At 38.6% G+C, this 72,089-nt stretch overlaps 1 protein-coding gene across 1 annotated transcript; it reads left to right on the top strand.

The window, feature by feature from the left end:
• Positions 1-28,088: 28,088 nt before the first annotated feature.
• ANKRD50 (ankyrin repeat domain containing 50) lies at positions 28,089-65,353 on the top strand. Its single transcript, XM_065904306.1, has 5 exons — positions 28,089-28,396; positions 29,904-30,853; positions 53,970-54,199; positions 57,228-60,778; positions 62,293-65,353. The coding sequence occupies exons 2-4, from the start codon at positions 30,309-30,311 to the stop codon at positions 60,773-60,775; spliced, it is 4,323 nt and encodes a 1,440-aa protein (XP_065760378.1). The 5' UTR covers positions 28,089-28,396; positions 29,904-30,308; the 3' UTR covers positions 60,776-60,778; positions 62,293-65,353.
• The last annotated feature ends 6,736 nt before the right edge of the window (positions 65,354-72,089 follow it).

Below are 72,089 nucleotides of genomic sequence, written 5' to 3'. Positions count from 1 at the left end.
TACATACATATTGTGGGCATGCACAAGCATGCACACAAACACACACTCACACAGATGTTCTTAAATGCCTATATATTATAACTAATTAATGTTTCTTGCCCCCAAGCTCACTTAAGTGATAAAGGAAATTCACAAGCAAGTGCATATATGTGACCATTCTTTCCTATCTTGTGCATGCATGCTCAATCATGTCTGACTCTTTTGCATCCCCATAGACTATAGCCCACCAGGCTCCTCTGTCCATGGATTCTCCAGGAGAGAATACTGGAGTGGGTTGCCATTCCCCTCTCCAGGTGATCTTCCTGATCCAGGGATCTAACTTATGTCTCCTGCATTGGCAGGCGGATTCTGTACCACTGTGCTAATACCTGAGAAGTCCCTTCCCTGTCTTGTACTATTGGGCATTTGATGCTTTTTTCAAATACTTATTTAAAAATGTTCAGTTCAGATCAGTCGCTCAGTCATGTCCTTCTCTTTGCAACCCCATGGACTGCAGCACATCAGACTTCCCTGTCCATCACCAACTCCAGGAGCTTACTCAAACTCATGTTGATCCAGTTGGTGATGCCATCCAACCATCTCATCTTCTGTTATCCCCTTCTCCTCCCGCATTCAATCTTTCCCAGCATCAGGGTCTTTCCATTGAATCAGTTCATCTCATCAGGTGACCAAAATATTGGAGTTTCAGCTTTAGCATCAGTCTTTCCAAAGAATACTCAGGACTGATTTCCTTTAGTATTGACTGGTTGGATCTCCTTGCAGTCCAAGAGACTCTAATGTTTAATACTTATAAATTATAAAATTATAATGCTTATAAAAATGTTTAATGCTTATTAAAAATGTGAAGATATATAAATAACAAAAGTGAGAGTAAAATCCTTTAGGTATTTCTGCTGATTCACTCTTATACTATGAAAGAATCTAACTATATTGATCATTATCCTTTTTTCTTTTCCATTTATGTGGAATTAATTTATGTCTCTAGTAATTAACTCTCAAGGGCTAATAGCTTTCTCATAAAAAGAGCCAGAGTTTCACTGTCTACTTTCAATATGTATATATGGATACTGAGGATTAGAACCCAGTTTTTATTTTCCAATTTTTGTATCATTAAAAAATAATCTTTTTCTTATTCTTTCAGTTTTATTCATGTTAGCAGTATAGTCAAAAAAGAAAAGTGAAATGAATGAACAAAGAAGATAAACATTGTATTTTTAAATCATTATAATGACCACTCTGAAATCACTCTGTTTATTCATGAAAGAATCAAAATTCTTATATTAATTCCACACACATATAAGAACCAGAGTGGACAAGCATTCTGTGCAGGCACTGGTGCAGGCAATGGCACTGGTTATAAAAAAAGAAAAACAGACAAGGCTGATGACTTTTAAATGTTTATATTCTAGGTGAGGAAGACAGATTTGCAAACAGATAAATGAAAGTGTTATAAAACCCACATTAGAAGTTCAACATGGAAAAAAATCTTTGTTTTCAAACTCAATGTGCACAACATGTGATTGTGTTTTTTCTGTAATTCAACTTATTTATATTTTGACTCTCATTCTGTTGGCTTCCCAGGCGGCTCAGACAGTAAAGAATTCATCTGCAATGCAGGAGACCTGGGTTCAGAAGGTCCTTGGGTTGGGAAGATTCCCCTGGAGAAGGGAATGGCAACCCACTCCAATATTCTTGCCTGGAGAATCCCATGGACAGAGGAGCCTGGTGGGCTACTGTTCAATGGGTCACAAAGAGTTGGACACGACTGAGCAACTAAACACAGCACTCTGCTGGTTAACAGAAGTGTGTGTTTGCTTTTGTTTTCTAAAGAAATTAAGCTCTTTTTTCTTTTAGCTTTATGTTCTTATGTATAAATGTTTGGCGCCATTGGGGCCTTCTCAAGTTGCAGAGAGCAGAGAGTGGGTGCTTCTCGTGCTGCACGGCAGGGACTCTAGGGCACTGGGGCTCAGACGTGTCACATGTCCTTAGTCATCCTGGGGCATGTGGAACCTTCCCCGACCAGGGATCAAACCCGTGTCCCCTACATCGCAGGCAGATTCTTAACCACTCACAACCACGAAGTTCAAGCTCAGAATGTCAGTGAATTTGGGATAGCCTTAGGAAACCTTTTGAATTCCCGTAGTCATTTCAGAATTTTCTCAGTCAGTTCAGAGTCCACCCTCCCACTGATCTTTAGGATTACATCGATCTTCTAAGGGATCTCTCAGGGCCCAGATACAGTGGAGGAAGAGGCAGTGGGGAAGAGAAAGAGGACAATCTGATGAATAGCTGTCATCCTCTATTCATACAGGTCTTTGCTAAAATGTTCATATTCTCATTGGTTGTGTAGTTATTGGTGCATGCAAGTTTCTGCTTCTTTTTTAATCTTACTTGAACCCTAATCCAGAAGACCAGTTATCTATTTATTTATGAAGCCTTGTGAGGCATATAACAAACCACTGGTTTTTCCTCACACTACACTGTGCAGTTGCTCAGTCGTGTCTGACTCTTTGTGACCCCATGGACTGGGGCACACCAGGCTTCCCTGTCCTTACCATCCCCTGGAGCTTGCCCAAACTCATGTCCACTGAGTCAGTGATGCCATCCAACCACCTTGTCCTCTGTTGCTCCCTTCTCCTCCCACCCTCAATCTTTCCCAGCATCAGGGTCTTTTCCACACCACAGTGGGTTCAAGCAAACTCTGGAGTCTGTCTCAGGCACTTCTGCCCAACACTCTTATTAATTCATCTTGTCTCGGCTCCTCTCAGCCCTCAGAGCACCACTCTGACAGCTACGTGTCCTCTCTGCCCTCATGCTCCATCCTCCTCAAGCTGTCACGGCTTTCCATTGTATTTTCCTATGAAACGAGGCCAAAAAGATAGGGCTTAGGATTCACACTCAGGATGCAGCCAGCAACTCATTCTCTCCACTTCCGTTCTTGCTCTCTCGTTTCTCCCCAGTCCATAGAATATTTCTTTCCTCTAGAATGGGAAATTTTCCTTTTATGTCATCAGACATTTTTCCAAGCCTATGGGCATAAAATTGATGATCTGCATTTTTCAAGGGTTAGTTTCCAAAGCTCTGATACCTAAGATATTCTACATGGATGTTACACGTCAAAAGCTTTTGTTTCACAAATAAAAACTTTTTTTTTCCTTTCTGGTGGAATCATTCCTCCCTGGAGGCAATGGATATTCACTGTCTACTTTGAATAGAAAATAGGCTTCATAGATAAAACAAATTACATAGATTAAAAAAAAAAAGAACAAAAGATACATCCATTGATAATCCATCTGAACTCCACCCTTGCCCTCTGGCTTCATACTGAGTTAGCCAAGGGAGAGGGAGGGAGAGAAGATGGGAGAAGGGAATAATAGGAGGTTAGGATATTCTTATAGCTCTTTTCCTTTGGGTTCACCACAGGCTGGCTCTGTCCTCCAAGCCAGTTTGAGGCAGCCCTCTTCCTATATTGCTAACTCCGGGATTCGGTTACTACTCTCTCCACCTGTCCCTTCCAGCCTGGGGAGATGACACTTTGCCATTGTCAGTCTCAGGGTTGTTGTTGTGTAGTCACTAATTCACTACTGACTTTTTTGCAACCCTATAGAGAGGAGCCCTGTCAGTCTCCTCTGTCCATGGGATTCTCCAGGCAAGAATACAGGAGTGGGTTGCCATTTCCTTCTCCAGGAGATCTTCCCAATCCAGGGATCAAACCCACGTCTCTTGCATTGGCAGGAGGGTTCTTTACCACTGAACCACCAGGGAAGCCTCAGGGTACTGCATTATATTTTCTTTGCTTCCCTATATCTTGCCTATACATTTCTGGTTAGCCTCTTTATTATGATCTTTATGGATGACAGTTTGATGTGTCATCTTTTTTCCTTCCAGGACCTTAGCTGATAAGTGGTAGCTGTCCTGGTGGCTCAGGAGGTAAAAAGTTTGCCTGCAATGCAGGAGACCTGAATTCAATCCCTGGGTCAGGAAGATCCCCTAGAGAAGGAAATCGCAAACCACAGCAGTATTCTTGCCATGGACAGAAGAGCCTGGTGAGCCCCAGTCCATGGAGTCACAAAGAGTCAGACATAACTGAGCAACTAACATTTCAGTTCTTTCACCATGAACTAAGACAGGGATTATGGGCAGAGGAATCAGTTTAGATAAAAATATAATGAATATAATGTCTATTCCTATCTTCTAGTATCATCTAATCTCTGGAGACACAAAAGTGATATAGTTTAGCCATTCTCAAATATAGTCTTTGAACTGTTAAGTGTCCCTAAGATGCTTTCAGGGGATTGTCTTAGTCAAAATTACTTTTATAAACATACTAAGAATCTCTTGAACTGTGTTGATATTTGCACAGGTAGGTCCAAATGTGATAGTAAAACTTCTGGCATCTTAATGTGATTTAAAGGCCATGGCACCAAATGGTTTTAGAAATCTCTGCATTTTTACTGTCGCAACATACAGTTTAAACACACACACACAGCTAGTTTCACCTGAGAATATTTGTGATTGAGCAGTAAAAATAATATTTTTCATTAAATCTCATGACTGAGTAGATGCTCTACTGCATACCACGTTATGATGGTTAACTCAATAAAAAACACTTTCATGTGGTGTGAGTTGTAAATTGAACTAGCCATTCTTTATCATGGAACACCATTTTTAATTGAAAGAATGACTGGCAGACAAGAACAACTGACAGGGTTATTTAGACTTGGATATCTGGCAAATATTTTTTCAAAAATGAATGAAGTGAGCCTGTCACTTTAAGGAAACTAGGTGACAGTATTTATTGCCAATGAGAAAATTTAAGCTTTCAGAATGAAATCAGAATTTTTAGAATACTAGTTTCTACCTCTGTAAACTTGGCCAACTTTTGTGATGTCACTTGTGGTGACATTAACAAATTTATTTTTTCTTATGTTGTATAACAAAATGTGTTTGCATTAACTCAATGAGTTAATATTTTCCAAATGATCAATCTATTATGTTATAAAGTAATGTATGAATAAAACATTAATTCAAAGTTCAAAACAGACCAATTTCTATAGACTGAATGTTTGTGTCCCCTAAAACTGATATGTTGAAACCTAACTTCCATTGTGTTGGGGTGTGGAAGTGAGGCCTTTGGGAGATGATTAGATTATTTTAATGGATTTGTGCCCTTGTAGAAGGGTCCCCAGAGAGATCCTTTACCCCTTATGACAGATAAGGACATAGAGAAAAGACTGTTGCACCAGGAAGTAGGCTCTCACGAGACACCAAATCTATAGGTGCTTTGATCTTGGACTTCACAGACTCCAAAACTATGACAAGTGAATTTCTGTTGTTTCTAAGCCACCCAGTCTGGTATTCTATGCTGTGATTATTGCAGCCCAAACAGACTAAGATGCCAGTTAAATTTATTATAGCAAGATATGAAAATTTTGTTGATATGGATTCAGATGCCATATTGAAACTAAAGTTTTAAATTGTCACCACTTGCCAAGTTTTGGTATAGTATAAAAAGAATATTAAACATCTGAAAAAGCTATTAAAATACTTCCTTTTCCCCCATCACTTATTTATGGGAAGCTAGATTATTTTTACATAGTTCAGCCAAAACAATGTATCACAATAGAGTGTGGGCATAAGCAGATAGGAGAGTCCAGCTGCTTTTATTAAAGACACTTGCAAAATGTAAACACTAACCTCCACCACCATTTTTTTGGAAAATATACTTATTTTTATAAAGTTATGTTATTTCTATTTCAACATAATGGGTTTACACTGTATTATTTAAACATAGCATATTTACATATTTCATTTCAAGTTCTAATAAAAAGATGCTTGCTTCTTGGAAGGGAAGCTATCACCATCCTAGACAGCATATTAAAAAGCAGAGACATCATTTTGCCAACAAAGTTCCGTATAGTCAAAGCTATGGTTTTTCCAGTACTCATGTATGGATGTGAGAGTTGAACCAAAAAGAAGGCTGAGCATCAAAGAATGGATGCCTTTGAATTGTGGTGCTGGAGAAGACTCTTTAGAGTCCCTTGGACAGCAAGGAGATTGAATCAGTCAATCCTAAAGGAAACCAATTCTGAATATTCATTGGAAGGACTGATGTTGAAGCTGAAGCTCCAATACTTTGGCAATCTGATGCCAAGAGTGAACTCCTTGGAAAAGACTTGATGCTGGGAAAGATTGAGGTCAGGAGGAGAAGGGAATGACAGAGGACAAATGGTAAGATAGCATCACTGCCTCAATGCACAAGTTTGAGCAAACTCCAGGGAAGGACAGGGAAGCCTGGCATGCTGCAGTTCGTGGGGTCTCAAAGAGTCAGACACGACTTAACAACTGAAAAACAACAATATCTGTAGATATAATCTACACAAACACAGTACTTTAACTGACTCAGAAGCTATTAAAAGTGCAAAGGTATCCTTAAACAAACAAACAAACAAAATTCCTAACAATGGACACAAATGTTTTAGAGAAAAAAAACACATGTAAGTGACTGATCCAAACAATCTACATTAGAGTTTACTTGGAAATACTCAAGAGTGCTGTCTGACCTGTCTCCATAATATAAGGTGTCATAATTTTAGTTCTGCCCCTGATAACAAGAGCATCACAAAATCTAGGGATCACTTTAACTGACAGTCAACCAACTCTCCCACTTCTCTTTCAGAACTGCAGACTTGGATTTGCTGCCTTTTGCTGTAGTTCACTTGGTCTCTAGCAAAGTTGCATGGGAAAAATATTTACTCTAAGATCTACACATTATCTCCCTTCTATGTTCTCAGTGAGAAATTTCCTCTATTTTAAAATTACTATTGGCATTCCATTTTGAATATATTGAATTTGAAATCCTATGTGAAATCCAAGTAGAAATGGTCAGATATGCATGGGTGTATCTGTTAGGGTGATCCTTCACATGCAGACAGTAGCATAAGTTGAAGGTTTGAATGGGAACATGTAAGGAGAGAGGGCTTTTCTGGTGATTCAATGGTAAAGAATTGACCTAACCATGCAGGAGATGCAAGAGACATGCATCCTGGGTAGGAAGACCCCTTGGAGAAGGAAATGGCAACCCACTCCAGTACTCTTGCCTATAGAATTCTATGGACAGAGGAGCCTGGTGGGCTACAGTCCATGGGGTCCAAAAAGCTGAACATGACTTAATGACTAAACAATAAACCAACAACATCAAAGAAAGAAGAGGACAGTGAATAGAACCCTGAGGAATGTCCATGTTTAAAGGAAACACCGATGAAAATATATGAGCAAAAGTTTATGAGAAAAAACAACAGAACTATAACTTAGAAATAAGGGAATGTTCAACTGTGTTGCTCTGACATGGTAGAATTGCCTAAATGAGGAGTAAGGAACGGCTCATTAGGAGGTCATTAAGGGCATAACCAGAAGCAGTTTTGGCAGGGTTTTGAAAGTAAAAGCTAAATGACTAGAAATTTCAGAGAAAATGGAAGGTAGGAAATTAGAAACATTGAACCTGGCCTAACATTTCCAGAAGCTTGAAATTAAGGACAAAAGCTAACAATTCCACCTAGCTGGGCTTCCAAGTGAATACTGTTGCTGTTGTATAGGTTTGGTTTTACTATTTGGAAAAAAGAAAACTCTCAGCTCTGAGCAAAGAGCTAAACAGGCTGTATCAGTATGCTGTGCACCTATTTATTAGCTACTCAATCGTGTCTGACTCTGTGCGACCCCATGGACTATAGCCTGCCAGGCTCCTCTGTCCATGGGATTCTCCAGGCAAGAATACTGGAGTGGGTTGCCATTCCCTTCAGGAGATCTTCCAGACCCAAGGATTGAACCCAGGTCTCCTGCATTGCAGGCAGATATTTTACCATCTGAGCCACTAGGGAAGCCCGTATCAGTATGCTACAACTACTATAAATGACTACCACAAATACAGATTTACTTGCTCACAATTGTGGAGGCTAGAAGTCCAAGATCAAGGTGCTGACAGAATTGGTTCCTAGTGAGATCTCGCATCTTGCCTTGCTGACAGACAGCTGCCTTCTAGCCATGTCCTCACATGGCCTTCCTTCTGTTCATGCACATGTACCTGGTGTATCTTCCTCTTCTGATAGGTACAGGAATTGTATTGGATTAAGGCTTCACCCTTATGACCTCATTTAACTTTAATTATCTTTTCAAAGGCCCTATTATCAAACAAAGTCAGACTGGGGATGAAAACTTCAACATATGAACTCGGGGAGGAAGAGGAGACATAATTAGTCTATATAAAGCACATGTGAGGACGTGCTGAGTCACTTCAGTCGTGTCTGACTCTTTGCGACCCCATGAATTGTAGCCTGCCAGTCTCCTCTGCTCATGGGATTCTTCAGGCAAGAAGACTGGAGTGGGGTGCCATGCCCTCTGGAGAGCATGAAATCCAGGGATCAAACTTGCGTCTCCTGCATTGCAGACAGATTCTTTACCACTGAGCCACCAGGGAAGCCCTATAAACCACATGAAAGGTACCTAATATTAAGTGTCAGAGATTTAGTGATCTGACAGCTAAAGGATGAAAAACACAGATGAAAAAAGATGAAATTGCAGGGTGCAGTGCAGTGCAGTGCTCAGTCATGGCCTGCCTTTTGCAATCCCATGGACTGCAGCCTGCAGGCTCCTCCATCCATGGAATTCTCCAGGCAAGAATCCTAGAGAGCGTTGCATTTCCTACTCCAGAAATTGCAGGATAGGGCAGAGTAAAAATTCAGGAAGCATGAGAGCAAACGGCCTGTCCAGGGAAATACAATTGGGGTCATCATGAACGAGATCTTTAAAAAATGTGGAAACTACTTTCATACCAGTAATGGCAATAGCAGCAGCAGTGTTACAGAAAATAGTATTTAGTAATAATAGATTGCTTTACCTTTATTTAGTAATAAATTTCTCATGGTTATTATTACAAAAACGTTCCTATGATGAAAAATGGATCCAATAATTTATTTAATTTGCCCAAGATTAGAATTAGAAACCTGCTTTCTGAGTTTCCAACTTACTCTTCTGATAGGACTTACTCTTTCACAGACTAGACTACAATTTACTGTGTCATCTTATTTCACAACAAATTACAACTCACTATGTCATTTTATTTCATCAAGGCTCTTCAGATAACATTCAGTGAAGAGGGTGTGTCTGTAGGAGAGGACACACACAATCAAAGAGTGACTCCTGCAGAGACACTGGCTGTCTCCTGATGTCAACCGAGGGGATAGATTTGTCTGTGTCATTGCAGTACTGAATGCTTCTGATGGCTTACAAAGGAACTGGCAACTCAATCCAGTATTCTTGCCTGGAGAATCCCATGGACAGATGGCGCCATGGTAAAGAATCGGCCTGCCAGTGCAGGAGATGCAAGACACCCGGGTTCAATCCTTGGGTTGAGAAGATCCCGTGGAGGAGGAAATGGCAACGCATTCCAGTATTCTTGCCTGGAGAATCCCATGGACAGAGGAGCCTGGCAGGTTATAGTCCATGGGGTCACAAAGAGTAGGACACGACTGAGCAACTGAGCACGCACACACACACACACACACACACACACACACACACACACACACACACTCAAATAACAGGATAAAATCTGAAATCAAGGCTAGAAAGGCAGAGAGATTCAAAGCATATGGAGGATTTGATGTCTTTGCTGGCTCTGAAGGAGGGGATGGTCATACAAAAAAGAATGTGGGTGGTCTTTAGGAGATAAGACAGAGCCTCAGCTGGCTGCTCCAAGGAAGTGAGGACCTTCAAGGGACTGAATTCAGCCAACAGTCTGAAGGAGCTTGAAAGCAGATTCTTCCTCAGCCTACTTCTGACCTAGAGAACTGGGAGACAATAAATGTGTGTTGTTTTGAGTTACTACATTCAAAGTAATCTGTTGCATGGCTATAGAAAACTAATACGGTTATAAACACGCTGACCCCCAAACAGAATGGAATTGGCTTTAAATCTTGTTTGGAAGACTCCATTAGCTTTCCAGGACTGGAAATATCCTAACTCTGTCTTCTCTCTCTTACTTCAGGGGTCTGAAAGACGCTTTTTCATGAAAGATAAATCCTATTTGTATTTGAATAGTAACTCTGCTTCCAGCCAGGAGAACTTGGGGATGCTGAGAGTCTTCTTTAATTTTATATTCTTTCTGTCCCTTACAACCTCATCTGGCAGTGATACTGCTGATTAAGTATTCCCAAGTACCTTGTGGCTTTATGTGGATTTCTGGGGGATCAATCCATTGGACAAAAGGCTCATCCACAGATTTTTTTTTTTTTCCTGAAATAATTCCTTTTCTATTTTGGGCTTCAGCTGAGATGGCTGAAGGACACTGCCAATAAGCTTTTCAGAGGTTTTCTGGTTTGATTGTGATCTGTGAAGCACACCTTTAACCCCTGGTGATTGAATACCCTGAACTTCTGATCTTCCTGGGGTTGCAGCAAAAGATTCTACAGCCACACCTACAGTTTTTACTCTATCCACCCTTCCAGGAGTAATCTCTTAATTTTAGCATCTTTTGCCATCTCTGTTGGCTGTGTGAATGAGTACTCAGTCCCTCAGTCGTGTCTGACTCTTTGTGACTCCTTGGACTGTAGCCCGCCTGGTTCCTCTGTCCATGGGATTTCCCAGGCAAGAATAGTGGAGTGGGTTGTCATTTCCTTCTCCAGGGGATCTTCACAACCCAGGGATCTGACCCACATCTCCTGTATTGGCAGGCAGGTTCTTTACTACTGTACCACCTGGGAAGCCTTCTATAGGCTGAGAACATCTTAAATCAGCATGCCTTGGTTCCTGTTTGCCAAACAATCTCAATTCAATATCCAAGTTTACTATTTACAAATTATACTTTCTATATAACTGCAGGAAACAATTTTCCTAAACTTCCCACTGCTACATAACAAGGATCTCCTTTCCTCTAATTTCCAGTAATGTGTTCCTCACTCCCTTCTGAGTTCTTACCAGTAGCAATTTTAGTGTCCATATTTCTACTAACAGTCTCTTATCTGGCGTAGCTCAGTCAGTAAAGCTTCTGCCTGCAGAGACGAGACCTCGGTTCAATTCCTGGGTCGGGAAGTTCCCCTGGAGAAGGAAATGGCAACCCACTCCAGTATTCTTGCCTGAAGAATCCCATGGATGGAGAAGCCTGGCAGGTTACAGGTCATGGGATCATAAGAGTAGGATGTCACTTGGTGCTCTTTCTTTACAAGCAAACTAGACTTTACCTATCACGCTCTTCCCAATTCTAAGAGCCTCTGTTCACTGCCTCCTTTCAAAATCCCTTCCACATTTTTGGGCATTTATTATTGTTACATTTTATTTATTTTTTGGCTCTATTAGGTCTCTATTGCAGTATGCAGGCCTCTCTAGTTGTGGCACACAGACTTAGTTGCCCTGAGGAATGTAGAATCTTTGTTTCCCCCCCCACCCCTCCACCCCCTCCACCACCACCAGGGATCGAACCCAGGTCCCCTACTTTGGAAGGCAAATTCTTAACCACTGAGCTACCAGGGAAGTCCCTTAGGCATTGGTTATGGAGACACCTTTGTTAGCAAAATCTGTATTAGTATCCTTTTGCTGCAAAATACATGATCACAAACTTAGGAGTTTAAAAAAGCATCCACTTAGTATCTCACAATTTCTACATATCAGAAGTCCAGATAGGCTCGAGCAGGTCCCAGGTTCGGTTTAGTTCAGTTGCTCAATGGTGTCCAACTCTTTGTGACTCCATGGACTGCAGCACGCTAGGCTTCCCTGTCCATCACCAACTCCAGGAGCTTACTCAAACTCATGCCCATCGAGTGAGCAATGCCATCCAACCATCTCATCCTGTCATCCCCTTCTCCTCCCACCTTCAATCTTTCCCAACATCAGGGTCTTTTCAAATGAGTCAGTTCTTCACATCAGGGTGGCCAAAGTATTGGAGTTTCAGCTTCAACATCAGTCCTTCCAAGGAATATTCAGGACTGATTTCCTTTAGGATTGACTGTTTGGATCTCCTTATAATCCAAGGAACTCTCAAGAGTCCTCTCCAACCCCACAGTTCAAAAGCATCAATTCTTCAGCACTCAGCTTTCTTTATAGTCCAACTCTCACATCCATACATGACTACTGGAAAAACCATAGCTTTGACTAGACCGACCTTTTTTGGCAAAGTAATGTCTCTGCTTTTTAATATACTGTGTAGGTTGTCACAGTTTTTCTTCCAAGGAGCAAGTGTTTTTTAATTTCATGGCTGCAGTGACCATCTACAGTGATTTTGGAGCCCAAGAAAATAAAGTCTGTCACTGTTTCCATTGTTTCCCCATTTATTTGCCATGAAGCGATGGGACTGGATACTGTGATCTTAGTTTTCTGAATGTTGAGTTTTAAGCCAACTTTTTCACTCTCCTCTTTCACTTTCACCAAGAGGCTCTTTAGTTCTTTGCTTTCTGCCCTAAGTGTGGTGTCATCTGCATATCTGAGGTTATTGATATTTCTCCTGGCAATGTTGATTCCAGCTTGTGCTTCATCTAGTCCAGCATTTCTCATGATGTACTCTGCATATAGGTTAAATAAGTAGGGTGACAATGTACAGCCTTGACATAATCCTTTACTGATTTGAAACCAGTCTGTTGGTCCATGTCCAGTTCTAACTGTTGCTTCCTGACCTGCACACAGACTTCTCCAGAGGCAGGTCAAGTGGTCTGGCATTTCCATCTCTTTAAGAATTTTCCACAGTTTGTTGTGATCCACCCAGTCAAAGGCTTTGGTATAGTCAATAAAGCAGAAATAGATGTTTTTCTGGAACTGTTTCGCTTTTTCGATGATCCAACAGATGTTGGTAATTTGATCTCTGGTTCCTCTGCCTTTTCTAAATCCAGTTTGAACATCCGGAAGTTCACAGTTTAAGTACTATTGAAGCCTGACTTGGAGAATTTTGAGCATTACTTTGTTAGCACATGAGATTAGTATTGTGCGGTAGTTTTAGTGCCTCGCAGTCACTCTCTAGTCCTAGCACACAGCCCTGTCCTTCTCCACAGGCAACAGTGGTGCATTAAATCCTTTGGACTCCAAGCTCTCTGTATCAAAAAAAAAAAAAAAAAAAAAAAGACCGACTATATCTGAAAATTGCCATCTATTGTTGGCAATATTGTTTAGTTATATTGTGAGGCTTCAACTGTGGTGTTTCATTTCTAGGTAGCGGATAATTTGTGGACATTGGTTCTGATTTAACCTCCCCGCATGGGCTTTTCAATAATCATTTCTGCTTCATCTGAGAGCAAACCTTGATTAAATATTTTCTTCTAGCCTAGCTCTTGCTCTTGTTATCAAATAACAGCACCTTGTTCCACTTGAATTTCAGGAACTGGGTGAGAATTTCCTTTATGTAACCTGTGTACCTACCTGAAAGTCTTGCTTTCATCTAATCAATTACAGATTATAGACCGAAATGCCAGGTTCTTACTTACGTAACATTTCTAAATTATTCTGAAAGCAAATAATGAATGTATATAAACAAATACAAGGAAAAAAATGTTCATATTCATTTTAATTGTAAGTTAGCCAAATTAAACTACCATGTATTATAATACCTGTTAACATTACAAAGGTTACATTAAATAAGAAATATATCTGAAGAAGATATTGCTGATATCAGTTCACACCCATGCATGCTCAGTCATGTCTGACTCTTTGTGACCCCATGGACTGTAGCCTGCCATGCTCCTCATCCATGGGATTTTCTAGGCAAGAACACTGGAGCGGGTTACTATTTCCTCCTCTAGGGGATCTTCCCAACCCAGGGATTAAACCTGCATCTCTATATCTTTTGTATTGGCAGACAAATTCTTTACCACTGAATAATTACATACTCAGTAACTATTCAGCAATTATTTTTGAAAAATGTTCACATTGATGTATCTTTCAACATACACCAGTTAATTCTTTAATAATTAACTAAAGCTAAACAAAGACTAAAATTAAGCAAAAATTCTACTTCACTTTCCTGTTAGAGGGAATTTCCTTCAACCACCATAACTAAAGAAGATATAAATAGTTTCTTTTAACGTTCATAGTTTAAAAGAATTTAATTAGAGATAGAATAATTTGATTAAAATAAGCAGAATATTTATAGAATTAGAATATTGTCTTTTGTTATATATTAATTTATATAAGTAATATTCCATTCAAGGTCAAACAATCATCCATCTCTATTCAACTCTAATATTCACATTTTCTGAGGATTAGCTCCTCAAATTCCTGTTATGTGGAATAAAAATATAATTTTTTATAATTACAAAAACTAACACTGAAAAAGTGTCAGTGCAGATGGACATATGCTTTTTATCTTTTGACTGTATTCCTGTTTATTCCTTTTAGGTGGCACATTGAATTTAGGGGAAGATGTTTAAAGCAGAGTTTCTTAGTTTCTTAATCTTGAGTCCTTGGACATAGAACGGCATTACTGCTTTAAAATTAATGCAGACTTTGTGTATATGTACATTTTTTTTCTTCTGGTGAAGAGCTTATGTTATTTGTCAAATTCTTAAAGATTTTTGTGTGCCGTACTTAAAAGAACATGACCATCCCATCAAAAGTCTTTCCCCACACCCCTGAATCTGTCCTTGTGAATTTCTTTGACCTATAAAATATGGCAGAAGGGACACTGGGTGTTTCCAGAGCATGGCCTCAGAGGTATTCCAGATCCTGCCTCAGCTCTCATAGAACTCCACGGACATTTTGCTATGAAGAAGCAACGGAGAAAGTCACTTCATTGTTTGCAGCCAACCTAGCTGGTGACTCCAAGGTCAGAGTGAAACCAGCTGGATGCACCTAAATGAGGGAGTGATGGCAAATTACTCCAGTTCTCTTGCCTGGAGAATCCCATGGACAGAGGAGCCTGGGGGACTAGTCCGTGGGGTCGCAGATTTGGCAGGATTGAAGTAACACAGCACACACAGCACAGAGGAGATCAGCAGAGGATCCACCCGTTAGATCCAAGGAATTGTGAGAAACAATAAATCAGTGTGATTTTAAGGCACCATTTAGGTTAGGGTATGTGATGTAGCAACAGATGACTGATACACTGAAAATCTAACACTCCACAAAAAACTGATTTAGAGGCAAAAAGCAAATTCACCTACAAATCTTTTCACTTTACTACAGAGACTTTTTGACAAGTGCTAAAAAAGGGGACTTTTAATCAGCATTTGATGATAATATTTCTCTTCTACTCTCTAAGTCAAAAGGACTTAGTATTGACTTTCAGAAAAATGTATTACCTTACAAAACTTTTGTAATAAAATATTTTAAAATTAAATTTTATTAAATAAACATTAGATGTAGATTTAATTTCCTTTGAAGAAGTCAAAGTTTCCAGGATTATTTTACCAATACAAGAATTCACAGACCTGGACTTCCCTGGTGGCCCAGTGATTAAGAATCTGCCTGCCAATGCAGGGGACATTGATCTTTTGTATGGGAAGATTCCACGTGCCTCAGAGCAACTAAAACCCATGCACCACAACTACAGATCCCATCCTCTAGAGACCTAGAGCCACAACTATGGAGCCCAAGAACTGCAACTACTGAAACCCATGCTCTGCAATAAGAGAAGCCACTGCAATGAGAAGCCCATTCACCACAATGAAGAGTAGCCCCCACTCCTTGAAACTAGAGAAAGTCATCACGTAGCAATGAAGAACCAGTGCACGCAATTAAAAATAAATCAGCAAATCAATAAATTTTTTTTTAAAGTTCACAGACCTGAATCCATATTCCGCTTCTCTGAATATTTGCTCTGCCCCAAATATTGCCTGATTTCTTTTTTTTTTTTTTTTTCTTGATTTTTCCTCCTTGGCATAGAGAAGTAAAAAATCCTTTGGGGTCCAACTGATCTACACCCATCTAGGAAAACTTGTTTTCTAGATGGAAAAGCAATCCACCCGCCTCAGTTCAGTTCAATTCAGTTGCTCAACCGTGTCCGACTCTTTGTAACCCCATGGAAAGCAGCATGCCAGGCCTTCCTGTCCTGGAGTTTACCAAATCACCAAATCCTGGAGTTTACTCACAATCATGTTCATTGTGTTGGTGATGCCATCCAACCATCTCATTCTCTGTCATCCCCTTCTCCTCCTGCAGATTGAAAACCAGGATACACCTACGGCATTGCTTTCTTAAGATACCTAGGAAAGAAAGTGAAGGTGAAGTCGCTCAGTCGTGTCTGACTCTTTGAGATCCCATGTACACCAGGCTCCTCCGTCCATGGGATTTTCTAGGCAAGAGTACTGGAGTGGGTTGCCAGTTCCTTCTCCAGGGGATCTTCTCGACCCAGGGATCGAACCCGGGTCTCCCACATTGTAGACAGACACTTTACCCTCTGAGCCACCAGGGAATGCAAGGTAACTAGGAAGCGTGTCTTACTAATTTTCATCTCAAATACTTGCAACATTGTTAGTGGAATTTCCTGCCCTTCTTTAAGCAGACATATAGAATCTCCAATCTAAACTTTTAAAAAATCATCTACGGCCATACCACCCTGAACGCGCCTGATCTCGTCTGAAATATTTATTATTTTATATTCACTGTGCCTTGACTGAAAATAATCATATATTAAGACCATCTGTTCTGTATCTTCTTTGACCTGTTTATTCCTGATCTGAATACATGCATATAATATGAATTCAAATGTGGTCTAACTTAAATAGAAGGTGATCTCAATTCAGTTGTCACTGATGACTTACAGATAAATGGAGCTGCTTTTCAATCTATCATTTATTTAATTGTCCAGTGACATCAAAATGCTTAACTTAGCTTTTCACATGTATTTTCATTAAAATAAAATTTAAAAACCTATCAGCTATGAACTCACCACCTGTTTTTATATTCAGTGTTCATCACTAATGTCTCTATTGATTTATTATCAGTGTAACAGAAATATTATAATTTTAAGATAAATTTAAATAAAATTTCCTCCCTAAAGTTCAGAATCTTAAAATAAATAAAATAGAACTACTTGATGAATATTAAGTTGAAGCAAAATAATCTGATGCCAATAAAATGAAAGAAAATATTGACTCAAGTCAAATTTTTTTCTCTAGGATTAAAAAAAAAAATCATGATGTTTTATTCCAAATTATTAGTCTTCTATCATTTTTCTCAGGAGGTGACATCCTTCCTAGCTTTATTGAACTTCTTCCCCAATCTGTACTGCATAATGAGCCATTTCAATAGTGACATGCATACACCAAAATAATGTGTTTCCTTTGCTATCTGATATTTTTCTTTGACAATCACCAACTTTGGTTTGCCCTCCTTGTCTGTTTTTTCATTCCTGCTCCAAGAATGCTGAGCATTCCTAGAAAAAGTCACAAAACTAAGCAGATACTGCTAATTGTCTTCCTAATGAACTGTCTCCACTTCTTACAATAGAACCCTGACTTTCTTCAGGGCAACAAAGTGTCTAGCTAACACAATTTCCCAGGCTACTTTCTAGGGTTCGGGTAAATTACATGTGTGCTGAGAATTACTGGAGAAGTTTTACCTTTCTGATACAGGTGCCATCCATTTCTTATTCCTTAATTCTTCCCTCATTTTCCTTCTGGCCCCAGTGGATATGAGAAGCTGGAGGTAGAATGCCATCTTGAGCCCAGATAGGCTGACCAATAGTTCTGGTTTACCAGGGAGTAAGGAGGCTTTTCAGCTATGTAACTTTCAGTTTTAAAACCAAGACAAAATGGTCATCTTATCATGAGGGGCAATGAAGTAAAAGATATTTAGGATAGCAGAGAGAAAGATAAAAGGGTTGAGTATTGCTGAGCTACTTACTATAAGCCATACCATCAGGCTTTTTATTACGGAAGAGAAATAAGCCCTTATGTATCAAACCATTGAATGTGGGTTCTGTTACATGTGCTCAAACATGATCTCTAACTGCACTCACTACCTTGATACAATCTGGTCAGTTTGAATTGGATCACAGTCCATATGAATGGTGTCACCTCCAGTTGTGCAGTGAACAGCCTATGCAACTGTATATGGTGACCCTGACCCAAACTATACTTCGCTAAAGCTGTGAACCTCCTAATGCTCCAACCACTATTCAACCTTACAGACAATGCTGATACGCTTCTCAAAATATCTCCAAACCATAGTCCCAGGATAAAATTGGTCACTTCTCTTTCCACCTCATCTGGGCTCTTAGTTCACCTTATTCGATTGAAAAATATTCAGTTTTACTATTAAATTTTTTTAAAAATTTAATTAAAATGTTGAATAAATTATTAATGAGCTTGTTCATCCAAAACTTAGATATATCTTTCATCTGCCTAAATTTCTTAATAATGTGTTCTTTGCGAAGTATAGTATCTCCTAAGAAAAAAAGAAACAGAAATGAAACAAAAGCTTTCATTACTTAAGGCCAAGTCTAAACCAAAATGTTTTACTCTTTTTAAATTTTGAAGTAGTCAATGACTAGGCATTCAGAAATTAAATCAACATTACTGAGAGAATGTGCTTCTGATTCAGATCACCCCCTGACACACCAGCCCAATTATATGTAAAACTATGCTGGTAAATTGAGAGTAGAGCTTCTGATTCTCATTTATTATAAGGCACTTGGCTGGAACCAGATGTTTTTTGTTTGAAAGTATTATATGACTGTCTGGCAGGCTAGAACCAGAGATGTTCTTATTGAGCAAAGGCCTCTAATGTGATAAGAAATATGCAATGGAGAGAAAAGACACTTGGAAATAAATACAAATTCTCATTCAGTCTACATAATTTTAAAAGTTCACTTAACTTCTATCTCACTTCTTTAATTATTTCTCAAAAGGACAGTGTATAGAAAACTGGGATGGTATGAATAATGTTTCGGTTCTTCAGAACTGTTTCAATTGCCCAAGAGAGAAGATGAAGAGAGAGACAGAAAAGTAATGTAGTAATGGCAGAACAATAGGATATTTCTTATTTTCATTGGGTAGTGTTTTAACTGTGTATTACTATATAACAAATGACTCTGGGGCTTCTCAGTGGCTCAGTGGTAAAGAATCCGCCTGCGATGCAGGAGACATGGATTCCATCCCTGGGTCGGGAAGATTCCCTGGAGGAGGAAGTGGCAACCCACCCCAATATTCTTGCCTGGAGAAGCCCAAGGACAGAGGACCCTGGCAAGCTACAGTTCATGGGTTTGCAAAGACTTGGGTGCAACGTAGCCACTAATCAACAAGAAATGACTCCACAACTTAGAGGCTTAAAACAGCAATCATTTTGACATCTCTTATGGTTCTGTGGTTTGACTGGACTCAGCTGACAATGTTTCCATGGGGTACATTTGGGGTTCTTTGTGAGGGTGCAGTTAATGGTGGCTGGGGCTGGAGCCATCAGGAGGACCAACTAGATGCTGGCCTGGCTGGGTCTCTTTGTCTCTCCCTCTGAACTCAAGGTATCTCCATATGGCCTTCTTGTATGGTCTCTCCACATGGTCCCTTCAGCAGGGCAGCCAGACTTCTTTAATAGTGATTCTTAAAGGTGAGTGTCCCAAAGTGTGACATAGAAGCTACCAGTCCTTTTCAGATCAAGGTCTGGAATGAATATAAAATCACTCCTGCCACATTTTATTGGTTAATGCAAGTCACAGGTCAGACTAGATACAATGTGAGACACCTGTTTAAGGGTATAAATGTCATCAGGTATGGTTCCTTGAGGGCATCTCTGTCCTACCTAGTTTGGACTGGTAGTATTCATAGTTGGAAAAAGACATAAAAACATTGCTTTTCTTTTTTCAGGAGAGTGGGGATCTATACATGTGGCTTTCAGAAAATAATTTTGGATGGTAATTTCAGTATATTTTCAGTATAGCAATATCTCTGGGAGGGTATTTTCTATCTTTCATGGTTAACAGACTTGGTATATGGAGCCCCTCAACCAATTCAGTTCCAGATTTAGGATGTTAGTTACATTTTTCCGTCAGAAGACTTTCTAAAAACAGAGGGGGATTACTCAAAATTAAATGAAAATATAAGGAATAATATAAAGGAATGATCACATTTTAGGATAACTAAGGAGTGCTAATAAGAAATATGTTGTTCTTGTTCATTTGCTAAGTCGTGTCTGACTCTTTGGGACCCCATGGACTGCAGCACTCCAGGCTGCCCTGTCCTTCACTATCTCCCTGAGTTTGCCCAAGTTCATGTCCATTGAGTTGGTGATGCTATCCAACCATCTCATCTGCTGCTGCCCTCTTCTCCTTTTGCCTTCAATCTTTCCCAGCATCAGGGTCTTTTCCAATGAAAAGATCGACTATTTGTGTCAAGTGGCCAAGGTATTAGAGCTTCAGCTTCAGCATCAGTCCTTCCAATGAATATTCAGGACTGATTTCCTTTAGGTTTGATCTCCTTGCCGTCCAAGGGACCTTCAATAGCCTTCTCCAGCATCACAGTTCGAAAGCATCAATTCTTTGGTGCTCAGCCTTCTTTATGGTCCAATTCTCACATCCATACATGACTACTGGAAAAACCACAGCTTTGACTCTATGGACCTTTGTTGGCAAAGTGATGTCTCTGTCTGTCTAGGTTTGTCATAGCTTTTCTTCCAAGGGGCAACTGTCTTCTAATTTTATGGCTACAGTCACCATCCATAATGATTTTGGAGCCCACGAATAGAAAAATCTGTCACTGCTTCCACTTTTTCCCCATCTATTTGCCATAAAATGATGGGACTGGAGGCCATGATCTCAGTTTTTTAAATGCTGAGTTTTAAGTCAGCTTTTTCACTCTCCTCTTTTACCCTCATCAAGAGGCTCTTTAATTCCTCTTCATATTCTTCCATTAGAGTGGTATCAGCTGCATATCTGACATTGTGATGTTTCTCCCAGCAATCTTTTTTATTATTATTATTATTATATTATTATTATTTTTTTTTCTCCCCATGATCTTGCTTCCAGCTTGTAACTTATCCATCCTGGCATTTCTCATTATGTACTCTACATATAGGGGCTTCCCAGTGGCTCAGTGGTAAAGAATTCACCTGCAATGCAGGAGCCACAGGAACTGTGGGTTTGATCCCTGGTTTGGGAAGATCCCCTGGAGGAGTAAGTGGCAACCCACTCCAGTATTCTTGCCTGGAAAATCCCATGGACAAAGGAGTCTGGCAAGCTACGATCCATAGGGTCACAAAGAGTTGAATATGACTGAAGCAACTTAACAATGGATGCACTCACTCTGCATGTAAGTTAAATAAACAGAGTGACAATATACAGCCTTGTCATACTCCTTTCCCAATTTTGAACCTGTCAGTTGTTCCACATAAGGTTCTAACTGTTGCTTCTTGATCCACATTCAGGTTTCTTGAGAGGCAAGTAAAATGATCTGGTATTACAATCTCTGTAACAATTTTTCAGTTTGTTGTGATCCACACAGTCAAAGGCTTTAGCATAGTCAATGAAGCAGAAGTAGATGCTTTCCTGGAATTTCCTCGCATTCTCTATGATCCAACGAGTGTTGGCAATTTGATCTCTGGTTCCTCTGCCTTTTCTAAACCCAGTTTGTACATCTGGAAGTTCTTGATTCAAGTACTGCTGAAGCCTAGCTTGAAGGATTTTAAGCATAACCTTACTAGCATGGGAAGTGAGCACCACTATCCAGTAGTTTGAACATTCTTCAGCACTTTTGCCTACAAAAAGGCAAAATAAGAAATACAGACACTCAGATAAAACTGATTAGTAAGAAAATTATCAATTACTTCATGGAGGCTATTTGACATCTAGCCTAACAGAGAGAAAAACAAAACAAAACAAAACCAACTTCTGAGAAGTTAACCTCCCTGCTATAGGCCTCTTGCGCTGCTGTGTGATACAACTGTCTCTGCTTCCATCTTCATCATCAAGATAAATGAGTTCCCTGGCACCGTGCATGGGATGGGAAGTGTGGGATTCCCAGGAGCCTCCGTGACCTTAGAAAAATGCCTTCCAAGATGAGGTACTCCCACAGACACTTCGTTCAGTTTCTTTTTATGCTTTCAAGTATATAATACTTATCTTCCAAATTAATACAACCTACCTCCCAGAGATTGCAAATACCAAGGTATGTTGGCCTAGTGAGTGACAAGGCCTGGAAAAAGACAAAACAAGATAGGCTTCTAGACGACCAGAAAGACTGAGGACAATAAATAAAACAATCTCTCTCATTTACCTAGGAACCTAAGTCAATAACTATGTGCAGCAAATCAAGAAATTAATTGCATTTAGTATTTCACTGTAATTTGGTCAAAGAATGCATAGTGGACATAATAAATTTATGGAAGTCATCTTTTAAAAATGACATTTAGCATTAGTTTCAGATCACTGTTATATCTAATTATTGGTATTTTGGGGGGCTTCCCTTGTAGCTCAGTGGTACAAATCCACCTGCAAAGGAGCAGACACAGGTTCAATCCCTGGGTTGGGAAGATCCTCCGAGAAGGACCCTCTCAGAAGAAATGAGAAGGAAGACAAGAAAAGGGCAGCCCAAATCAGTATTCTTGCCTGGGAAATCCCATGGACAGAGAAGTCTGGCAGGCTACAGTCCCTGGGGCTTCGGAGAGTCAGATACAACTTAGTGACTAAACAACTGAACAATTGCTATTTGTACATATAAGGATGTAACATAGGAGTCAGGGAGGTAATTTTGCTGTATCAGTTTCCACTGTCTTCAGATATTCAAAATGAAGTTCAGAGAATACTTCATGAATGATCTTTATCAGAAAGAAATATCTGATGGAAAGGTGATGGTGACTCTGTGATTGGGTGTGGTCTTCTGGAAGAAAAAGTAGGAAAATGTAATTACGAGAATCTATTGGAGGGACGTATTTTAGAGGATCTTAATTTGCTTCTTTAAATTCCTTCTCGTATTGGAGAGGTGCACAAGATGATGAATTTTGGATTCATTCTAGCATATGGACTGCAGGTGTCATTTTGGAGTCTATTGAGAGTTTTTGTTCTAAAAGCCTGTAGGATAAGGTGTAGCACTATAACCAGCTACTCAATAACCACGGCTAGTGAGTCTGGATTTCCTTTGGCTGGGAATTCTGCAAAATGCATCTTATTTTGGAGTTTGTTTAATTCTTTGAAGGAAAGGCCTCTACCTTACACATTTTATAAGCACAAAACTATTTTTAGGCTTGTTTTCAAGAACAGGAATAAATACAGCTGGCAACAGTAAATTGAACATGTAAGGCTTAAATAAGCATTCTTTTAAGAAGGGTATTTAAGAGGGCAGCCACAGCGGGATGTTCCTATTGTTATGCTTACTCTGTCAATCAAAGACTTTCTATAGTCTAGCACCACATCAAGTCCAATTAACATAACTAACGTAACCTGCGCATGTTTGTGTAAACCAAGCACTGTTATTAATAGCAGTATTAAAATAACCTGGCATGGGTTTGGTAGACCTTCATATTTATTTCCAGCTTCTGCCATGGTCATGTTTAATAGTGTGTGAGATACATTTGCAATGAACAGAGTTCTTTAAATGTGTGGGGAAACCTGAAAGACAGCCAGCAATAACTTTTTCCGGACTCTTTCCAGATGCAAAGTAATTCACCCCTTCCTTTTAGGGATAGTGTGCAGGATACTAGCTGAAAAAACAAAATTCAGCTTGATAGGAGAGACTGCGTGTGTGCTCCGTTGCCTTCACTGTGTCTGACTCTCTGTGACCCATGGACTGTAGCCCGCCAGCTCCTCTGTCCATGGGATTCTCCAGGTGACAATACTGTAGTGGGTAGCTATCCCCTCCTCTGTCAGGGGATCTTCCTGACACAGGGATTGAACCTGGGTCTCCTGAATTACAGACAGATTCCTTACCCTCTGAGCTACCAGGAAAGTGGGAGTGGGAGTAATCAGTGAAGCTTTCAAGCCTGCAGATCCTACCAGGTCCTTGGCGTGCTAGTCAGGCATGTCCTAGCCTGCTGCTGCCACCTTAGACGTTCATGAACCCACCAGGCTGCCACTTCTGAGAATCAGTGGTAAATCTGGAAAAGGAAAGGTAAGGTATATCTGAAACTTGTGAAACAGACTGAGTCACCCTGTAATTGAGCATATATCAAGACTGAATGCTCCTGAACAATGCAAGAGTTCTTTAGATGTGTGATAGAATCTGAAAGACTGCCAGTGATAAGTTCTTAGTTACTTTGTCACAAACTACTATGTATAAAATGGATAAACAATAAGAATATATTGTACAGCACAGAAAAATATAGCCATTTTTATGTAATAACTTTAAATGAAGTATAATCTATAAAAATGTTGGATGTTGTACACCTAAACTAAAATTACATTATTTAATATAACATTGCATAGCAACTCTACTTCAATTTAATAAAATGAATTACTCTGTAAACCAACCTGAGTGACCTACACTAATTAGAGGCCTAAAATGAGTCCTCTAAATTTTCACAGCCTTTCATTTAAAATCACTGAAACTTTAAAATCAAAGTATTTGTCTTCTTCAGCTTTTTAAAGAATTGTAATTACAAAGGTTGCAAATAGGAAGATACTGAAGTTTTTCTCTACCAGTCAAAGAAGAAATTAAACATATCACATGAGTGTACAAACATTGTAAAAGATCTAGTTTTCAAATTTATAACTGTACTTTGGAATATCTCAACTTGTGGGGAGAATCTTTTGATGGAGCTGCTGTTTTTAACTGGATAAAATTATATTTTGTATCCAAATGGTTAAAAACCAGAAGACCTATAATTTTGAAATATCTAAACTTAATTGAAACCATCAATATAAACAAAAGGAAAATTTATATAAGGAGCTTTGTTTTGAAAAAATATTTGTTGAGAGATGCTACTGTAAGTTTTAAAAAAGACACACCTGTAAAAAGATTTGAGTTGAAAAATTTGTGCATTTCAATATAAAGAAACTAGAATATATTTCATAAGAATATATTTTTTTAAATCAGAGTTTGCTTTGAACTTACTAGGTAGCTCAGTACTTACAGAGAAAATTTTCAACTAAAAACATTATGGTGTAGAGATTGTCATTCTCAGGAAAGTCAGAGAAGCAGAATCATCGTATGATATCCCTTATGCACAGAATATAAAAAGACATGATACAAATGAACTTACATGACAGAAACAGATTCACAGACTTAGAGAATGAGCTTATGGTTAGGGGTGGGGAAGGATGGGGGAAGGGTTAGTTAGGGAGTTTGGGATGGACAGGTACATATTGCTATATTTAAAATGGATAACCAACAAGGACCTACTGTATAGCACTGGTTACTCTGCTCAATGTCATGTGGCAGAGGAAGAGGAATGTTATGTGGAAGGGAGGGGGTTTGGAGGAGAATGGATACATGTATATATATGGCTGACTCCCTCTGCTATCCACCTGACACTATCAGGACATTGTCAATCAGCTATACTCCAATACAAAATAAAAAGTTAAAAAAATATGATCTATAAATAAGTATTCATTGAAGATGGCAATGCTATAATGTTAATGTAACCATGAAGAAGATTTCAGGCAATTTTATGAATAAATTTAAAAAAAGGAAAATTGTATTTAAGAAAACGTATTTTTTAGAAAAATGCCAGTATTTGGTGGTGGAGAAAATATGCTAAGAAATTGATTAAAGTATGTGAAAATGTACTGAGAGTAAGTACAAATACTAAAAAAAAAATGGCATTTAGGTAATTGACAAAAAGACACTTTGTAAAATTTGGTAGGTAAATACATATTTATGTTTTAATATATATTTTATTGTTATTTTTTGGAAAATAATGTTTAAATAGAACTATTTAGTAGCTCTACCAAATATCATTGAACCAAATTTTTGGTCAATAGATAAGTATACCTAAGAACTGCATAGTTTTGTTTTTATTAGTTCCTTCTCTTCTTAAAAAATGTCCCAGTTGGGTCAATTAATAGGCCCACTAAGCTGTATATGAAAAGTTAAAGTGTTAGTTGCTCAGTTGTACTTGACTCTTGGTGACCCCATGGACAGTAAGTAGCCTGCCAGGTTCCTCTGTCCATGGAATTCTGCAGGCAAGAATACTGGAGTGGGTTACCATTCCCTTCCCCAGGGGATCTTCTGGACTCAGGGATCAAACCTGGGTCTGCTGCACTGCAGGTGGATTCTTTACTGTGTGACCCCCCATATGGCTTGTTTGCAACAGTGGAGACTTCCAACTTTGGGTGAGCGAGACAGTAATTTGGGCAAGAGGATGTTAAAAAACATCATTGCTTCATATAAAAACTGGTAAAATAAATGGGTGTTCTGAAAAAAAAGAATGGCTAGAGCAGTCCCAAGTTACCTTTGCCTTGCAACAGTCTCCCAGACTTGAAGAAACTGTGTTTGTACATTTTTATTAGCTACCACTATGCCCAACACAATACCATGTATGTAGAAAATCTCTATGTAAGTTGAGTGTGGAATAAAAGAACAGACATGCCTTACATGCAGGGAAACTTGCTACAAACCTACAAGGGTGTGGAGGGCATAGTCCTTTCTTTTCAGAAGTTTTTCTATTAGGGAAAGCAAAAAGTCATAAAAATTAAATGTGCAATAAATTTTAAGGGAAAAAAATTTAAATGAGTCTGAAGATTATAGCTTAGTTATTGCTGAAGTTATTTAAAACAGAATTCCATGATGGTTAGTTGTCTGAAAAAAAACAGGCTCAGTAAACCAAAAGTTTGTGTAACTTCTCTATTGGACAGAAATTATTTTAATTAATATATTAAAAAATAGTTTAATGGAAATGATTATACAATGCACATATTTGGTATTTAAAATTTCCTCTAAACATATAATTTTACAACCATGAAACTGGAGTCAACTTTTCCAATGGCAATAATGTATGACCAGTTGAGTGGTAATTAAAACGGTTTAAGCAAAATGCACATCAAAGTTGTATCTTTTTAAAAAGCAATTTTTATCACTAATTCTGGAGAATTTATACTCTGCTTCTGTTCTTGGAAAAAAAACCTCAGAATTTGCAACAAATGAATTAAAATTAAAGATCAACAAAACTCAACTGCCATAGATAGCTTGAGAATAAACACAATGGAAGAGTAAGCATAAGTAGAGTCCATTTTTCTAATTAAGAGTGATAGCTATACTTCGAAATTCCTAAAAACAGATGGGAGACTGGTTCAGCATTTAAGATAGAAGCACATTTAAATTAATGGAGGCTGGGAGGAGAGCTGATGGTTTTAGCATAAATAATAAAAAAGATACTACATTTCCTAATCTATCAGTTGACAGTACTTTCCCAGCAGAAATTTGGAATCTAATCCAGGTTCACGTGAATGCAAACTGGCTCATCTAGTTCAAAAGTAACTGCTTGTGGTCAGGTCCTCCAGGGCAGTTCATCTTATTCTGCATTCTGACCTCGATCGCGGTCTTTTTCTCCCATTGTGGCCTCTGAGAGTAATTAATCTGTCCAGAAGGGAAGCTGCCTGAGATCCAATAGTGGCAGCCTTCAACTAGATCTGATGGAGGCCATGTCCTTTTCATGAGGCAAGTGGAACATCGCCCCATACCCCTACTATTTTTAGTTTTCACAACCTCCTTCCCGGTCCTTACTTGTTTCTTTTAGTCCCAGACCGAGAAAGTTAAACCATCACCGGAATTTAATAGATTGAATGGGGACCCGGATGACTGAAGAAAAGGACCGGCCTGGAGTGCCCTTTGGGGACAGAAAGGTTATGGGAGTGGCATGGGGCAACTCTCCTAGCTCAAGTGACCCTCCTAGCAGCGGCCCCAAAAGCCAGCCTGGAAGACAAAGGAAGGCTCAGGGCCGAGTGGTGACGGGGTGGGTGGGGGCAGCGACTCGCGTGAGCTCGGGGACGTGAGAACGCAGCCCCCGCCCCCTTCTCCGCCCCCATCCTCGAGAAAGGCGGAGCCGCCAGGCAGCCCTCCGAGAGGTCTCCCCGCGGTGCAAAGCAGCTGGTCCCAAGCGGCTGCACACGCCCATGCACGGGCGGCGACGGGACGGTACAGTGGGGGAGGGGCGAGGCAGGGGGCGGAGCGGCGGCCGAAGAAAGGCCGGGCGGCCGGGAGGGGCGGGGCCTGGGCAGAGAGGGCGGGGCCGCGGGGCGGGGCGGAGCCGGCCGGTCCCGGGCTGCCTGAGACAGTCACAGCCCTGACGGCGGCGGCGGCGGCGGCGGCAGCGACGGCGGTTGGCCGGTGGGGGTTGGGAGGAGCACGGCGGAGCTGCTGGGGCAGCTGGAACTGGCAGTTGCCGGGGGCCAAGAGGAGGATCTGGATCCGGGAGCGTTCTCCGGGCCGGGCGGAGGAGGCGGCTGCAGTGGGAGTTCAGGGAACGCTGGCGGCGGTGGCTTCTCAGCAAAGCAAGTGTCTGAGACTGAGACTCCGCAGCGGCGGCGGCGGCGGCGGCGGCGGCGGCAGCCGGGACCGAGGTAACCGAGGGGCGGCGGCGGCAGCAGCGGTGGAAACGAGGCCCCACCCTCAGGTCGGAATCTCGGGGGCTGTGGCTGGGCTCGGACCTCACCCACCCACCGTTTTCAGCCCCGGGCTCCAGATCCGACTTCTCGCGTCGTTCAGCCGTGGGCCGGGCGGGGGCGGGAGCAGCACCCGGGGTTGGAGGTGCGGAGCTGGACACCGACCCGAGGCGACCCCACATCTAGGATTGGCGAGGACGTCGGGCACCCCTTCCCCCTTCAGAGGACACACCCCGATCTCGGGGCGGGGCGGGTGTCTAGGCGTTCCCAGCCTTCTGGAAGGAAGACCTCAGTGTGAGGCTGCTCCTCGGCCCGTGGCCTCTCCGAGGTGGCCCTCCTGTGGCTCCTTGGGGCCACTGAACCCGAAGGAGGTTCCTGTCGCTGGGAATCCCGGAGTTTCTTTTGTCTATCAGCTGAAACTAGAGGCCGGAACTGTAGGCAAACACCCACCAGCCCAAGCCATCTATTCCTTATCCCTTTCCTGCCTGGAAGGAATTCTCCCCGGCAGCCTTTTCTCCGGCCACAGTAGTAGATTTCATGCCTCACCCCCGCTCCGAAACCGTCCTCTTTGGCGCAGAGGAACGAAGGATTCGCGTAGTACCTTGTGTTTGGATTTTTATCATTCATGTAAGCTCACCCCTTTCCCCCTTTTTCTTTTTAACCCGTTCCCATCCAGCCGCAACCCTGATACTCATCCTCTAGATTTTGCAAACTATCAACAAAGGAGTGTGGCCAGTCAAGTCAACGGAGCCCTTTGAGTGGCTGGTCTGTGCAAGTTGATAGAGCTTCCTTAACTGGCGCTATTTGGCCACGCTTGTCGGAAAGACCTTTTTGGCTAGAGTTAAGGATGATACTGCATGTGCCTAAAGTCTTTATTTCTCCTTTCTACAGTGAGGTTGTAAAAATCCAGGGTAACTTGATTCAAATGTAGCTGTTTGGGAAGCCTAACTGTAGAGGAAGAGAAGTACAGAAAGAAAAATGTAATTATGATTTTGGTGTAGTTATCCAACTTTTTGAAAGTGCCAAAGATGAAGTGTATGAGTTTTTGAGATTACTGTAACTGGATAATTGTATTCTTTGACAAATAAGCTTTTTAGCATGTGATATTTTGCACGAAGATATTTTTGTTTTTATTTGGTTGCTAGTGGGAATTATTGATTACCTGGACATCTTAAACGCAGAAACCTGTGAACAGGTTCATTAAGAATCTATCTTGAAAAATGCATTTTATGAATGCTTTGAATTAAGAAGGTGTTAACAGTGGTTTGCCATTTTTGCCACATAAGAGACAGTAATCTGAAACAGTTCGCTCGCTGGCAGTTGTCCAGATGCCTAAAACCTGCAGGGTCTAGTACTTTGACTATCCTTCAGCAAGAAGTATAGCACTAAGAATCTACTGTGTAAATGTAATCCCTTTGATAGCATTTAACTGTAATGGACACGTTTTTCTGCATCTAATTTTCAGATACAGAGTTAACGCTGGAAATCTGGAGAAGCATTTTATACAAATTGAAAGATTGGGCTTTCTCTTCAGTTTTCCAGATGTATTGTCTCATCTGCATACTTGAAATATCCACAATCACATAAACTCCAGATGTAACCATGGAGTTACGCGACCCATCAAGATATAGGAAAAGTGTGGCCAAGGTTCGGAACCAGGCAGTTTTCCACCAGTTCAACAATTAATATAAACATATATTCTCTGCTGATTATCAGGAATAAAGAGCCAAATAAAGTCATGCACATTCTATTGGCAGATGGACTCTGTGGCTGTTCAATTTTACTGTAACTGGTTACTCTGCCATTCAAAGTCAACTTAATATGCAAGTTCCGTCCAAATGGATGTAAAGGTCTGTGTTGATGTACCCAGATGCTAGCAAATGTTGACGATAAGAAACCTATTATGACTAATCCTTGGGAAGAGAAGGTCTGCAAGATGGCTCAAACGAGTTTACTGCAGGGGAAACAGTTTTACTGTAGGGAGTGGGTTTTCCACAAGCTTCAGCATTGCCTCCAGGAGAAGACTAACTGCTGCAACAGTGCTGTCAGCACACCACCTCTTGTGATGAATTCCGGGAATAATGCTAGTGTTGTCTCTGGGAAAGGAGCTGCCTGGGGTGTGTTACTGGTCGGAGGGCCTGGTAGTGGCAAGACAGCCTTATGCACTGAACTCTTGTGGCCAAGTTCACCTACAAGCTTGCAGAGAGGTTTACATCGCCAGGCTTTGGCCTTTCATTTCTGCAAAGCGCAGGACTCTGATACTCTGTGTGTTGGAGGGTTTATTAGAGGTCTGGTTGCTCAGATCTGCCGTAGTGGACTACTCCAAGGATATGAGGACAAACTAAGGGATCCAGCAGTTCAAAGCCTCCTACAACCCGGGGAATGTGAGAGAAACCCAGCGGAAGCATTTAAAAGGTAACAAATAAGTCATGGTCATGGTGTTCTGTTTCTTTGCAAAAATTAAAGTTTTTTTTTTTTTTTTTTGCTGTTTTGTATTGTTTCTTAACTTTGCAAGTACTTTTACTCAGTATTTGGGGATAATCTGTGGTTGTGAAACACTTGTATACTTTGAATGTTGAAGGAAACAAAATTTAAGCTTTGTATTGTAGGGATATTAATTAAAAGTATATCTTTTACTTGTTTAATAACAGAGTGTGAAGCACTAAAGAAACCTAGAGAGGTGTGGTATTCTTGCAGACTTTTTAACATGTGAGTGCCATCCAGTAAAACTCGGGCAAATCTGTTTTCTTCTGCTGTTAGCCATCAAAATCTGTTATATCATTCTGAAATCAATGAGCACATCTGTTAGGCAAATACCTGTATCACAAATTTGAGATGCCAAGCTTGACGGACATTGTTCAATATGGAATAATCAATAATGCAAACCTGAAGATTAAACTCTACTTTTTAAGAGATGTAAATGTGCATAAATGAATCTTTTCCTCTTGACTTACTACTTTTTCTGGAGGTACTGTCACTTGAAGAGTTGACTTTTCATTTCCGATAAGTAATTTCATAAATTGTGGATTTATTGAAATCTTAGAAAATGCTTTGAAAAGCTTAGTCTAAGTTGAACTTAGTCTAACTAAAGTATGTAGTTATGTAGTTTGATTGAAATTAGTTAAATAAGTTATGTAAATTTTTAATATTTTAAAATATTTAAAATCAAGTCTGATAACTGTATATTTTTGATATATTCTGATCATGAGCAAATCTTTCTCTATAGTAGCAGAGATTTTCTTTAAAAAGATCCTTCTACTCAGATCATTTTTCTATATTTTTCCCTCCCGGGTGAATTTTAGTTACTAATTGAAGGTGAATAAGAAGCAGATACAGCTGTGTGTAAAAACCACATCAGTATTGATTTTCTGATTGACAGAAGGATCTAATCATTTTGTATTCCCAGTCTGCACTTGGGGAGGGAAAGTCTAGTATTTCTACTTGTACCATTCTGGTACTCATAGTTTTCTACTGGGTCTTTCAAAAACTTGGGTCACTTTCTTTTTCACTTAAGTAATGAGTCAGTGGGCTTCCAAGTGGCTCAGTGGTAAAGAATCTGCCTGCTAATGCAGGAAACACAGGAGACACAGGTTCGATCCCTGGGCCAGGAAAATACCCTGAAGGAGGAAATGGCAACCTACCCCAGTACTGTTGCCTGGAGAGTCCCATGGACAGAGGAACCTGGCAGGCTGCAGTCCATGCGGTTGCAAAGAGTCAGACATGACTGAGACAGCATGCACAATAATGATTGGGTCATTAAATAAACTAGGTAACCCCTTGGTATTGGAAAAGCAGTTTTTGATAATTCGTAGAGCTACATGTTTCTTTGAGACTGTGAAGCGGTAATATAACCATCGTCAAATGCAGACATACTTAACAGTTAAAAAGATAGTTTTACATAGTCTATGACATTAGATGATCTAGGCCTCTGCTTTTGGACAAATAGATAAGATTTTATTGTGGCTTTTACTGGTGTTTGATTGACTTGTTAAATAAATCCTTTGGAGAATTTTAATAGGCATATATTTCATTTCGGCAGGGATAGATGTAATTCAACAAGTAGACAATGGAACAAAAGGTCATTATTTTCAAAGAGTTAAACAATATTTTGAGGGAGACAGAGATGGATGTAGTTAATCATAACATGATGGGAGGTAAAATACAAACAAAGAAAAGTAATTATTTTTTTCATTTTTGACAAAAACAATCTCCCAAACCAGATTGTGTATTGTTACTTTCTTAACATCTAACACTTGATAATCAATACTGATGACTTCATATATTTATGTGTGAAATAATTTAATAGTAATAGTAATTTGATATAGTTCTTCACAGATCCATAAAATTGGGGAAATTTCAGAGTGATTCAGTAACTGATGCTTTTTATCTACTTTTCTTCAGTTTTGCTTCCTAATTTTTTATCCTTGTTTTTTTGACCTTAATGATACTGGATACAATATGCAGTGCTGCAAACTAACTTCTTACATGGAGTCAAATAGCTTAAGTAGTAACTTGTTAGTTACCAGTTTTTTGAAATCACATTTTTTTCATGATTAAAAAAGACTGAAAATAACTTCATGTTTAGTTAAATGTTGCTACTTTCTTTTTTTTCTGACATAATAGAATATGCTCTGTTGATTCTGAGATTTAGTTGTCAAGAAATTTCTTCTGATATCCATTCATTCATTCTTACAGCAAATGTTTACTGAGAGCTTTTTGTGTTTTAAAGCACATTTCAGCTATAGATATTTATTGAGAACTGTCTGTGTTAGGTAGAATTCAGCTATAGATAAATTAGTGAATAGAACAGACAAAATACATTGTCTTCATGGAGTTTTAAGTTCTTAACGCTAACATTTATCTTATTTCTATAAAAAAATAATACTTTGGGTAAATACTTGCTATTGTGTAGATGCAGCACACACACATTTTAACACTGATGGAACTGGATCATCCATTAAAAGGAATGATGAAGACACATTAATTTCTTATTTTTGTTCTTTTCCATTTTTCTTTCTTCACTGGTAAAAATGCAAAGCTGTTGTTACTACACGTAGAATATATATATTTCTTCTATTTCTGTTGATGGAACTAAGATGACAGCCATTACATTTTTACTTGTTTAGAGAACCAAAAGCTGATATATTTCATTCTGCCTCCCGTTTCAGGCTTATATGGGAAAACTTTGCATTTTGTGTTGAATTGACTTTTCTAGAGTTAGCGGTAGAGATAGTTTCCTAGTAGTCCTATAACTGTAAAACAAATCCCAGTTGTTTTTGACCAAAGGATCAAGTTAAGGAATGAGGGAGGAGTTAGTGGTTTTAGATCCTGTGATTGGTTCAGAAGCACAATGAAAGATAGTTATTTTTTCAACCACCCCCCCATCCCCAAGGCTAGGGTCTTTTCAGATAGAGAGATGGATGTGGAGTGGAAGTACAAAGCTTTGTTCCTAGTAGATATTATTATTTCTGGTTAACAATCTGCAAGGCCAGATGTGAACTTTCTGTGCGATGTCAATTTTCCAAGTTGGGTAAAAAGATTTTGTTCTTTGTAATGTTGACAGTAGTAGTAGTGTTAGTCGCTCAGTCGTGTCCAACTCTTTGCAACCCCATGGACTGTAGCCCACCAGACTCCTCTGTCCATGTGATTCTCCAGGCAAGAATACTGGAGTGGTTTGCCATTGCCTTCTCCAGGGGATCTTCCCGACCCCGAGGGTCAAATCTGGGTCTCCTGTGTCGTAGGCAAATTCTTTACCATCTGAGCTACAGGTAATGTTGATAGGGATTATTAAACATTTTCAGTGGTAACCTCAAATTAAGTATAAATGGAATAAAGTTGTGATGAAGAATTAAGGATGAACAACTCTAAACTTTGAGGGTGTAGCACAAAAATTTTATGAAAAGTGGTGAAAGGTAACAATGGCTTGTTAGAAAAAGATTGGGAGCTAGAAGACTGGACTCTGACATTTGTTCCTTATGTTGAATAGGAATCCTTGAATAGTGGAATTTTCTTTCTAATCTTTCTATCTCTTCCTTAAACATTTTATACTTCTTCCCTCATAGCTTTTCAGATTCTTAACTTCTTTTGTAATCACTTATGCATACATGTTTTGTTATCTCCTCTATTAGGCATATGTTTCTTCATAACATTATTCATGACTGATTAATATTTTATGTTTATGACAGCACTTTGAACAGCATTTTGCATATCGTAAGTGTTGTATGAGTATCGTTTGAGTGAGTGAATACTGCTACTTACCTATCTAGAACCTGATTGAAGGACAGCTGAAGCTCTTGCATAAGAAAGGAAATTGAAATGTTACATCATTTAGGTGAGTGTTAAACACAGACCAGGCTGATATAGTGATTATTAATTTATTAATCTGATGTCTGCTCTCTAGCATGTATGACTGGCATTGGTTCAGATAGTTTTACATGGCCAGATGTCTATCTTCTGTCTCAACTGAATCCAAGTATTTTTGGCAGACTCAACAAAGGGGCAAAGGACAGAATGGGACTGGGGTGTGTTCTTCCTTCTTACCCTCAGTTGTGGGGTATTTTCAGGGCAAAATAGTTCCTTTCCATTATCTGTTTTGTATATCTAAGACTGCTTACTTAAGATAAGTGCTCTTAACTACTAAATCTGATATCTACATATTTACAGAAAGATGTTTAAGCCTAAGAGCTTCTGAATCCACTTTTAATCTATCTTTAGCCTTAGATGATGTGTTAGTAACTTTTTTCATTATTAGTGCTTTCTTCTATCCAGAATCCTCTGTCTGACTATATTCTTTGATGGTGCTTTCTCTAGGGTCTCTCTGGCTGTTTGTCCAACAAAGCTCCTTTAGGTCGTCTCCATTTGTTTGTACACTCCTTCAATGATTTATTGACATGGCTACCAATGCTTGCTTATGTCTAACATGATAGCAATCCAGTCTACATCAACAACCTTTCTCTTCATTCTGATCAGCATATATCTTTTCACTGGAGTGTCCCTAACTGACTTTCCTCTGTTTAACCCGTTATCTCTTTTAGCGTTTCTATTCATTGACACTGATTTATTTCTTAAACAAAAAGTCAGTACCTGCTGTGTGCCAGATGTGTGCTAATATGCAGATAACAGGACTGAAGTGGTGAACCAAACAGGACACTGAGAAGTGGGGAGAAATACATTGCACAAATAATCACAAAAATTAAAAAATGCAGCTTTGCTAAGTGCTAAGAAGGAGGGACACAGGCCAGTAAGAAAACATACAATATAAGGCTTGATTGTTATCTAAGTTATCTAAGCTCCATAATTACTCTTATTTTCTAAACCCTTTCTACTTAAAAGTATGATTTTGAGATCAACAATATTGGCATAACCTGGGAGGTTATTATTAAAGCAGGATCTTAAATTACTGAAATGAATCTGCCTTTAAAAAAGATTTCTAAGTGAATTCTGTGCGCATTGAAGTTTGAGAAGCACTGCTCAGGGTAGACACTAGAGTTTGCTTTTGACTTTTTTCTGTTATCTTTTTCTATTCCATGGTATCTCATCTTTTTTCTTGGAATGGTTCGTGAATTCTTTTATCCTAATCTAGAATTTTTGTTCATCACCTCCTAGGTGCTCTGCTTAACCTTAGCATCTCTGTATTGTGATTCCTTTTGGTAATGGCCAATTAGCTAAAGTAAAACAGTGCTTTCTTTAGGTCATTCCTCTGAGCCTGTGATAATGTAAACAACAAATTTAAATTTGTCTACTTGACTTTTAAAGTTCTTTACAATTTGGTTCTGTTCCATCTAAAGTATGTATTATGTTTCCAGACTTCACCAGAACACATTAAGTGCATTTATTCTTTCAGGAAATATTTTTAAGCTTATGAGACAATGTTAAAGTTGATAAGAGATATGAATAAGAATATTCCCATTTTTCTTATTGTTTAGTAAGAACTTAATATACTTAGTAAGAATATGGACCTTTTGTTTGTTATATGTTGCAGATTTTTTTAGTTTGAACTTTGTTTTTAGCAATTTTGCTTAAATGGTTTCTATACAATGAAATGATTTGATTTTATAAAGTAAAATAAGTAAACACTCTTCTTGTCTTAAAAAAACCTTTGAAGTGCATTCTGATGGGTTGCCTGTCTTTATTCTCTAGTTGTTTTAGTTCTTTGTGTTAGTCTCTCAGTTGTGTCTGATTCTTTGCAACCCCATGGACTGTGGCCCACCAGGCTTCTCTGTCAATGGCATTTCCCAGGTGAGGATGCTAGAATAGGTTGCCATTTCCTTCTCCAGGGGATCTTCCCCACTCAGGGATCAAACCCTGGTCTCCTGCATTGCAGGCAGATTCTTTAGTGTCTGAGCCACCAGGAAAGTCCTGTCTTTGACTATACTATATATAATTGTTTTAAATTTCAAGCCAGCTTCTCTTTCATGTTATCTTAATTTCAGAAATATCCCTATTATCATTTTCTCTTCTACAACACATGTAATATAACTAAATGCTGTGCTCAAATGCTTAGTCATGTCCAACTCTGCGACCCCATGGACTATAGCCCACCATGCTCCTCTGGCACTGGATTCGCCAGGCAAGATACAGGAGTGGGTTGCCATTTCCAGGGATCTCCTGACCCAAGGGTGGAACCCACTTCTCTTACGTCTCCTGCATTGGCAGGCGGATTCTTTACCACAGGTGGCACCCAGGAAGCCCAGTGTAGCTAAATAATCTTTGATAATAATGTAGAATTTGAAAATGTTCATGTAATTACTTAATGAAAATAAGAGTTAATTATATCTTATTTGTAGTTATCTTGCAAAACGATTTGGAGTGTTTCAAGAACTTGTAATCTTTTTACAGTTGTGACTCCAGAAGTGAATACGTAGATATCGCTGTGGATTGAATTATTTTCTTTTGTTCTTCTCTCTATGTATCCTTAGTCTTTTCCACGTGATATTCAGTGCTTCTACTAGAGAAGTGTCCTCTGCCTTTTGATTTTGGCTCAGCCATGTGATATGAGGGATGTTAGTAGACGTGATCCAGACAGAGACTTAGCACGCGCACGAGTGACTGGGCTTCTCCTCTTTGAGGCTCATCACGTTGAGAAGGATATGTTCTGGCCAGCTAGTTGGTCCCAAGAGGATGAGGGGGATGTGGTGCAATGCTGACCCAACTCAAAGCTTGACTCTATAAGTCTGAAATACAACAAATGCACAGACACAGGACAAAGTATAGATGCTTGTTATTTTAAGCTCCTGAGTTTGAGGTGGTTGTGGTATATACCACTCTTGTGGAAAAAACTAACAATCCAAAAATTAAGGAAATGATATTTCAAATAGGAAATCATTAATTTTCATTAAAAATCTGAGAGTCCTCATTGATCCCTCTGTTTCACTCCTCCCCTTCCCTGATTTTGTCAGTTACTTTTGTTCTGTTTCCAAGATAAGTACCTCAATTTTCCTTCATCTCCATTGCTGCTACTCCCATATCCCTTGCAGTGATGCCCTAACTGGTCTTCTTGTTGCTGCTGTTATCCCTTTTATCTTCACAGATTAGTTAAGGGTATCAAGATCTTGTTCTTTCTCTGTTTAAAACCTGCAGATAGCTTCTCATTACCTTCATAATAAATTCTAAGCTTTACATGGTCTGGCCCTTGCATAGCCATCGACTTTGACCTGTGCTGTTCTCAGCCCTGTTCTTTATTCCTCATCGCCATTGTCCTTATTATTGTTCTATAATAGGTCACGCTCTGGCCAACAGATATCTGTACGGCTCCCTGCTCTGATATCACTTAGGTGTACCAGCTTTAATGTTTCTTCCTTGGAGAGCTGCCTTTGTCCATTGAGTCTCCCTAGGCAATCATTTTCTTAAATCGCATCATCCCACTTTGCTTTCTTTTTGTCTTAATTTTCAGTGTCTATCATGATTGGGAATTATTTTGTGCATACTTTGATTTTCTAGCTAGCCTCTGGAATAGGCAAAGTACTTGTCTGTCTTGTGCCTTTATACCTCTAGGGATTAGAATATAGCAGAGACTCATTACTTCTTGCATTAATAATTTTGTCTCATTGATAATTTGCTCTAAACATATTCAGCTTGGAAATACTCTGTTTTCCTGTGGAATAATCTATACATACAGATAAAATAGTTATAGATGAAACGTATTTAAAATCAGCATTTTGATGACTTTATTAGTGTCTTTTACAATTCATGTTGAAATTAATTTTTATCAAATGGAAACTTATTAACAACATCAAATTTATGTGATGTGAGTCATATGTCCCTCTTGCCTCTCTTCTACAAATCCATAGTTTCATCTTGAAACTCTTATCATTCTTTCAGACATTATCATTTCAAATTCATATTCGCTTAGAAAGGAGAAAATTTTGCAGTTTAAATCTCAGTTAATATATTTGTTAAGTTGCTACTTTAGGGAGAGAAGCAACTTGCAAAATGGTGGACTTCACAGGAATTGAAAGGTAAACAATAACGGTACTAAAGGGGAAGAAATTGTAGAAAATAAATTATAGAGGAAATGATAGATTTCTCCCATCCCCAAAGCTTCAGTTATACAGGAAAATTAATAAAATAGAAAGACAAACATGCATGCACCTACTCATTTTGCCACATTTACTCTAAATCTGAGTTTTCTGTTTCTTAAAAAAAAAATACACATTTGAAGCCACCGAGGTATCCCATTCTAATTCAGATCTAGGTGACCCCCTAGGTGTCCCATCTGTGAATTTACTTGTTATACATATGTAGTTTGACTAGTTTATATACATGGGGAGATACATATGTATTTATACATACTTGTTACATGCTTTAGTTCTGTACATTTTTAATTCCATATCGGCAATTCTCAAACTTTTTTATTCTAGGGCCCCTTTATACTCTTAGAAATTATTGAGTACCACAAAGAATTTGTTTATGTGGATTATGTCTGGGTATCAATATTTGTTTATTTGAAATTTAAATTAACATTTAATATATATTAACATATTTAATAGTAATAAATCTTATACATTAATGTAATATTTTAATGAAAGAATACCTGAATTGCCCAAGACAAAAGAAAGAAAAACACATGGCAGCATTGTTTTACGTTGTTTTGCAAATCTTTTTAATATTAGTCTTGATAAAAGACAGCTGTACTATCAAGCTTATGTTTCTGCATGCACACTCTGGAAAAGTCCATTTATCCTTGAGAAAGAACAAGAGTGAAAAAGGCAAATAACATCTTAGTTTTATTATGACCCTGATTGGGGACTTCTAGGGATCCCATAGTACACTTTGAGAAACATTGTTCTGTATAAATAGTATTGTGTTGCTAGTACTACCCTGCAATATTTTCTTTGTAATATTGTTTTTTGTTTGTTTAGCCATGTTGTTACATGTGGATCTACATGGTTCACTTACTGTACAGTATGCATGCATGCATGCCAAATCACTTCAGTCTTGTCTGACTCTTTGTGACCCTATGGACTGTAGCCCAACAGGCTCCTCTGTCCATGAGATTCTCCAGGCAAGAATATTGGAGTGGGTTTCTGTGCCCTCCTCCAGGGGATCTTTCCCACCCAGGGATCGAACCTGTGTCTTCTAAGTCTCCTGAGTTGGCAGGCAGGTTTTTTACCACTAGCACCACCTGGCAAACCTACTATCCAGTATATAATTTCATTTTTTATACTATAATTCATTTATCGTCATGTTGATACTCATTTAAGATGTATTCAACTTTTTAACATTACAAAACAGTTAAGAACATTCTTGGGTATTCTAGTGTGCATATAATAAGAATAAAGAAATGAAGGGTGATTCCAAGTTGAATTAAATACTCAAGTATTAACTGAAATTTTGGGTCTTAAGGTGTGTATATCCATCTTCGATTCAGAGACAGTACCAACTACTCTTTAAAATTTCATCAGTTTATACTCTTCTAAGAGTGTGTAATTTGAGTTTTCGTTAGTCTACTAGATCTCCAACACTTGCCATATTGTCAGAGTTCTTTATGTTTTAGAAGGTGAATGTGAAATGGTATCTTACTGTTTTAAATATCCTTGATCCTGTGCCTTGTCATTCTGCTTGTGCAATTTTTGTTTTGAAATGTACAAAATGAATATAATATCAGTCTTTTTATGATTTCCTTTATAGTTTGGCCTTTTGGGATCTTAAAATTTAAAAACTTTTTTCCTACTTGATTGTTCTAGTAGTACTTGAATGGCTCATCTTTCACTATTGATTTTAATACTACTGCAGTCAGATACACATATACATAAACACACATGCATGTATTTCTGAGTTCTCTATTCAACTTTGGTTTATTCATTCTTTTGTTGTTTTATCAAATATGTATTAGATAGCAGGAATGTACCAGGTGCGTTCTTAACACTGGGTTATATTAGTTAAAATGTGGCAAGTATCATTTGTATTTATTGAGTTTATATTTTGAGGGTTGGTTGTGGTGGGTAGTTGGTAGAAAAGTGAAAAGTTAAGAAGACCGTGTATAATATATAGCATATCACTAGATAATAGGTGGTATGTGGAAAATCAAAACAGAGTAAGGATGATAGGAGTGATGTGCTGAGTAGGTTGGGGCCAAAGAGTTGCTGTTTATCTAGGGAAAGTTAGGGCATTTTGTAGGAAGTATCCAGACTGAGGAAATTCCAAGTGCAGAGTCCTGTGGTGGGAACTGGCTTAGAATTATCCAAGAAAAACAAAGGGAAACTAAGAGACAAGTAGAGATGTAGTTAGGAGCCACAGAATACATGGACTTGGAGGCCATTATAAGGATCTTCACTTTTACTTTGAGGACGTGAGATGACATTAAGTCTTTGAAACAGAGTAGTAAAACATCATATGACGTACGGTTTTAAAGGGTCACACTAGCTGCTGTGTTAAGAATTGGGGTGGTAAACATGCCAGCAAGGAAACCAGCTTGTGGCTAGTGCAGCAGTTAAGGTTGAGGGACAATACTTGGCCTTCGGTGAAGTGGTGGAGGTAGTGAGAAGTGTTTAAATAATTTTTCATCTAAGAAGCAAGGTCAGTAGTTGGGAGTGAACTTTGAAAAGAGGAAAGTGTAAAATAGTCCTCTAGGCAAGTGGGGCATGGATGGTTTAGTGCTTCTCCAAGTGTGGTGTAGACCCCTGCAAGGTCAATTAAAAAAAAAAAATACTAACACATAATACAGTATTTGTTTTTTCATTCTCATTCTCTTTCGAGGGTATGGTGAGGGCCACATGAGAGATTGAGTGCACAAATATTCTGAATGAGATTTTTATTAGGATTGCATTGAATTTTATATTAATTTGTGTTTGCAATGGTGATTGCAGTGGTGAATCCCCTAATCCATGAATATGGTACATCTCAACTTATTTAGATTGTTGGTTTTTTTTTTCAATTTTTCTCAGCAGTGTTTTATAGTTTTCGCTATATAGGTCCAGTACATCTTGGATTGGCTTTATTTTCAAATATTTGATTTTTTTTTTTTTGATACTATTGTAAATTATATTATTTGTAAATACTATTTTATGTGTTTTTTAAAACGTTAGTATGTAGGGATTCAAGTGATCTTTATATATTGACATTGTCACAAAGCAATCTTGTGCAGTCTACTCATTGTTATTCTCTAATCACTTTCACTTTTGAAATATATTTCCGATTGGTACAGAGTTAGAGGTTTAGAAGGTGTGTGTGTTGTATGTGTGTGTGTGTGTGTATGTGTGTGTGCATGCACATGGGCGCATTTCCTTCAGCATTTTAAAAATACCTTTGGCATGTCTTATACATCTTCATTTCTGTTGAAAAGTTTCTTGAAGACATGTTTTTGCTCCTTTTGATAATACCTTCCCTCTCTTTTTTTTTGGTTTCCTTTTAAGATTTCCTGTATTTGTGGTTTTTTCTTTGTTTTTTGGTAGTTTGACTTTGTCTTGTGTAAGTGTGGTTTCTTGGTAGTTTTCCTGTTTTTGGATTTACTGTGTTTCCTAAATCTGTGGATTGATTTTTTCATTAGTTTTAGAAAAGTCTCATCTGTTTACTTCGAGCTGATTCTTTTTCTTTGCAGACCACAATTGTGTGTAAGTTGTATCTTTCAAATGCATTCCTCATGTATTTTCCACACTACTCTGTTCTAGCCTTCTTTTCTCATGTTTGGGTATTTTCTTTTGGCCTTTATTTTGAATTTGTTAATCTCATCTTCCATTGTTATCAGGATGGTGTTGAATATACCCAAATAATTTCTGACATCAAATACATACAGTTTTTTAGTTCTAAAGTGGAATTTTAATTCTTTGTTTTTATAGATTCTGAGTTTTTTTGGTTGAAATTCTTCATCTTTTATCCATTCCCCCCCCCCCACCCCATTCTGTTTTCTTTAACATTTTAATTATGGTTACTTTAGTCTATGCTAGCAATAGTATCTAGATTGGAATCTGTATTTATTGTTTCTTTTTCCTCTAAGTTACCAATCACATATTTCTGCCCTTTTTCTGTCTGATAATTTTTGACTGTATATCAGACAGTGTGTCAAATGCTGTAGAGTTCCAGACAATATCTCTCATCAGAGAAGGTTTTCTTTTTTCTCATTTGGGCAGAGAGAGTGAGGAGCTGCTGTAAGTGGAGCCTGAGCTGGTCTGGGGCTCCTGTGAAGTCTTACTGAGACTGCTAGTTTGTTTCTTACATTTTGGTGTGGACCTTCTCAGCTTTGATTGAGAGCTCTAAAAGGGCTGTTGATAATTCACTTCTTCTCCAAGAAGTATTCATTTTGTTTTTTGACTTCTTGCCCTTTATACTTTCAAATTCTAACAAATGTCTTGAAGAGGGTGGCTTTTGTGTTTAAAGCAAGTTTCCTTCCTTTGGTAGAATTTTGTCTTTAGCATACAGACTGGGGGGGACTTTTAGACACAGTCATCCTAGTTCCCCAACTTTTAAAGTACAACCCAGAATTTTGCAGAGATACCGTGGAGAAAATCAGCCTGTTGTTAGGGACACTTCAGATTTGACTCTGCTCTCTGAAAGAGAAATGTCTGACCTCTAAAAGTTGGGGTGATTTTATTTCTTTGGCAGTGGCCCAAGTCAGATTCTTAATCCATACCTAAAATCACTACATGCCTCAGATCAGCAAATGACCTCTCAGAAGACATCAGCAGGTGGTTTCTTTTTGTTTTGTTCCTTTTGGATGAATTCCTGTCCTCTGGAGTTCTAATTCATTTTGCTCTCTTGCTTCAACAACCTTCTCATGTCTTTAAAAATGTAAATTTTGTAATGGATAACATTATTTTCTAACTGTTGCAATGGGAATTTGGGGCTGCTGCCACCTACTGCATTTTATCTGGCAGTGAAAGTCCCTATGAGGAAAATTTCTCTGGTTCTCTCCTGTTGTACTTGATTTGTGCCTTTGCTTGTTAAGTAACTTCTTTTTAAAATAAATAAAATAATCTTTTATTTGTCTGAACATCACAGATTGGTTTTCTTTAAATTCTTTGGCAGTTTTATAAGTTACTTTCATTTGGACATGAACCCATGTTCTGATTGTTCCATTTGCTGCTCTCTTTCAAAGCGCTAAGGATTTTGTAATTTTTTCACTCTCCTTTTTGAATCACCATTTCTACCTCTGTTCTTGCTCTAATTGCTGATTGCCCCCACCACTCCTTACCATCAGTACAGTCTAGGATGATGGTCAATAATTGAGATATGAAGCTCCTACTCCAAGCCCATACAAGTGATTTTGTAGATTTAGTCACTGACCCATGATCTTTTTAGGTTCAGTTCCTGTCTCCATGGAGGCTGATTTTTTGCCCTCCCTGCTGCTTCTTAAAAGCCGTAGCCCTAGGCGGTAGTCTGTGCTTTTTGTTTCCTTCTTTCATTATTCATAGGGAGAGCCCCTCTTCCAGCCCCTAGTTTCAAACAGTGAGTCTGAGTCCTATTAGTAGAGGCAGCAGAACTTGTCACAGTTTTTACTTCCACCATCTAATCTCCGGGCTGCCATTGCAGACTTGTTTGAAAGGCTGAATAAAGTTTTAGGCTCATTTAGGCTTAACAGCATTTTGATTCTTTTCTGTTTCTGATACTTTGAAATGTTTATTTTATTTTTGACTCTGGTATTTTCCTTTTTTCTTCTTCTTTTAATATTTCATAATTCCCCGCTGTATTTTAACTAGTGGGGAAACAGTTCATGAAGTCCCAACAATATCCTGGTCAATGTCTAGAGAGAAATTTCACCCTATATTTTGGCTGAAGTCCTGCTCTGATTTTAATTATCAATTATACTCATTAGATTTTTTAATAACTATATAATATGTGATCCCTGACTGGTTTGAGGTATCAGTTATACCCTATTCCACATTTTCACATGCTTTAATTTATTGGAGGGTAATTTCATTTCTGAAAGGAGACAGGGAAACAACCTAAGTGTGCATCGCTTTAGATAAATGGATAAAGAAGTTATGACACACACACACACACACATAATTCAGCCATAGGAAACATTTGTGGCAACATGAATGGATCATGAGGGCATTATGCCGAATGAAATAACTCAGACATAGAAAGACAAATATTGTATGTTTTCACTTATATTCAGAATCTAAAAACCAAACTCATTGAAATACAGATGATTAGATTTGTAGTTCCCAGAAGCAGGGGTTAGAAATTGGGGGCATTAGATGAAAGTGGTCAGAAGGTACAAACTTCCAGTTATAAATAGGTCCTGGGAGTGTATATGCAGCATGGTGACTATAGTTAGCAATAATGTATATTTGAAAGATGCTAAGAGAATGGATCTTAAAGTTCTTATCACAAAGGAAAAAAAATTATAACTGTGAGATCATGGGTGTTAATTAATCTTACTGTGGTAACATTTTGCAGTATGTACATACGTGTGTTATAGTCCTTAAACTTACAAAATGTAGTATGTCAAGTATATATCTTAATTAAACTGGAGAAAAAGAAAAGTAAGAATCTGGGTCTGTTTTCCTAAGACAAGATATATTAAGTAAGAATTATTAGTGATTTAGTTTTTCTATTTCTCATGTTTTTAAAGCATTTATTTTAAAGCATAGCCTTTTGAAAGAATTTAATATTTCATTAATAAAATGACAGGCTGGTATGTCAGCATTGTACTTCCAGATGATTTTGGAAAGGTGCTAGGTATATAGGATTAACCTTCTTGGTAAACTTAAAATGTATAATATTTTGATGACAGATTTCACCAGGTAGTACTAAAATTTTATTTATTTAATTTTTTTAGAGATTTGGCTATGTTGGGTCTTCGTTGTCGCATGGGGGCTTTCTCTGTTTGCAGCGAGTGGGGGCTGCTCTTGGTTGCAGTGTTCCAGCTTCTCTTTGTGGTGGCTTCCGTTGTGGAGCAGAGGCTCTAGGGTGTGTGGGCTTCAGTCCTTGTGGCCTGAGGGCTCTAGAGCACGGGCCCAGTCGTGGTGGTGCACAGGCCTAGTTGCCTCGTGGCATGTGGGATCTTCCTGGACCAGGAATCGAACTGGTGTCCCCTGCATTGGCAGGAGGATGCTTAGCCATGGGATCACGAGAGAAGCCTAGTAGTAATTTCTTAGACTTCAGAATTCAAAATGGGGGTGGCTCAGACGGTAAAGCATCTGCCTACAATGCGGGAGACCTGGGTTCAATCCCTAGGTCGGGAAGATGTCCTGGAGAAGGAAAGGGCAACCCACTCCAGTATTCTTTCCTGGAAAATCCCATGGACGGAGGAACCTAGAATTCAAAATGGGTAATCTAGTAATACTGTGTATAATATTTTAGGTTGGAAAAAACTTTCCTTTCTCAATTGAATTATCTTTGCAACACTGCGAAAAATCAGCTTCCTATATTTACACTGGTTTGTTTTTAGACTTAATGTGTCATTATGATATTCTGCAAATACCATACTTTTTTTTTTTTTTTACTTGTAAACTTCGTTTTTTAGAGCATTTTTAGGTTCACTGCTTTCTTCTTAAGTGGAAAGTGCAGAGTTTCTGTTTATCCCCATACCTCCACACACACAGTCTCCTCTGCTATGAACATCCTGCATCAGTGGTGTGTTTGTTATAATTGATGAATCTGCATTGACATATCATTATCATCCAAAGTCCATAGTTGACTTTAGGGTTCACTCTTGGTATTGTATATCCAGTTGGTTTTAAGAAATGTATAATGACGTGTATATACCATTACCGTATAGTTCTGTATGGTAAAACTACACAATATTTCACTGCTCTAAAAATCCTCTGTGCTCTGTCTACTCATCACTGCCTCCCTGTACTTTGGCAACCTGTGAGCCTTCTTTTTCCAGTTTTGCCATTTCCAGAATGTTTGACAGTCAGAAATCATATTGACTTTTTTCACTCTAATAAATTTTAAGATTCAGTTTAGTTCAGTCTCTCAGTCGTGTCCAACTCTTTGAGACCCCATGAATCGAAGCACGCCAGGCCTCCCTGTCCATCACCAACTCTTGGAGTCCACCCAAACCCACGTCCATAGAGTCAGTGTTGCCATCCAACCATCTCATCCTCTTTCGTCCCATTCTCCTCCCGCCATCAATCTTTCCCAGCATCAGGGTCTTTTCCAAAGAGTCAGATCTCTGCATCAGGTGGCCAAAGTATTGGAGTTTCAGCTTCAACATCACTCCTTCCAACGAACACCCAGGACTGATCTCCTTTAGGATGGACTGGTTGGATCTCCTTGCAGCCAAAGGGACTCTCAACAGTCTTCTCCAACACCACAGTTCAAAAGCATCATTTCTTCGGCATTCAGCTTTCTTTATAGTCCAACTCTCACATCCATATTTGACTCCTGGAAAAACCATAGGCTTGACTAGATGGACCTTTGTTGACAAAGTAATGTCTCTGCATTTTAATATGCTCTCTAGGTTGGTCATAGCTTTTCTTCCAGTGAGTAAGAGTCTTTTAATTTCAAGGTTGCAGTCACCATCTGCAGTGATTTTGGAGCCCCCCCCAAAAAAAGTCTCTCACTGTTTCCCCATCCATTTGCCATGAAGTGATGGGACCTGATGCCATCTTTTCTGAATGTTGAGCTTTAAGTCAACTTTTTCATTCTCCTCTTTCACTTTCATGAAGAGGCACTTTAGTTCTTCTTCATTTTCTGCCATAAGAGTGGTGTCATCTGCATATCTGAGGTTATTGATATTTCTCCCGGCAATCTTGATTCCAGCTTGTGCTTCCTCCAGCCCAGCGTTTCTTATGATGTACTCTGCATAGAAGTTAAATAAGCAGGGTGACGATATATGTGCTCCTTTTCCTATTTGGAACCAGTCTGTTGTTCCATGTCCAGTTCTAACTGTTGCTTCCTGACCTGCATATAGGTTTCTCAAGAGGTAGGTCAGGTGGTCTGGTATTCCATCTCTTTCAGAATTTTCCACAGTTTATTGTGATCCACACAGTCAAAGGCTTTGGTATAGTCAATAAAGCAGAAATAGATGTTCTTCTGGAACTCTCTTGCTTTTTCGATGATCAAGCAGATGTGGTCAATTTGATCTCTGGTACCTCTGCCTTTTCTAAAACCAGCTTGAACATCTGGAAGTTCTCGGTTCAAGTATTGCTAAAGCCTGGCTTGGAGAATTTTGAGCATTACTTTACTAGGGTGTGAGATGAATGCAGTTGTGCGGTAGTTTGAGCATTCTTTGGCACTGCCCTTCTTTGGGATTGGAATGAAAACTGACCTTTTCCAGTCCTGTGGCCACTGCCGAGTTTTCCAAATTTGCTGGCATATTGAGTGCAGCACTTTCACAGCATTATCTTTCAGGATTTGAAATAGCTCAACTGGAATTCTATCACCTCCACTCACTTTGTTCGTAGTGATGCTTCCTAAGACCCACTTGACTTCACATTCCAGGATGTCTGGCTCTAGGTGAGTGATCACACCATTGTGATTATCTGGGTCATGAAGATCTTTTTTGTACAGTTCTTCTGTGTATTCTTGCCACCTCTTCTTAATATCTTCTGCTTCTGTTAAGTCCATACCATTTCTGTCCTTTATTGAGATCATCTTTGCATGAAATGCTCCCATGGTATCTCTAATTTTCTTGAAGAGATCTCTAGTCTTTCCCATTCTATTGTTTTCCTCTATTTCTTTGCACTGATCACTGTGGAAGGCTTTCCTATCTCTCCTTGCTATTCTTTGGAACTCTGCATTCAAATGGGTATATCTTTCCTTTTCTCCTTTGCTTTTTGCTTCTCTTCCTTCCACAGCTATTTGTAAGGCCTCCTCAGACAGCCATTTTGCTTTTTTGCATTTCTTTTTCTTGGGGATGGTCTTGATCCCTGTCTCCTGTACAAACTTCCGTCCATAGTTCATCAGGCACTCTGTCTGTCAGATGTAGCCCCTTAAATCTATTTGTCACTTCCAATGTATAATCGTAAGGGATTTGATTTAGGTCATACCTGAATAGTCTAGTGGTTTTCCCTACTTTCTTCAATTTAATTCTGAATTTGGCAATAAGGAGCTCATGATCTGAGCCATAGTTAGCTCCCGATCTTGTTTTTGCTGGCTGCGTAGAGCTTCTCCATCTTTGGCTGCAAAGAATATAATCAGTATGGTTTTGATGTTGGCCATCTGATGATGTCCATGTGTAAAGTCTTCTCTTATATTGTTGGAACAGGGTGTTTGCTATGACCAATGTGTTCTCTTGGCAAAACTGTGTTAGCCTTTGCCCTGCTTCATTCTGTGCTCCAAGGTCAAATTTGCCTGTTACTCTAGGTGTTTCTTAACTTCCTACTTTTGCATTCCAGTCCCCTCTAATGAAAAGGACATCTATTTGGGATGTTAGTTCTAAAAGGTTTTGTAGGTCTTCATAGAACCATTGAACTTGAGCTTCTTCAGTGTTACTGGCTGGGGCATAGACTTGGATTACTGTGATACTGAATGGTTTGCCTTGGAAATGAACAGAGATCATTCTGTCATTTTTGAAACTATCTTCAAGTACTGCATTTCCGACACTTTTGTTGTCTGTGATGGCTACTGCGTTTCTTCTAAGGGATTCTTGCCCACAGTAGTAGATAGGATGGTCATCTGAGTTAAATACACCCATTCCAGTCCATTTTAGTTTGCTGATTTCTAAAATGTTGACGTTTACTCTTGCCATCTTGACAACTTCCAGTTTGCTTTGACTCATGGACCTAACATTCCAGGTTCCTGTGCAATATTGCTCTTTACAGCATCGGACCTTGCTTCTATCACCAGTCACATCCACAACTGGGTGGTGTTGTTGCTTTGGCTCTGTCTCCGTTCTTTGGAGTTATTTCTCCACTGATCTCCAGGAGCATATTGGGCGCCTACTGACCTGGGGAGTTCATCTTTCAGCGTCCTGTCTTTTTGCCTCATCATGTCCTGATAGCTCGTTTCCTTTTCGGAGCTGATGATACTCCATGGTCTGGATGTTTATTAACAGATACTTGTTAACTGATTATTAACATTCACAGAAGGACATCTTGGTTGCTTCCAAATTTTGGCAATTAGGAATAAAGCTGTAATATACATCTGTGTGCAGGGGTTTACATGGACATAAATTTTCAGTTCATTTGGCTAAATACCAGGGGACACAATTGCTGGTTTGTATGAGAGTATGTTTAGTTTTCTATGAAACTGCCACTCTATCTTCCAGACTTTCTGTACCATTTTGCATTCCCACCAGCAATGAATGAGAGTTCCTGTTGCTCCACATCCTTGCCAGTATTTGCTGTTGTCAGTGTTTGGATTTTGGCCATACTAAAATATATGTAGCAGTGCTTTTTGTTTTAATTTGCAGTTCCTTAATGACATATGATGTTGGACTTCTTTTCATATGCTTACTTGCCACCTGTATAGCTTTTTTGGTGAGCTGTCAGTTCAGGTGTTTTGCCTACTTTTAATTCAGGTTGTTTTCCAGTGTCTAGGACCATCTGCCCAGGTAAGAGATGTGTCTTCTATGCCTGCCTACAGAGTCTGTGTCACCTTCGATTTGGGGCTAGTTGGTTGCCCTCTGACCTGAACTCTCATGGGTTTAAGAAAAGTCTTGAACTTGCAGCTTCTCGGGCTTACTTGGTTGTAAGGGTGGAAGAAAGACCTTTATTATGGTAAGACTGGAAGGTGTAACTAGTTGTCTCCACCTGAGAGAGCAAGCCAGAGAAGGAGATGAAACCCCATGTTCAACAGTGAAAACCTTAAGAAACTATTGTACATGTGGTATCTATTAGTATATTCCTTAATACTTGTAACAGCTTTTAAAAGTTAATTAGCCTCCTGAGAAAGGGGCAGTAGGTAAATTCACTGTATTAAAAACAAAAAAAGAGTGAATTTCATTTCAGAATTGCCCTGATAGTCTTTCAGCTGCCTTTTGACCTGGAAATGAGAAGGCCAGCTACAGAAGCGTGGTGCTGCCAGTGCTTACACTCAAGATAGAATTGCAAATGGAAAAACTGCTCAAGGACTCTAAATTAAACTCAACAATATTAAGAATATAATATTTATTTTCTAAATTTTAATAATGTAGCTAAGAAATATGGGACATTTAATAACATACATATACAAAGTAAAAACCTTATAGCCTGCTGGTGCTTTTAAAGATGGTGGTATTCTTTGTCTGAATGTGATAACCTAAGTACTATTACATTATCTCATTTTGAAGATTATAAGTATACACATATATATTCACAAACAGAGGAAGATCTGTTTTAGACTATCTAAAGTACTCTGGGCTTTGTGTGTGCATACTTTGATGGGATTGTCATTTTAGAAGATGATAAAACGCAACCTGGTAGAAAAAGTGGATCTGTGTGTAACTTTGTGGTGTAGGTATCCCCATATGGTGCTTTGTTGAAATAAATGAAAGGAAACTGAAGACGGGAATTCTGAGTCTAGTAAAATTTTTATCTAGTGTTTTGAAGTAGCAGTTTTCCTATTAATTGTCATTGACTCAAGAAGCAAACTTTATTGAGTGTTGGTGATGTGCTAATAATGGTTTTGAGTGCTGGGCCTCTGGCAGCACAGGAGAGGCGTTGTCCGGTTGGGGGGGCAGCATGGAAGTGGAGGAGCTTCGCTCCAGCCTTACAGTGAAACCAGTACACAAGGAATGCAGCAAGTTCCTTTGAGAATATGATCAGCAATGCATGGAAAACAGGATCAGGTGTTAGGGCGACGGCAGTACATGATGAAGACTATTTAAGATATGGTGATCAGGGAAATGGAGAAGGAAATGGCAACCCACTCCAGTGTTCTTGCCTGGAGAGTCCCAGGGACGGGGGAGCCTGGTGGGCTGCCGTCTATGGGGTCGCACAGAGTCGGACACTGCTGCAGCGACTTAGCAGCAGCAGCAGATCAGGGAAAGCCTCTTCAGGAATAAACTTTGTGTTGAAACCTGAAGGAAGAGCAGTTCTGCCTGGGGGGTAGCTTTCTGGGCAGGGGGAGTACCAAGTACATAGACCCTGACTGGAGAAAAGCTTGGTGTTAGAACTGAAAGGACAGCAGTGTGGCTGGAACAAAAGGGAGATCTCAGGAATGAGCCCTAGGATTTTAAGAAACTAGGGGGGATGGGATACCACTAATTGACGTGGAGAGATGAGTGGGGAGGAAATTCGTTAGGGAGTAAATTGAAAGAGAATACTTTTTAAAACATATTAAATCTGAGATGCCTGTAGGACATCCACAAGGAGATGGCAGCTTTGAGTTTAGGGGTGAGGGCAAGGCTAGGAAAAATTGCTCAACATTTTTAAGGCCCTAGATTGACTTATGGTTTTAACATGACTGAGTGAGTCCTGGGAAACAGTCAAATAGCAAGAAAGTAAAACTATAAGAGACCTGTAAACCCCAACCTCAAGATAAATGTAGAAGTTAATGTCAAGTGGAGGTGCAGACAAAACTGGTATGCATTTTTATATGCATACCATGAACATTATCACGAACACAAAGGCTCTCATTTGGAATTGTGGAGACAGGAGACTTAGACTGGAAGTTTCCCTGGACCCAGTTAAGCAGAAGGGAAGAATAAAGGGGGCAGGGAAGAATGAGTCACACACATGAGCTATATGTGAGAATCAGACATTTGAGGATTGCGGGGAGGCGGTTGTGATGAGAAAGGCTGCCTTATGTACACCCCCACAGCTTCTCATCTGAATTGGCTGGAGAGAGTTAAGAAAGCATAAAAAAGTTGTTCATGCCCATAACTCTTGATTCATAAGGAGATTCCTTAGAAACCTAAACACTGGACACACTAGCCTGCAAAGGAAAGAAGTTCTCTTATTGTTAAGAGCTGTCACAAGATGTATAAAATATATCTCAAAAACAGTAGGGAGATGGGGTCTGCAAAAGAAAGCTAGCGTGGCTGGAGCAACCTTGTGAAAGGTTTACTCTGCCACCGTGGGAACTCTGGAGGGAGTGGATGGAGACGTACGCTGTTATGGTTCCCGGGTGAAAGACGTGACAGTAGTTTCTGGAATACAGTGATAATACAGACCAAGGTGGGATTGAGATAATTTTATAAAGAAATATTGACAAGACTTAGTGATAAATTGCATCTTGGTTGCTACTGGGATTGAAAGATTAAGAAGAGAGTTATAGAAAGGATCATCTGTAAACTTCTGGTGTTCATAATTAGATGGAGTTTGCCCTCTTCACCATTGTATCTTTTAGTACTTCATTGAGCAAATGGAATGCTATACATATTTCTTGAAAATGAATGAGTATTATTTTAGTTATGAAAAAGTTCCGTTCAACTTCAGTATAAACAATCTGAGTAGGAGATGTATTCTGCTGTGGGATTAAACCTAATAATTTATTCTTTACATTGAAATTTGAGCATACATCAGTGGGACCTAGACTGCAGTTTATCTTTGAAAAGTCTTTTAAAATAAAATTTGTGTGTGACAAACTAGATCAAGTGCAATTTATTTGTGAGAGACACTATGATAAAATCTTCTATAAAGATTTTTTTGTATTATGGCAGTGATCCCCAGTTTTTTTTTTTTCTTCACATTTTAGCTTTGTTATAAACTTTTCAAGCTTTTATTATTGGTAAAAAATCAGAAAAGGAATATTGAAGTATTGTGTTCTCAGGTTCCTACTGTCTTTCTGAAGTGTGTGTGTGCTAGTTGCTCAGTCGTGTCCGACTCTGCAACGCCGTAGACTGTAGCCCACCAGGCCCCTCCATCCATGGGATTCTCCAGGCAAGAGTACTGGAGTGGGTTGCCATTTCTTTCTCCAAAAGGAACTATAGAAAGAAAGAAAGTGAAGTCACTCAGTTGTGTCCGACTCTTTGCGACCCCATGGACTATAGCCTACCAGGCTCCTCCATCCATGGAATTTTCCAGGCAAGAGTACACTGAATCACTAATTCACTCACACCCTCATACACTTTATTGTGGAAATTGTTGTTTTTGAAAAAGTGAACTATTTAGGATCAGTATTCTTATTAAGGTATGGAATTGAAACTTGTACAGTATTTTTATTCTAAAACTTCATCTTTCTTCAAACAATATTTATAACCCGTAGTTCTAGTGTTCGGATAATAAATCAATATAGCCAATAACACTGAAAGTGCTTCTATGGATGTGGTTTACAGGTGTGTCCTGCTCCCTCTTTTGGGAATGAAGCCACCCCAGCAAAGCCTCTATCTTCTCGTGGATTCTGTGGACGAAGGGTGTAACGTTACTGAGGGTGAACAGATGTCCACCAGCTTATCTGGGACTGTGGCAGAGCTTTTGGCTGGTCACCACGAGTTCTTTCCACCGTGGCTATTGCTTCTCTGTTCTGCCCGAAAACAGAGCAAAGCTGTTACTAAAATGTTTACTGGTAAGTGTAATTCCTACCATCTGCAAATGTTTTTCATTGATGAACTTAAGACTTGTACTTCTTTCTTAGAGGAGAGTATTCAGTTGAAAATTTGGTCCTTGCTTTTGCTGTTCTCTCAGCTGTTCTGTTCTGTTAGCGATTTTCAACTTTTTAAAGTGGTATTAAAAGCAGTCCATAAAATATTTTAAGTTAATTTAAATAGTAGCTTTCTTTTTTCAAGATTCTTTATCTAATAACTTCCTTAGCAAAGGTGAGGGCTACATATTTTATGCTGATGTTTCCTGATCGGCTTATATTTCTTCTAATTAGACTGAGCATCCTGAGAGTATGGAAGATGCCTCCTTAAAAATCAATGGCAGTTTGTCTAAGGTGTTTTTCCTGTTTTTATAGGAGAGACAGAGTCAAAAGCCTTTTAGGGTACCTCTTGAAGTCGATCCTTTATTTTTTTAAACCCTTTTCCGATGTGTGAGAAAGCAATATATGTAATGTTTAAAAGTACGTGATGTAATGATTAAAAGTACGTGATAAGGTTTTTTTTCTTTTCTTGTTTCCTGACTTGACTTTTTTTCTTTTTTTTTTTTAACTACCACAGTAAAGTGCTTACTCATATTAAGTTATGTAAAGCACTTTTTTTTTGTGCTGTGGGAATGAAAAGGAGCATAAAACAAGGACCACTCACAGGATTTATAGTGTAATTGGGGAGATAATAATTAAGTTATTGGCTAATTAGCTATATCACTTTAAAATAGTTCTGTACATCTTACATAAGGATGAAATCTTACTAATTTGCTAAAATAGCTTCCTTTAACCAGATTTATTCCCTCTCTTTTTGATTTGGTTTCCATTATGCTATTCTGTTCTGTTGTTATTAGAAATTGAGTTGATAAAAGTCAGGGAATGTATAGGATGAACTTGGATATCTCTTAGTATGTCAGGTACAGGTAAAATTGAAGCCCCTTTGGTCTATGTCATCCCATCTCTTTCCCTTCTTCATTTGAGACCACCAGTGTTGTTAGTTTATTTTTGTCCTTTTATCTCATATTTTTCATTCTGCCTAGTTTTGTATTTTACATAAATGAAACACTGCATGCACCATCCTAGCTCTTCCCATTCACTGGCTGTGTGACCTTATGCAGCTTCCAATACAGTCTGTGCCTCGGTGCCCTCATCTTTGCATTGATGGTTATTACATGTTTCTATTACTTTTCCCATAGGGTATTTTTGTGTGTGAGTCTAAATGTCAAGTTACACGTAAAGCACTTAGAACAATGCCTAGTACATAATAAGTGCTTTATAAATGTATCACTACTATTGTTATCATTTCACCATATAAAAAAAAATCAAAAAACAAAAACAATATATCAAAAACAATGTTTTTGAGCCTTGTTTCTATGACTACTTTTAAACCCAGTTCATTGCTTTTAACTGCTGTATATTATTCCTTCCCATGAATAAATCTCTAGTTTTTCCATTATCCTATTTATGGACATTATTTCAGGTTTTCATTATTACAAAAAATGCTTCATGAATGTGCTTAAACACACCTTCTTGCACACGTGCTATAAGTTTATATTATAAAAATATGTGTAGAATTACTAGGGAATAGAGAGTGTACATTTTGAGCTTTAATTTTGACAAACTGCTACCTAGTGTGCTTGAAATAATTTATATTCCTGCCAGGAAAACATGAAATTTCCCTTTTCTCTATATTTTTGTCAGTTAACATTTGTTATTTTCAGATCTGTTTTTTCTGCTGTAGGGGCTTGTGCTTGATGTTCCCTCCGACTGGAATGATCTTCTCCTGATTCCCAAATCCAACTTTTATTTATCTGCAGCTTTTAGTGATTCTTACGTAGACCTTAATGCAGACTCTGTAAAAAGTTTTGTTCCAAGTGTTGACTCACTCTAGCTGTGTGTCTTTAGTGATGTTAGAATAGTCTTTCAGAATACAAATCTGCTCACATTATTGTCTTGGTTCTCACTGACTTCTGATCACAAAATCCAAGTCTCATTTCTTCACATAGTACCTGGAATATAGTAGGTTTTATATATATATATATATGTGTGTGTGTGTGTATTCATATTTGTTTTATTCAATTGAGTGAGAGTATTTTACTCAGGATTAATTGACAATCACTGATCTTTGCTGCATTTCTAGATTTATTCCTCTTAAGAAAGAGTTCATTCACTCAGCAGTTTTTCTTCTGGAAGATGAACTACACAATTGTCTAGTAAATCCATATCTATAAAACAAGATATCATCTCCCTTCCAAAAATGAGATTATGATTCCTTTTAAAGAACTTAAAATGAGTTTTGAATAGCTATTAACTAGTATGTTTTTAGGTTGGTTTGAATTTTATTAAGCTGCTTTATTTTTACAGTGCTGAAGTTTCGTTAACATGGTTTAACCAAGTTGTATCTTCAGATTGGAACTGTTTTTGGCAATCTAAGATTTAATTATTTAAATTTGGTAACATGTAAAATAATGTAATTTAAAGGTGGTGACAAGTGCTATTCTAGTTGTATGCAAATATTCAATTCCATAATTAAGACTAGTGTACATTCGGCTATGTGGATAGAAATCTGTAAATTTTTCATATGGAAAAGATCAGCATATAAAAACAAATCTTATTTATGTCTTCTGCAACTTCCTTTCCTAATCATTTGAGAGGGATCAAAAAAACTTCCAAAAGTGCTTGGATATAGCTAAAGACGTCTAATGCTGTAATGATGAGTTTAGTTGAAGTTGAGAGGAGCACTGAACCACTAAACAAATAAATAGTTCCCTTTGTGGATAGTAAAATGAAATCATTTATCTGCCATCAGCATGTTTTCCCAGAAGGAAAAGAAAAACCAAACCTGATTATTATAATTTATTTCTAGGTTTTCATTGACTTGTTTATTAGTATTAATTGACTTACTATTAATTTATTTGATTATTAATTTATCACATGTTGAACACATTCTCTTTGAAATATGGCAACTTTGATAATCATTTTCAATTGACACCTACTTTTTTGTCCTTAGGTTTTCGAAAAATAAGTTTAGATGACCTTCGGAAGGCATATATCGTTAAGGATGTTCAGCAGTACATTCTTCATCGTTTAGATCAAGAAGAAGCTTTGCGACAACACCTCACGAAAGAAACTGCAGAGATGTTAAATCAACTGCACATTAAAAGCAGCGGATGCTTTCTTTATCTAGAACGAGTTCTCGATGGAGTTGTAGAAAATTTTATTATGTTGAGAGAAATTCGTGACATCCCAGGAACTCTAAATGGTCTCTATCTCTGGCTGTGTCAAAGACTTTTTGTAAGAAAACAGTTTGCAAAGGTTCAACCTATCTTGAATGTGATTCTGGCAGCCTGCCGGCCTCTGACCATAACAGAATTATATCATGCAGTATGGACAAAAAATATGTCATTAACCTTGGAAGACTTTCAACGCAAGTTAGATGTCCTCTCCAAACTTCTTGTTGATGGACTCGGAAATACTAAAATACTGTTTCACTATAGTTTTGCAGAGTGGCTCCTGGATGTGAAACACTGCACTCAAAAGTATTTATGCAATGCAGCAGAAGGACACCGAATGTTGGCTATGAGTTATACCTGTCAAGCCAAGAATTTAACACCATTGGAAGCACAAGAATTTGCGCTGCACTTAATTAATTCGAACTTACAGTTAGAGACAGCTGAGTTAGCTCTGTGGATGATATGGAATGGCACACCTGTCAGAGACTCCCTGTCTACTTTAATACCCAAGGAACAAGAAGTGCTGCAGCTGTTGGTGAAAGCTGGCGCTCACGTCAACAGCGAAGATGATCGCACATCATGCATCGTTCGGCAGGCCTTAGAAAGAGAGGATTCCATTCGGACATTATTAGACAATGGAGCTTCAGTAAATCAGTGTGATTCTAATGGGAGAACATTACTGGCTAATGCGGCTTACAGTGGCAACCTCGACGTGGTGAATTTACTGGTCTCTAGGGGAGCAGACTTAGAAATAGAAGATGCTCACGGACACACACCACTCACCCTGGCTGCTCGACAAGGACATACCAAGGTGGTTAATTGTCTGATTGGTTGTGGAGCAAATATTAACCACACTGATCAGGATGGCTGGACAGCATTGAGGTCCGCGGCTTGGGGTGGTCACACTGAGGTTGTGTCTGCACTGCTTTATGCTGGCGTAAAAGTGGACTGTGCAGATGCCGACAGCCGAACAGCTCTGAGAGCAGCAGCCTGGGGAGGACACGAGGATATTGTGCTGAACTTGCTCCAGCATGGTGCTGAAGTCAACAAAGCCGACAACGAGGGCCGAACTGCTTTGATAGCGGCTGCCTACATGGGACATAGAGAGATCGTGGAACACCTGCTGGACCATGGAGCGGAAGTGAATCACGAGGATGTCGACGGCCGGACTGCCCTCTCTGTGGCTGCACTGTGTGTTCCTGCAAGTAAAGGACACGCGTCGGTCGTTAGCCTTCTGATTGATCGAGGTGCTGAAGTGGATCACTGCGATAAAGATGGCATGACGCCCCTGCTGGTGGCTGCCTATGAAGGCCATGTCGATGTGGTTGACTTGCTTCTAGAGGGGGGAGCTGATGTCGACCACACGGATAACAATGGGCGTACACCCCTCCTAGCTGCCGCTTCTATGGGTCATGCCTCAGTTGTAAACACGCTTTTGTTTTGGGGTGCTGCCGTGGACAGCATTGACAGTGAAGGGAGAACAGTGCTTAGCATAGCTTCAGCCCAAGGAAACGTTGAAGTAGTCCGTACTCTGCTGGACCGGGGCTTAGATGAAAATCACAGAGATGATGCCGGGTGGACACCCTTGCACATGGCAGCTTTTGAAGGCCACAGATTAATATGTGAAGCACTTATTGAACAAGGTGCTAGAACAAATGAGATCGACAATGATGGGCGGATACCTTTCATATTAGCTTCACAAGAGGGTCATTATGACTGTGTTCAGATACTACTGGAGAATAAATCCAACATTGACCAGAGAGGTTACGACGGAAGAAATGCTCTGCGGGTTGCTGCGTTAGAGGGACACCGGGACATTGTTGAATTGCTTTTCAGCCACGGAGCTGACGTTAACTACAAAGATGCTGATGGTAGGCCGACACTTTACATTTTGGCCTTAGAAAATCAGCTTACAATGGCTGAGTATTTTTTGGAAAATGGTGCAAACGTGGAAGCAAGTGATGCTGAAGGCAGGACAGCACTTCATGTCTCGTGCTGGCAAGGCCACCTGGAGATGGTGCAGGTTCTGATCACCTACCACGCCGATGTCAATGCTGCTGACAATGAGAAGCGCTCCGCACTGCAGTCTGCAGCCTGGCAGGGCCACGTAAAAGTGGTGCAGCTTCTCATCGAGCACAGCGCCGTGGTGGACCACACGTGTAATCAGGGCGCCACCGCGCTCTGCATTGCGGCCCAGGAAGGACACATTGACGTCGTGCAGGTTTTATTAGAGCACGGGGCCGATCCAAACCATGCTGATCAGTTTGGACGTACTGCTATGCGAGTTGCAGCCAAAAATGGACACTCTCAGATAATTAAATTATTAGAAAAATATGGTGCATCCAGTTTGAATGGCTGTTCTCCATCTCCTGTTCACACGATGGAGCAAAAACCTCTCCAGTCAGTGTCTTCGAAGATGCAGTCCCTAACAATTAAATCAAACAGCTCGGGCAGCACTGGTGGCGGGGAAGCGCAGCCTTCGTTGCGCAGTTTACCAAACGGGCCAGCTCACGCATTCAGTTCTCCTTCAGAATCGCCTGATTCGACAGTTGATCGGCAAAAGTCATCATTGTCAAATAATTCCTTGAAAAGCTCAAAAAATTCATCTTTGAGAACTACTTCATCTACAGCAACAGCTCAAACAGTGCCAATTGACAGCTTCCACAGCTTGTCATTTACAGAACAGATTCAGCAGCACTCGTTGCCACGCAGTAGAAGTCGCCAGTCGATTGTCTCCCCGTCTTCCACAACACAGTCCTTGGGCCAGAGCCATCATTCACCGAGTAGTGAGTTTGAGTGGAGTCAAGTCAAGCCCAGCTTGAAGTCAACGAAGACAAATAAAGGGGGGAAATCAGAAAATTCCAACAAATCTGGGTCAGCTGGGAAAAAAGCTAAACAAAATAATTCTTCACAGCCGAAGGTCTTAGAATATGAAATGACTCAGTTTGATAAAAGAGGACCCACAGCCAAATCTGGGACCAGTGCACCATCTAAGCAGATGCCAGCAGATTCACAGTGTAAAATCATGATTCCTTCAGCTCAGCCAGAAATAGGTCGATCTCAACAGCAGTTCCTTATTCACCAACAAAGTGGGGAACAGAAGAAGAGAAACGGAATAATGACAAATCCAAATTATCATCTGCAGAGCAACCAGGTTTTTCTCGGTAGGGTTTCAGTTCCACGGACAATACAAGACAGAGGGCATCAGGAAGTGTTAGAAGGATACCCTTCCTCGGAGACGGAATTAAGCCTTAAACAAGCTCTGAAGCTTCAGATTGAGGGTTCTGACCCTAGCTTCAACTATAAAAAGGAAACACCATTATAAAAGGTAACATTTCATCAACATAAAGAATAAACATCCAAAGAATGGTTCCCTCCATATGTTGTTCCCTTAGAATGCTCTTTTCCCTAATCCACATGGCCTGTTCCTTCACCTCATCACTATCCCTGTCCTCTTCTCAGCAAGACCCTCCCCTCGTTACCCTTTGGAATTTGAATTATCCCACCTCCACCACTTCCTTTCCCCCTTTTCTGCTTCACATTAGCCATGGTACTTATTTCTTAACATGGTTTATATACTTTATTATGTTTATTATTTGTCCCTTCTCATCTGAAATGTCAGCCTTGTGAGGGTAGGGATTTTTAATCTCTCTTGTTTACCACTGTATTCCGTGTACTTGGAATACTGCTTGGACCCATGTAGTTTCTCGGGTAAAAATGTTTGTTATGAGTGAATGAATGAATATGCTCTTTATGGACCTCAGATTAAAGATTCCTTGCTATACAATCATTCTCCCCGCCTTAAAAGTTCTTTTATGATAACAGAGGTGGGGCTATTTCCCTTTTGGGTTTGAATAAAGTAGTGTATGTAATGCTTAGTAGGTAGGTAGTGAATGTTAATTTCCTTCCATTTTTCACCCTGGAAGAAATAAAAAATCATAAAAGGTAATTTTTATTATGACAAATCTCTTAAGAATCTTTCAAGTGAAATGTACACATATCAAAAGTAGATAAATGGATATATTTAGGGTATTCAGGGCCCAATATTTAAGTTATATTTATTAAATAAAAACTTTTTCTCCTTTCAACTACACTGGATACTATTCTAATTATAGAGAGGAGGTTAATGGGAAAATTGATTTATAATTTTATATTATGGATACTTTTTCAGAAATACATTTCTCATATTTGAGATAAATTCAAGATTTCATTAGGCATTTTTGCTAAATTATACACAAGTATGTTTGTACATGTGTTTAATTATACACAAGTATTTCCTATACATTCTAATAATAAACACCCTTCAAATTGAATATATGGAGGACTGGTGAAATCTCATTCAAACATAAGTTGTAGACAAGTAGTTCATTCATTCTCCAATGTGATTTATTTTAAAAATATTTAGTTCTGATGATACAACCCTCTAACTCTCATGATATCTTTTATAAATATTAAGTGTGAGTATATATTTTATAATAAAACATATGAATTAAGGTGAGCACTTGTGAAATATTTAAGTAATGTATACTTAGTGAATCTCTAATAGGTCTCCTTTTGTGCTTTACATAGTAAATATATATATATGTGTGTGTGTATATATATATATATTCTTATGTGAAAGTGAAAGTCGCTCAGTTATGCCCGACTCTTTGCGACCCCATGGACTATGCACTCCTTGGAATTCTCCAGGCCAGAATACTGGAGTGGGTAGCCTTTCCCTTCTCCAGGGGATCTTCCCAACCTAGGGATGGAACCCTTTCTTATGTAGAGTTTTAAAACTATATGTAGTTATATTTAAAAAGTATAACATAGAAATTAATTTTTTTTTAACTTTTGTATTAGTTTCCTATTCTGTGAAACAGAAGACATTGTGATTGGAGTGATTCTTCAGCTACTGGATGAAAACATAAAATGCCTGTTGATTTGCTGAAAAAAAAAAGAAGAATGTGATACCTGCAGTACAGTTACCTTAAATACTGTCATGTGCCTAAATAGTAAGGCTGCCTTCTCAATGTAACCCTCTGTGCTTAAAAAATTTTCATTTTGTGTGCTTTGTATTCACTACCCAAGAGTAAGCACTTTTTTTTTTAATGCAGATATATACTGCAGTTCCCTGATAAAAGATGAAAAATATTTTGAGTATTTTAAGTTAATATTTGATAAGTGTGCATGTGCCATGATCAAATATATATGAAAAGGCAGTGTTCCTTGTATTTATTTTTTTCTTTCTGTGCAAACGAAACTTAAGCATAGTGTTTCAGTCACATTTACCTTGTTGTAGTGTATAGTTTGTTTTCCTGTATCCTTAAAAATGTCACTCAATAAAATAAATCATGCAACTCTTTTATGTTCACTACACCTTCAGCATTGGTTAAAAATGTGTTTCTATTTAATGCTACATCAAGGTGAAAAAATAGTTTCATGAAAGATTTTCTAAAAGTCTAGTAGTTTAGGGAGCTGCTCTAAGTAGTTTAAATTTGGACTTCTCAGTGTAATCCTCCTAATCTTCAGCTAAAGGTGTGAAAAAAAAAGAAAGAAAACCCACACACAGACTATAGGCAGAACAAAGTTCTGTTTCATTCACTGGGATGCAGTTTCACCTTCCTCTCACTTGTTATTCCACATCCAAGAAGACAGATGATCATTCCTGAGGCATGAAAATTCTCAGGGACAGAGCCAGGCCTCAGTGGCATGTGTATAGAGGGAGATGCACCTGTCTATCTGAGGGTAGATTTTTGATCCCTGAACAATTCACTGACTACCCTTCTATCTTCCATCCAGTTATGTAAAACATCTACCACTGTAAATTGTGATGCCGGCTTCTCTCTGTCCTTTCTATTTTGTAAATCACTGCATGTCTGAAATAACCCCCCACTCAGAATCAATTGGATCAATTTTAATGATTAGTTGGATGACTATTCTTGATGAATATGTGTTTTCCTTCACAGATGACACCACTAACCTATCGGCCATAGCACAGGTGTATTTTTTTATTGCTATTTGCTAAACAGTAGTAATGGATTTGCACTTTTCTGTCCACATACTCTTTCCTGTTTTACTCTTTGGACAATCACTTCTAGAATGATAGATGCCAGGGTTAGGGGTGAAGTCTGTAACCAAGGAAAACAAAGTCAGCTGTTCAGATGAGCATGTGACGCACTGTCTTGACCTCCCGGATGGACACTTAACCAGTTGAGCTAGATTGGTGTATGCATGTCTGGAGAGGTTCAAATTTATTGTTTAGAAACCAAGGTTGCAGGTTTGATCTTTACAAAAGCCCTGGGATCTTACAAAACCCAGAAATTCTATTCTTTCCATGTGCTGTTGATGAAGAGGAATAGGAAAGAGAATTTGGAGATTCAGCACAAAACCATTGCAACTACTGGAAAAAAATCTTTAGAAAATGTCTTAGTATCTGAGGTCAGTAATGTCATCTTCATATATGAAGGACACATGCATGATGCATTGTTCACAGAAACAGAAATATGTAGTTGGTCGTGATAAATGTTTCACTTGATCTTCCTGTAAGGCTTTTGTTTTTGCTTCTGTTTTTTAAAGTCAGCGAAACTTGGGTGTTTATATCATCAGTAAGTCATAATCAGAATAGGAGATAAGTTCAATCTATATTAAGGTGACATGGCAATATTTATAACTCGAATGTGAATGTTTCAAGTGTTGAATTTTTGTCCCTATGGGACATTTATTAAATACACTTAATAGGACTCTTGCAAAGTAGCCTTAAAAGTGTTAATGATTCTGTTAATAACTATGAACACATCCTATTATTAGAACCAACTCTACTCATATCTCAAATACAGTACATTTACGTAATTTAGAAGAGAAAGCTCTAATTTCTTATTAGGTGTATTTTTCTTTAGAAAGAGAATCTTGAAAGCTGCCAGTTTTTCTATTAAACCTTGAATTATTGGAATTGTATTTATTTTATTTTATTGTTTTTACAAAAATGCACCTTGTGGCCAGCGGGCAAAGATATGACTCGTGACACAAGGGATCTCTGTTTTCTGAAGAGCTCAATGTTTTCATATCCATACTATATTCACTTGAAACAGTTGGTAGGAAGAGAACTTGTTGGAAAAATACGCTTTTCGGAAGTAAATATTCCTCTGGATGTTTTTATATGAACTAAGTTTTGGAATAGAACAGCAATGGCTTTCACTTAGGGTAAGGCTAATACTGGGGTAGAAGCAGCCCTGCTTTGCTTACTGGTTTCTGGGGGGATTTATTTAATACCATGACTGAAAATAGCTTCTGCTCCATTGAGAGTAAAAACAGTCCCATAAATAGAAGACTGCTAAATAACTATTTTTTAAATAAAAAACATTAAATTTTGTAAATCACCTGCTGCCACGATACAGCCGTGGTGCGGTGTGCTTTTAAACAGCTCTATAGCCCTCCATTTGTGTTCTTTCGTAAAAGTCATGAGTTGATAGCAGAGGAAGTGATTTTAAAAAAATACAGTAATGAAAACTAAAATGTCCATGCGTGTAGGAAAGGTTTTGGAAGGAAAATGGAGCAGAACTCAGTGGGTTCTGCAGAATACAGCCAGTTATGTTGTGTCCCTCACCCTCACCCCCCATGCCCACCAGAATCCTCTCCAAAAGTAGTTCACTGTTCAAAACACAGGAGTAAGTACTTTTTCCAATATTGTTTGCCTATGCAAATACTTGTTTTACTTTAAAGTCCTCCATTTACACTTTGCAGCAAATGTAGTTGCAGACAAATGCTTTCTCTTTTTGAATTTTTCCCTTGGTTTGGGGGTATGTAAATAGCCTAAAAATGTACATTGAATTTCACATTGTAAAAGTTTTATTTTATTCCTTGTATTATATTAAGCAAAAATCCATATGTAAATGAAAGTGCATAATAAATATATTTGCTTTACAGAGAATACCTTGTTTTAATTTTATCCTTGAATCCGCAGAAGGTGCATGGCATGCTCACAGTAGAAACAACTGTCTCTTAACTTCTTTTAAGTACTGAGGAGATGAATTTGGAAACATTTTACAAAGAAAAAATGAGATAGAAAAACTTTCAAAGGAAGGTAGAAATTAAAAAGATCTAGCCTTAGTATCTTCCTAAAGCTTTTATAAGGACTTAATATTCTCTACCCTTCCCCCAATATCATACTATATCTCTCACTACCCAGCTTTCCCACCTCTGAAATCGCAGTAATCCAGTAAATTGTATGCATATATGCTCCCTGATCCTCAGAACACTGTGGGCATCTTAAATTTGGTATATTGGGGGTTTTGTTGCAAAACTTGTCATTCATTTTCAAAGTAAGTTTCTATCCTTCACTCAGTAAACTTAAGTCACTTCTTTATGACTTTCTGCTTCCTCTAGCAGAACACAGCGTGTGTGTGTGTGTGTGTGTGTGTATACTCCAAATAGTTTGTAAAGTCAGCAAGGCATGTTCTGATAGGTAATTCTACAATAATTACAGGGTTCTGTTGTAATTATCTTACATTCTTTATAAAGTTGTTAGAATAGTAAAAGTCTTACTCTAAAAATTTTTAATAATTTTTAACAGAGATGGTCCTATACATAGAATAATTTTAAACTGGCTGACTAAACGCACATGGAATTTTCTAGCTGGCAGTTCAAGGAAATACACTGGGAACTTGGCAATGACTAATGTTTTTGCTCCTTTGCCTAACAGTTGGAGGGAATCCAACTAATGGTAGTGAGGTACACACCAAAGGTATAGATTCCCAAATTTCTGGGAAAATTTTATTCAACATGCAAATATTACTACTAACTCATCTTTAAGATAGGATCTCTGTGTTGTAAGGCAGAAACCAACACGACATTGTAAAGCAGTTATCTTCCAATTAAAAAATAAAACAGCCCAATGTGCACACACACAAAAAGATACAGTAAAACATCCTAAAATATGTCCCAAAAGAACTGATGCTACATATTTAATGAGTGTCTGTTACTCCTGTTTTGTTTGTAAACAAACGTATACAGGAAAATGCACAGGTTCTAAGTAACTGTCCTATACATTTTTATAAAAGCTGAACATACCTGTTGAACCATCACCCTGATCAAGAAGTTGACCATTTCCTGGACATAACCTCCAACAAAGAAAACCACTATTCTTCGGCATATATTGGTGTTGACTGCTTGTTTAAATTTCATAGAAGTAGAATCAAGCAATGTCTTTTTGTGTGCTATTTTCTTCCCCTTAATGTTATGTTTCTAAAACTTAAACACTCAGTATATATAATAGTGGTTTGCCCCTTTTCAATGCTATATATTACTGTCTTTTCAAACATATAACATTGCATTGTGTGAATTTAACTATACTTTCAAAAATCCATTTTATTACTAATAGGCATTAGGATTGTTTTGGCTTTGGGCTCTTAGAAATTCTGCAGGCAGTAACATTTTTGTGGATATTTTTGATGTCCATCTGTAAGCATTGCTTTCAGAGTGAAATTACTGGGTCTTATGTGTATGATTAGCTTTAATAGATAATGTCACACAATTTTCCTAAGTGGTTGTATCCATTTTTATGCACTCCAGCCATATATAATAGTCTCTTATTGTTCTTCATCTTTGTCAATGCTTGGTATTGTTTAGTTGTTTTCTTTTATGGTCATTGTGTTTGGTTGTATACTAGTATTACGTCTAAGGTTTGAATTTGCATTCCCCAAATGATTAAAGAAAGTAGACACTTTTACATATGAATTTCATTTATTTGTATATGTTGTCTTGTGAAGTTGTCATTCAGTCACTCAGTTGTGTACGACTCTGCGACTCCATAGACTGCAGCATGCCAGACTTCTCTGTCCTTCACTATCTCCCGGAGTTTGCTCAAACTCATCCTTGAGTCAATGATGCCATCCAACCATCTCACCCTCTGTCACCACCTTCTCCTCCTGCCCTTAACCTTTCCCAGCATTAGGATCTTTTCCAGTGAGTCAACTCTTCACATCAGGTGGCCAAAATATTGGAGCTTCAGCTTCAGCATCAGTCCTTCCAATGAATATTCAGGGCTGATGTCCTTTAGGATTGACTGGTTTGATCTTGCTGTCCGCGGGACTCTCAAAAGTCTTCTCCAGCACCACAGTTTGAAAGCATCAGTTCTTCAGTGCTCAGCCTTCTTTATGGTCCAACTCTCACATCCATACATGACTACTGGAAAAACCATAGCTTCGACTAGATGGACCTTGACGGCACACTGATGTCTCTTCCCTTTAATACACTGTCTGGGTTTGTTGTAGCTTTTCTTCCAAAGAGCAAGTGTCTTTTAATTTCACAGCTGCAGTCACCATCTGCAGTGATTTTGGAGCCCAAGAATATAATGTCTTTGTTTCTATTTTACCCCCGTCTATTTACCATTTATTGATGAGACTGGATGCCATGATCTTAGTTTTTTGAGTGTTGAGTTTTAAGCCAGCTTTTTCACTCTCCTCGTTCACCTTCATTCAGAGGCCCTTTAATTCCTCTTTGCATTCTGCCTAAAGGTGGTGTCATCTGCTTATATGAGGTTATTGGTATTCTGGCAATTTTGATTCCAGCTTATGCTTCATCCAGCCCAGTGTTTCTCATGATATACTCTGCTTATAAGTTAACTAAGCAGGGTGACAATGACAAACGAGGTACTCCTTCCCCAGTTTTGAACCAATCTGTTGTTCGATGTCCCATTCTAAATGTTGCTTCTTGACCTGCTGGCAGGTTTCTCGTGAAGAACTTTGCTGTTCTTCCTCCTTGGTTTTCTTGGTTCTGAGAAATTTTTTGTATTTTGGATGTAAATTCTTTTTATAATACACACAATGCAAATATCTGATTCTGTGCTTTGCCCTTTCACTCATAATGGCACAATTTAATAGAGGTTCTTGTTTAATATTTTTTAGAAGTTATGCTTTTTGTGTCCTGTTGTATAAGTATTTGCCTGGTTCAAAGTCATGATGATAGTCTCCTATGTTTCCTTCTAATTGGTTTTTGTTTTACCTTGATGAAATATCAAATTAACCCAGCATCTATTTCTCTCCCTGTATTTTAGTATCACTTCATCATAAATCAGCTATTCTTACATGGCTGGATCTTTCTGTTCATCCTTGAGCCAATATCAGACACACTTCATTACTATGACTTTATAAGTTTTAATAAACAGTAGTGTGACTCTTCACACTCATTTCTTCAAGACTGCCTTGACTCTTCTTAATATTTTGCATTTTCATAGAACTTTTAAAATTGGCTTCTCCGTTGTCATTTTAAAAAGAAACTTGTGGAGATTTTAACTGAGATTGCATTGAATCTGCAGATCAATTTGGAGTTGGATGAATTGATTTGTTTACACATTTAGTCTTCCAATCAATGAACCTGTATATCTTTCATTTGCTTAGATCTTTATTTGCCGTAATGTTTCACAGTTTTCTGTGCAGATGTGTGTGCATCTGTTATTCTTAGGTAATTTGTTGCTTCTTGATGCTGCCTCGAATGGTATTTTTTTCTATTTGTTGCTATATATAGAAATAGTTTATTTCAGTACATTGATCATGTATTCATAAGTCTTACTGGATTTTTTAATGTGGGGTGTAACCTACATACAATAAAATTCATCCTTTCTTAAGGATAGTTTGATGAGTTTTGACGTACATATACAATATCAATGCCACCACAATTAAGATATAGAATATGTCCATCATCTCAAAAAGTTCCTTTGTACATGCCCTTTGGAAATCAACTTTCTCCTTTCACCTACCAACCTCTGACAACCACTGGTCTGATTTCTTAAGTTTTGCCTTTTTAGAAATGTAAATAAAATGACATAGGTGCAATTGTGCCTGGCTTGTTTCACTTAACATAATGGTTTGCAGTTCATCCATGTTGTAGTATGGAGCCTGGCTTTTAGTGTCAAGTAGCATGACTTTTAATGCTGAGCTGTATTTATTCTGCTGTAAGGCTATACCACATTTTTTTTTTTTTTAATTCACTCACTAGCTGACAGACTTTTGAGTTGTTTCCACCTGTTAGCTATTATGAATAATGCTCTTATGGGTATCTGCATTTAGATATTTGTGTCAAGATATGATTTAATTATGGGCTTCCCTGGTAGCTCAGATGGTAAAGCATCTGCCTACAATGCGGGAGACTGGGGTTCGATCCCTGGGTTGGGAAGATCCCCTGGAGAAGTAAATGGCAACCCACTCCAGTATTCTTGCCTGGAAAATCCCATGGACTGAGGATCCTGGTAGGCTACAGTCCACGGGATCGCAAAGAGTTGGACACGACTGAGCGACTTCACTTCACATGATTTAATTGGTCTTGGGTAAATATCTAGGAGTGGTATTGCTGAGTTGCAAGGTAAGTATACCTTTGCATTTATAATAAACTAATAAAATCTTTACAAGTTGGTTATGCCATTTACATTCTCATCAGCAATGGATGAGATTTCTAGTTTTCCCACATTTTCACCCACACTTGGAATTGTCAATCTTTTTGACTAAAGTTTTTATTGAGGTGATTGTAGAGTCATATACAATTGTAAAAAAAAAATAGACATCCTATGTACCCTTTCTCTAATTTCCTCCCACTGTAGAATCTTGAGAAACTGTAGACTAATATCACAAGCAAGATATTATCATTGATAGTGATTATCCACTAATCATTCCAATTTCTCCGATTTTACTTGTGCTCACTTGATTTCATCCCAGGTTTTCATGTTCTCATGTGTGTGCCCGTAAGTCCAGGCATGTGGACATTTAGTTCTATTCAATTTTATCACTGGTAATAGTTTCCCTGGTGGCTCAGATGATAAAGAGTCTGCCTGCAATGGAGGAGACCCAGGTTAGTTCCCTGTGTCTGGACGATCCTCTGGAGAAGGGAATGGCTACTCACTCCAGTATTCTTGCCTGGAGAATCCCGTGGACAGAGGAGCCTGGTGTGTTACAGTCCATGGAGTTTCAAAGAGTCGGATACAACTGAGCGACTAACACTAATTTTCATGGGCTCTTGTATCCCGTATAACAGTCACAATACAAAACAGTTCCATGCCTCCCTTGTGTGACCTGCTTTCTTCCAATTCCCTCCATTCTTAATTCCTGGCAACCACTAATCTAAGCTCCATTTTCATAAATTTATTATTTTAAAATTGTTATATAAATAGAATCAGAGTATATAATGTTTAGGGATTGGCTGTTTTTCATGCAGCAGAATTCCCTTGAGGTTTATCTAAGTTGTGTATGTCAGTAGATTTTCTTTTTACTACTGAATAACATTTCATGGTATCTACATCTCACAATTTGGCATGTGGGCTGTTGCTTCCAGTTTTGAGTTGTTATAAATGAAGCTGCTATTAATATTTGTGTATAGATTCTTTGCAAAGATAGAGTATCATTTCTCTGGAATAAATGCCCAGACTTCCATTGTTGGGTCACATGGTAATTGCATGTTTGATATTATAAGAAACAGCCAAACTTTCAGAGTAATTAGTGGTGGTAGTTTAGTCACTAAGTCATGTTCGATTCTTGTGACCTCGTGAACTATAGCACATCAGGCTTTCTGTCCATGAGATTTTCCAGGCAAGAATACTGGAGTGGGTAGCCATTTCCTTCTGCAGGGGATTTTCTTGACCCAGGGATCGAACCCTGGTCTCCTGCGTTGCAGGCAGATTCTTTACCAATGGAGGTACCAGGGAAGCCCCCAAAGTAACTATATCATATTACATTTTCGTCAGCAATGTGAGTGCTTCAGTTCCTCACATCCTTGCCAGCAGTTGGTATTGTCACTGTTTTTCTCTTTCAACCGTTTTGATAAGTATATAGGAGTAACTCATGTTTCAATTTGAATTTTCCTAATAACTAATGATGTGGAACATCTCTTCATGTGTCTATTTGCCATCTGAATATTCTGTTCAGTGAAATGTTTGTGTCGATTGCCTATTTTCCAATTGGATTTTGGATGTTGTTGTTTTTTTTTTAATGTAGCATTTTGAGCTTTTCATTTGTTCTAGATACTAATCCTTTGCCAGGTACATGGTTTGCAAATATTTTCTATCTGGAGCTTGTATGCATTTTCTTCATATGCTCTGTTGTAGAGCAAAAGTTGTAAATTTTGATGCATTTCAGTTTATCATTTTTTAAATTATAGTTTGTGCTTTTTTTTTTTGGTCAAATCTAAGAACCCTTTTCTTAGTCTGAGACCCTAAAGATTTTTGTCCTTTTTTTCTAAATGTTTTACAATTTTTACATTTCATATTCAGGTTTAGGTTAGGTTCTTTTTTTTTTTTTTTTTTGCCTATGAAAATCCCACTACTTCAGCAGTTTTGTTGAAAAGTTTATTCTTTCTTCACCACTTTTGCACCTTTGTCAAGAATCAGTTCTGCATCTTTGTGTGGGTCTATCTGTGGGTTCTCTGTCTTTTGATCTTTGTAAATCTTACTCTGCCAATACTGCTCAACCTTGATTGTGGTAGATTTACAGTAAACTTTAATATGAAATAGCATGATTCCTCCCATATTACCTTTTCCAGCTTTTCTAAGGCCTGTGTCTCCTAGGAAATTTTAGCTAGACTAGAGCTAAATAAATTTTGGAGTATTATTTTATGGCTCCATGTTATTCCAACTATTGGTTACTATTTATAGCTCTTAATTTTGTTTCTTAATAATT

Source organism: Muntiacus reevesi, chromosome 13 (genome assembly GCF_963930625.1).
Source record: "Muntiacus reevesi chromosome 13, mMunRee1.1, whole genome shotgun sequence".
Taxonomy (NCBI): domain Eukaryota; kingdom Metazoa; phylum Chordata; class Mammalia; order Artiodactyla; family Cervidae; genus Muntiacus; species Muntiacus reevesi.
This window is presented reverse-complemented; position numbering and strand designations above follow the sequence as displayed.

Bases quoted from the DNA above. Each gene is read 5' to 3' on its own strand.
- ANKRD50 (XM_065904306.1), top strand. From the start codon at position 30,309: ATGCTAGCAAATGTTGACGATAAGAAACCTATTATGACTAATCCTTGG. The intron at 30,854-53,969 runs GTAACAAATAAG...TGTGGTTTACAG, and splicing joins CCAGCGGAAGCATTTAAAAG to GTGTGTCCTGCTCCCTCTTT. The intron at 54,200-57,227 runs GTAAGTGTAATT...TTTTGTCCTTAG, and splicing joins TGTTACTAAAATGTTTACTG to GTTTTCGAAAAATAAGTTTA.